This window comes from Carlito syrichta, unplaced genomic scaffold (assembly GCF_000164805.1).
Source record: "Carlito syrichta isolate Samal-C Ts95f unplaced genomic scaffold, Tarsius_syrichta-2.0.1 Scaffold315704, whole genome shotgun sequence".
Classification (NCBI taxonomy): domain Eukaryota; kingdom Metazoa; phylum Chordata; class Mammalia; order Primates; family Tarsiidae; genus Carlito; species Carlito syrichta.
The window spans coordinates 94,068-155,555 of NW_007259800.1; the positions used below are offsets into that span (position 1 = coordinate 94,068).

The following is a 61,488-nucleotide window of genomic DNA, read 5'->3' on the forward strand; positions in this document are numbered from 1 at the left end:
CCGGAGGAGCGTCTGGTGCGGCGGCGCACGCCCAGCACCCGCGCCCCCTTGAGTGCGGCGGCCCCGAGGCCTGGCGTTTGGAAGCGCGCCTCAGACAAGTGGCCCCGAGTTTCCTGCTGGTCTTTAGCAGGGCTCTGACCCGCGGAGTAAGTTGCCTCGCAGCTAGCTCGTCGGAGTCTGGAAACTCCCCTCAGAAATCTTCCCTTGGAGGGAAAGTTCACACCGAGAGTAAAGTCTCCGTACCCGGCCTCCTGCATTTCCAGCTCGTGGTTCTTACTCCACCTTACTTTTCTGCCGAACGTTTCTACTGGGTTTCCCCCCCATCTTTTGCTAGTTCAAAATATTTTACGGTATTGCGGACTACGGCGTGAGAATTCTCTGGGGCGAAATGAACAGCACAAGGATACTCAGTTGTGCTTAAGTAGGATCAGGAAAGAAGTAAAACATTTGTCGTTTTAGATAGCTTAAAGTAAACTGGAAAAATAAAGCCCTGTTTTTAGGAGACCATTCGACTTATTCCACATATTCCTTCTATTGAATATCTTCATTTGGGGTTCACGTTTTTTATTCACAGGGCTCCCTTGCTTGTAGTAGTGATGTTTGAGAATTGCATATTTTTATTTTATTTATTTATTTGTTTTGTTTTTTATTGTTTTTGAGTCGGAGTCTCACTCTGTCGTCCAAGCTGGAGTGCAGTTACTGCCACCGCAGCCTCGACCTGCTGGGCTCAGGTGATCCTTCCGTCTCGCCTTCCAAGTAGCTGGAACCACAGGCGTGCACCACCTCACCCGGCTAATTTTTTATGATTTATTGTAGTGGCAAAGTCTGGCCATGTTGCTCAGGCTCGTCTCAAACCCCTGAGCTCCGGCAATCCTCTCTCCTCTGCCTCCCAAAGTGCTGGGATTACAGACATGAGCCACCATGCCTGGCTGGAGAATTATATATTTTTAAAGGATAGACTCTTGAATAAGAAAGGCAATGTTTAGGCTAGTTAGAAAAATGAATTTATACTTTAACATACAATAATGTGAATGAGGAGTATGCTTTTATATCCTTAGAATGAGTCCATAATTTCAGCACTGCCAGTAACCTTAGAAATAGTGTAGAATCTTCCAACATTTCAGGTGAAAAAACTATCCTACTGAGAATAAGTGGTGTGCCAAGGTACACAAGTAGCATGGGACACAGGAGGAATTTGCCCTCCTGACTCCTAATTCGTTGTTCTTTTTAATATACTTGATTTCTTCTTTGCCTTACTCTTTTAGAGTTTTAGTTGTAAATTTTCTCAGATTGCATTTAACCCAGGACACTGTAGAGTTTATTCCTGCAAAAATTATAAATTATTCCTGGGAATATAACTGTCTTCTATGTAGGCCTGTTGAAAGCATTCTGTTTCTCTATGCTGCCCAGATGTGTGGGGGTTTTCCTCACACAACAAACACTTTTCCAGCACATGCCCACTGGCTGACCTCTAATTCAATGCAATTCAATTGTGACACATACCACCAGAAGTTAGAGTCACTTCCCATGGGTTAATGACTCAGTCCCTCAAGACTGCCTCCAACTTCAGAGGACAGTTGTGAGTAGTAGGTTGTGACCGACTGGCTGTGAGTCAGGGTTCTCACAGCCTGCTCCTTGAGTTCAGTTAGTTTGCTAGGGTGGCTACAGGACTCAGGGCAGTACGTTTACTGGTTTGTTATAAAGGATATTACCAAAAAATGGAGATGAACAGCCAGAAAGAAGAGATGAATAGGGCAAGGTATGGGGGAAGGGGCACACCACCATCCTAGTACCTGTAATCCAGAAACTCAACAAATTTTGTTTATAGAGCTTGATAGCCAACCCCTCCCACCCTCCCACAGAGGTCAGTGGGTGAGGCTGAAAGTTCAACCTTTTAATAACATGTTCTTTCTGATGGCTAGCCCCACCCTAAATCTCTTCATTAGCATAATCTCATGTTTGATCAAAAGTGGCTCATTATAAATAACGAATGATGAGGAAGTTGGGGCAGGTGGCACACATCTCGCTGGCTTAATGCACACCTTGGTGTCTGCATCACTCTGTTTCTTTCCCGGGTGACGAGATCCAGTGGCCCGAGATTCATCATTTCTGTTCTCAAGATCCGTGCCAGAGAGATCTTTGACTCTGTGGGAATCCCGCTCCACTATCGAGGTTTTTCTCTACACCCTGAAATGTCTCTTCAGAGCCGCTGTGCCCAGTGGTGCCTCAGCTGGTATCTATGAGGCCCTAGAGATCCAGGACAATGATGAGACTCACAGTATGGGGAAGGGTGTCTCAGAGGCTGTTGAGCACATCAATAAAACTATTGCGCCTGCCCTGGTTAGCAAGAAACTGAATGTCTTGGAGCAGGAGATCGACAAACTGATGATTGAGACGGATGGGATGCATAAGTTTGGTGCAGACGCCATTCTGGGGGTGTCCCTTGCTGTCTGCAAAGTTGGTGCTATTGATAAGGGCGTTCCCCTGTACCGCCACATCGCTGACTTGGCTGGGAGCTCTGAGGTCGTCCTGCCAGTCTCAGCCTTCAATGTCATCAACAGTGGTTCTTACGCTGGCAGCGAGCTGGCCATACAGCAAGTCATGATCTTCCCTGGCACGGCAGCAAACTTCAGGGAAGTCGTGCGCGTTGGGCAGAAGTCTCCCACAGCCTGAAGAGTACCGTCAAGGAGAAATACAGCAACGATGGAACCAACCTGGTGGACGAAGGCCGGTTTGCGCCCAGCGTCCTGGAGCATAAGGAAGGCCTGGAGCTGCTGAAGACCATGATTGGGAAGGTGGTCCACACAGACAAGGCGGTCATCAGCATGGACGTGGCCGCCTCCAAGTTCTTCAGGTCTGGGAAGTATGACCTGGACTTCAAGTCTCCTGATGACCCCCGTAGGTACATCTCATCTGACCAGCTGGCCGACCTGTACAAGTCCTTCATCAAGGACTACTCTGTGGCGTCCATCAAAGACCCCTTCAAGCCGGACAACTGGGTCACTTGGCAGAAGTCCACGGCCAGTGCTGGGATCCAGGTGGTGGAAGGTGATCTCACAGTGACCAACCCTAAGCACGTCAGCAAGGCCATGGGCGAGAAATTGTGCAACTGCCTGCTGTTCAAAGTGAACCAGATTGGCTCCGTGACTGAGTCCCTTCAGGTGTGTCGGCTGGCCCAGGCCAAGGGCTGGGTATCATGGTGTGTCATGTTCTGGAGAGACTGAAGACATCTTCATCGCCGACCTGGTGGTGGGGTTGTGCACTGGGCAGATCAAGACGGGTGCACCTTGCACATCCAAGTACTTGGCCAAGTACAGCCAGCTCCTCAGGATTGAAGAGGAGCTGGGCAGCAAGGCCAAGTTTGCTGGTAGGAACTTCAGAAACCCTCTGGCCAATAGGCCAGGGGCAGGCGAGCCCTGAGCCCTCATCATGGGGCGGCCAGGAGACCCCTCCCCTGACTCAGCATGGGTGGCTTGAGACCCCTGACCAACCCTTGCAGGGTTAGCTCCCATCATGCATGCCTGTGGTGCAGTCACCACTTCCTTAGAACTTCACAGAACCAAGCTTGACCACCTGAGTCCTGCCAGAAACTCTAGCGTTGCCATCATGTCATTGACCCAAATCATTGCTTTTCTCACCTCGCTTTCCACCAGGTGTCTGGAGCCACATGTACCTCCACTGTCATCTCCGAGGTAGCCACAGGCGAGATCCCCAGTGGTTTTGTGCATGCAATAAAAAGCTTCAGTGACCTAAAAAAAATAAACAAATAAATAACAAAAAGACACTCCGAACACTCAGAAGTTACAAGGGTTTAGGAGGGCTGTGACAGGAACTGGGGACAAAGACCATATATTTCATGTTCTATCACAGAGACAGAAGTAATACATAAAGCCTAGTGGATAATGGTGTCAACCAATTCATTCCTTATTTCTTAGCACTGGATATTTGATCTCTTCTGGCTGCAAGTAACAAAAACCAGCTCAGGCTAGCTTAAGCAAGAAAAAAAGAAAAAGTAAATAAATCCTGAAAGGTAGTGGTGCAGATGGTCTCAGAGACTAGGCCCAGCTATTACGGTGCATCAAAACTGCCTCTGCATCGTGTGTTCTTGTCTCTTTCTCAGGTTATCTGTGCTCTCTCTGGCTTCTCCAAGATGTGAAGCTTGGCCATCAGCTGCTTTAGGGTCACATCTTTATTGAGCTTGCTTATCAAGGAGTAAAGCACCTGTCTCTCAGCTACAGTGTTTGAAATTTAGAGGGATTGTTCACTGTAGTTCGCGTGTCCACCCTTTGGGTCAGCCAGGAATAAGTATATACAATGAGGGGCCCAATTTAGGTCATATTTGTAATTCCTTGGCTAGATGCCAAGTTTGTCATTGATGACCCTCTCACCAAGATCATAGCAACATTTCCACAGATAGAGGGTGCTTTCTAGGCAGATAACATTATAAATAGGGACCATATAAACATGAAATAGGGACTTATAGTTACTCATAATAAACTAATAACAATATTTTCTGATTTCCAATGAGATGTGTAAAGTATCAAATGGTCTTAGATAGGTAGGATGCCAGCCAGCGTTTTTTTTCACATAGGTCACATAGGAAGCAGTACAAAGCCAAATTGTAGTCCAAATCTTGCTTTAGTAAAAAATGGAATTCAAGTAAATTTTAGTTGAAGGCTTTTTAATGATTAATGTGATCAAGTTGTGATAGCTTGATGAGTCTATTGCTGCCATAAGAATATTACCTCCAAGTTTCCTGAAATATTGGTTAGGCATTCTTTATGTAAGTCAATACTGGCAAAAATTTGTATCAGTTTGCAAAAAGATTTTCAGTTCTTTGTTTGAAACTTTTCCATGACTTCCCATTGTTTTGAGGATGAAGTTCAAACCCTTAACATCATGTCCACAGTCCTTTGTGGTCTGGTGTCTGCCTACCTCTCTAATCATCATGAACGGCTCTTCCCCTTGCTCCTTCCTCTGTAAGCCCTAGTCATATTCATCTTCTCTCAGTTCCCAGGATGTTTTAATTTCACCCCCCACCACCTCTTTGCATTGCTGTTTTCTCCTACCATGGCTTCCAGCATTTCCCTTGCCCTCAATTAACTACTTACTCTTGGTTTAGATCTTGCTTTTAGCAACAGTTCTTCAGAGAACCTTTCCCTGATTTTGCCAGTTCCTCCCCCTCCTCTCCTCAACCCCCCCCATATTTGGTTTGGTTCCCCATGTACTGTGGCACTTGGTACCTGCCTTTGTAACAGTGATCCCACTTAAAATCTTTGGTTATCAGCTGTTTTCCATTATAGACTGAATCCTTTATAAAGGAGCTTAGATGTGAGGAAGAAAAAAAAGCTCACAGTACCAATTTTTAAGCTAAATGTCTTTCTCTTTTTGTTCTCTTTGTACAAAGATAGGAATTACTTACTCTCTGACTGAAGATTCCTTCCTAGCTCCTCTATTAGAATGGTGCTTTTTAACCATGACTAGAGTAGAATCACCCAAGGAGGTTCTAAACAAGGTCTGTGCCTTTTAAAAATTCTGTTAGAATTGTCCGAATGAAGCCTTGGTGTTGGATGGAGCAAGGCAATTCTAATGTGTAACCAGGAGTAAAAATCACTGGTTTCAAAAAATCTTACTTGAATGCTTTTCTGCCTCTCCATTCTCTGCCCCACCCCAACACTCTCTTTTTTACGTGACTGAAACATCTCCTTTTCTCCTTTGACTTAGCAGAGGTTAAGCTAGGTATGGTGGAGAGAAGCTATGATACTAACTTGTGTTTTGTGAACTTTCCTAGCTCAGGTTAGTATAGTATTCTAATTATTTTTTGGTCCCCCAGATTGCTGCTCCCACTCCTCTATGTAAAATTTGTGTTCTATCTTGGTATTGTATATGTAGGGTTTGGTACTGTCTAAGGTTTCAGATGTCCACCGAGAATCTTGGAATGTATCACCTGTGGATAAGGGAGAATTACTGTTTTTCTGAAAGTTTATGTTTTAATTCATCTGATGATAAGAGTTAAGTTTTTGCCAGGCACAGTGGCTCGTGCTTGTAATCCCAGCACTTTGGGAGGCAGAAGTGAGAGGATTGCCTGAGCCCAGGCATTCAAGACCAGCCTGGGCAACTTGGCAAGACCTCATCTCTACAATAAATTTTTAAAAATTAGGTATGGTGGCACATGTCTGTGATTCCAGCTACTTGGAAGGCTGAGGTGGAAGAATCACCTGAACTCAGCAGATCGAGGTTGTGATGGCCATGAGCATGCCACTGCACTCCAGCCTGGGCAATAGACTGAGACTCTGACTCAAAGTAAAAAGAATTAAGTTTTTATTTTATGTAATGGTTACAGTCTATATCCTTCATTGACTCATCTATTTGAAGGACTTGGAACAGTTTTTGTAACTTTTTTGCTATCCGAATACAATTTTATAGATCATGTAACTTGGCATTTGTATGAGAAGGAGGGAGAGATTCTGAAGTTTATGTTAATATGTGGTACCTTCCAGCTTATGTGGATGATGGAAGGTTTTTTACCAGCAGCTCAATTTTTTTTTTTTAATTGGAGTCTCACTCTCGCCCAGGCTGGAGTGCAGTAACACACTCACTCACCCCAGCGTTGACCTGCTGGGCTCCAGTGATCCTTCTGCCTCAGCCTTCAAAGTAGCCGAAACTATAGGCACGTGCTACCACACCTGGCTAATTTTTGATTTATTGTAGAGACGAGGTCTCACCAAGTTGCTTGGGCTGATCTTGAACCTGCAGACTCAGGCAGTCCACTTGCCTCTGCCTCCCAAAGTGCTGGGATTACAGGCTGAGCCACCGAGTCTGGCCAGCAACTCAATTTCTATCGGAATCATAGTGTGTTTCTTAATTAGGCCTTGCTTATCTGGCTTGCTTTGTTTTGCCAAATACAGTCGAACTGCTTGACTAATCATAAAGTTTAGGAAATTGATTCTACTAATCAGCTATAATAGTAATTTAAAAGAGCTCATTGGCTGGTTATATGGGAATGCCCCCACTAATGCTACAGTCTTTAAGTGATGGATTTTAGAAACAGTATGGGCAGGCCGAAGTTAAGAATGAGGTAGCACCATGAGTAGTTCCAAATGACATTTTCTGTGAGAGAAAGCTTTCTAGGTTTCAAAGGATGTGTACCTATTACAGTCAGTCCTAATGCTCTAAAGAAGGCTGCAAGCCTTTTTTTTTTTTTTTTTTTTTTGAGTCAGGATCTTATTCTGTCTCAAAAGGAGTGCAGTGACATGATCATGACTCACCGCAGCTTCAAATTGTTGAGCTCAAGCGATCCTCCCACCTCAGCCTCCTGGATAGCTAGCATTACAGGTGCATGCCACCACACCCAGCCTATTTTTAATTTTTTTGTACAGACAAGAAAAGTCTCTTACAATGTTGCCTAGGCTAGTCTCAAACTCCTGGGCTCAAGCAGTCCTCCCTCCTTGGCCTCCCAAAGTGCTGGAGTCACTGCTCCAGGCCCATGTAAAGATTGTTTAATTAGTAACCAGTGAAAAATCTTTCTCCCCTCTAAAAAGAAAAATCTTTTGATTAAATTGACAACTCATCCAGGTCAACATGCCTGTAATTCCAACACTTTGGGAGGCCAAGGTGGGAGGAGTGCTTGAGCCAAAGAATCTGAGAGCAGACTGGGCAACATAGTGAGACCCTGTCTCTATCAAAAATTCAAAAAATTAGCTGGGCTTGGTGTGTACCTGTAGTCCCAGCTCCTCGGGAGGCTGAGGCAGAAAGATCTCCTGAGCCCCGGAGGTTGAGCCTGTGGTGAACCATGATTGCACCACTGTACTCCAGCCTGATGACAGTGAGATTCTGGCTCAAAATAAAATAAAACACTCCAGAAAAGAAAAAGCTTTGTTTTGAGTGTCTTTTGGTATATTGCCAAGTGAAGGGGTTCACGATACGTCATCCCAAAATTTGACACCTTGTGTGTTTTGCAAAGCAGTAAGTGCAAGGAGAGAGTCTCTCTGAACGTCCCTTATCTGTCCAAAGACAGATCCTCCAACAGGAACTCAATTCCCTTTCCAAGAGTTTCATCAACCAGGAAAGATTCACTCTTATCACAGGAAGAAAGCAGAAGTAAACGCTCCACCCAGGCACACTTTGTCACAAACTGTCATTCCTTCTATGTGGGATCAAGATCAAGATTCATCTTATTTTCCAGACCTCTATCCGGTTGTTCTAGGATGAGTTGTTGAAAAAACTTTTCTTTCTCTATTAAATTACCTTGGTAACTTTCATAAAAAGTTGACTGCGTATGTATAAGTCCTCCAGACTCTATTCTTTTCCATTGTCAGGTTCTCATTCTGTTGCCCAGACTAGAGAACAGTGGCACAATCATAGGTCACTACAGCCTTGAGCTGAACAACTCTTCTCTCTCAGCCTCCTTAGTGGCTGGGACTATAGGCATGGTTCCGAACTTCTAGGCACAAGCAGTTCTCCTGCCTCAGCCTCCCAAAGTGCTGGGGTTACAGGCATGAGTGAGCCATAGTACCCAGCCCTCTATACTTCCTGTCTGAAAAATAAATTATTTTTTTATTTGGTGTGCTGCTGGTTCTCTGGTTACTTTTGTATTTCTTTGCTTTATCTTAGGATTTATTGGGCTACCTATATCTGAAACTTTTGGAATCTTTAACCAGTTGGAAAATTCTCATATCTTCTGTAATATTATCTCTGCCTAATTGTCTCTTTCCTCCTCTGAAATTTAAATTCTGTGGATGTTAGACTTTTAAATTCTATCTTTGCCTATTAACTGCTCCTGTTTTCCAGCTTGGAATGTAGATCATTTTGGTTCTGGTTTTCCACTTCAGAAATTCTCTTTTTCCATCTTATTTTCTATTTAACTTATCTGCTGATTTTTTATTTTAATTATACCTTTTATTTCTAGGTATACTATTTTGTCCTCTCTCTCTCTCTCTCTCTCTCTCTCTCTCTCTCTCTCTCTCTCTCTCTCTCTCTCTCTCAGTCAGAATCTCACTCTGTTGCCCATGGTGGAGTTCAGTGGCATGCTCACAGCCTCCACCTGCTGGGCTCAGGTGATCCTGCTGCCTCAGCCTTCCAAGGACCTGGAACCACAGGTGTGCACCACCACACCCGGCTAATTTTCTTATTTATCGTAGAGACAAGATCTTACCAAATTGCCCGGGCTGGTCTCGAACCCCTGTACTCAGAACTCAGGCAATCCTCTTGCCTTGGCTTCCCAAAGTGTTGAGATTACAGACTTGAGCCACTGCACCCAGCTTATTTTGCTCTCTTAAAAATCCGTTTCTGGCCGGGCTCGGTGGCTCAGCCTGTAATGCCACGCTTTGGGAGGCCGAGGTGAGTGAATTGCCTGAGCCTGCGGGTTCGAGACCCGCCTGGGCAACTTAGTGAGACCTCATCTGTACAATAAATCAAAAAAATTAGCTGGGCATGGCAGTGCGCACCTGTAGTTCCAGCTACTTGGAAGGCTGAGGCGGAAGGATGGCCGGAGCCCAGCAGATCAAGGCTGCGGTGGCCGGGAGCATGCCACTGCACTCCAGTGTGGGCAACCGAGTGAGACTCCAACCAAAAATAAATTTTTTAAAAATCGGTTTCTTCAGGGAAGAGGGGTATTTTAATAGTCTTTTTGGTTAACTGTGGATTTTTTATTTGATTCTTCTCTAAAATTAGACAAGTGGTAGTTTTGGCAGGTGGGTTGCAACTTGAACTTATCAGTGAACTTTTGGTACTCTGTTACATAAAATCGATTGGTCTATCTTTTAAAAAAAAATCAATTTCTTAGTCCTTGGTCATACTTTGATACTCTCATTTCTTTCTTTCTTTTTAAAAAAATTTTTATTAGAGGCAGGATCTTGCTCTGTCACCCAGGCTGGAGTGCAATGGCACAGTCATAGCTCACTGCAGCTCAGTCTCCTGGGCTCAAGCAATCCTCCCTTCTCAGCCTCCCTAAGTGGTGGGATTGCAGGTGTGAGCCACTGCACACAGTCTCTCTCATTTCTTTAAATGTTTTATAGTTTTCATTATTGCTTATAGTATATTCACTTTTGTAACTGTAATTCAGTTGTTTCTGCTTCCTGTAGTGGCTCATTGCTCTTTTTTAAATCAATTTTTGATTTTGAGCTTATTGGGGAACTTTATCTGTGTGAATTATTTCTGATCTAGGTTTAGGGCGTGTTTTTCCAGACAGAGTTTGCATTTGCTTCTTGCAGGATCCAGGGACACTATCTACCCAGGACTACTTAACATTAAATTCTCACTTGGCCTCACACAAGTAGTTGACTTCTAAGCCTAGACTTGAGTGGATGTCAAATTACAGTTAAGAAAACCCCATTCACCATTACCAACACCTACAGAGCTAAAGCTAGGAAAGGCAGGAAGGAGTCCTCACTTCTATGGTGTAAGATGAGTTGTTGTTTCCCTTTCCTGGCTTATCTTCCACTGAGGATGTTGCCTTTGGGGATCCAGCTTTTTATCTTGATCTTACTCACTTTGAGCAGGTCCTGGGCTTTGTCTTGCCCTTACAACTACATGGTCATTAAAAATAACAGCCATGCCAAGGGTGTGGAACAACTGGAACTCCCATACTCTGCTGGCGGGAGTGGAAAATGTATTGGAAAGCCTTTGGCAGTGTCTAGTAAAGCCAAGCATAGGTCTATTCTGTATCAAAGACACAATTATGACCAGATTTAGCATATAGATCTAACTGGCTTTCATGAATTGGGGAGCCTCTCATCTAAAGATTTACAAAAATCAATTCAGTGAGCTAAGCAGAGGGGGTTGGCTTTATAGGCAAAAAAAAAGTGGTTGAAAAAGGCAGAAACAGGGAACAAAAAGTAGATTCGTTATTTCAAAATTACTCTCCTTACAGGGTTAAAGTGGGGGACTTTCTTAACATGCCAGCTAAGGTGAACTGGACCCTTTTTGATTGGTGGCTGTGACCTTTTTGGCTTTCTTAGAAAACTGGCTCATGTCAATGTTCAGTTTGATTATATGACACCTAGCATGAGTGACTCCAATCTGGCTTGGTCTGGTCTTCTGGGCCTAGTACAGGAGCTAAGTCCTAATAACAGTGGCCTCCCATCAATTTCATTTAACACCTTTGGTTCAGCAATTCCATTGCTACGGATGTACCCAAGAGAAATTAATGCATATGTTCACCAGAAGGTATGTAAAGTAATTTTCATAGTGCCTTTATTGCCTAAAACTGGAAGCTACTTAAATCTCTACCAACAGGAGAATGAGTAAACTGCAGAATATTCATGCAATAGTATACCAAATAGCAATAAAAAGGAACAAAATACTGACGTGCAGCAACATGGGTGAATCACACAGAATGCAAAAAGTGAAATATAAAATGGAACTGCTGTATGACTCCATTTATATGGAGTTTAAGAACAGGCAGAACAAATCTGTAGGGATAGAAGTCAGTGGTCACCTCTGAAGAATGGGGGTGTTGACTGAAAAGAGGCATGAGGGAACACTGTGGAATGGTGGAGATCTTGGTATAGAGGCATGAGGGAACACTGTGGGATGGTGGAGATCTTGGTATAGGTGTATACATACGTAAAAATTAATTGAAGTCTACATTCAGAGGTAGGCAGTTGACCGCCTCATTCTATGTTCTTTTTTTTTCTTTTTTATACTTAATTTTAAAGAACGGAAAGAAATAAAAGGCCATTAAAGATTTGCAGATCCTCTCGGGACACCCTCTGTCAGTGCTTAGAATTCTTTCTTGGTTGGCTTTCTCGTGTGTGTGTGTGTGTGTGTGTGTGTGTGTATCTGGGGATTACCCTCTTTTGTTCATTCAGCTATGCATTGGAGGGCAGTGGCACACTCCTGGCCACTGCAGCCTCAACCTGCTGGGCTCAGGCGATCCTTCCACCTCAGCCTTCCAAGTAGCCAAAACTACAGGCGCATGATACCACGCCCAGCTAATTTTTTATTTATTGTAGAGAAATAGGGACTGAGTGCTTAATTCACAGACACCAGCACCAAAGGTACAAGTTATAAAAAGGAGAGGTTTATTAGCCAAGAGCCGGGCCGGTGGCCACTTGCCTGCTGGATATAACAGTCCCACAGCATGGGCCCCCATTAGCTATAGGGGCTTGCTTAAATGGGGGAAAATCACATTGGGACTTTCCAAGTGGGCCAAACCACAACATCCTGAAGGCCTAGGTACCTTTCAAACAATGCTAGCGGAGTTCACAGAAGCAGGAAAAAAAGCTGTTAAACAGTTTAACCTAGCCAGCAGGTGCTGTTGCCAGTTTCCAGGAAGGGAACTTTTTTTGTTTAAACTGTGCAAAGGTCGAGTACATGCTTAGCCTAATTTTTGACATTGTAGATGTTTTTTAAAGCCCCCTTCCACATTCCCCCCTTTCAGTTGTTCCTGGAGTCAAATCATTGACTCTTCATATAGGGGATTATATTGAGTCCTGAGGACCATTAATTTTATTGATGACACACTATTTTTAACATAACCAAGGAGGCTTTTAATTAAGCAAGGCCCTACTGTTATACCTATTAGGAGCAGGAGGAGAGCCCCCGCTAGTGCCGAGATCAGGGTTGTGAGCCAGGGGGACCAAGAAAAAGGGACTGATACCAATTTCCCAAGGCTTGTCTGCAGCTCTCTTTGTTTTAGATTGTCTCTTACCAGGGCAAGAGTGTCTTGGATGACCCCGGATTGGTTTGCATAGAAGCAGCACGTTTCTCCCAGGGCCATGCATAGCCCTTCCTGCTTCATGAAGAGGAGATCAAATCCCCTCCTGTTTTGGAGCACGACCTCTGCTAGGAATTAATTTGCTGCTCTAGGCAGAATATGCTTGACTCCAGGAGTCCTAGGTCCTTATCAACATGTTTTCTTAGCTCTTTGAGGTTTTGTTCCCCAACGACCAGAGAAGCTGTATTATTGCTGTGGACCCTGCAATTCCTAGGGTAATGAAGAGGGGCACTACTATGGGGACCCGCTTGGATTGCCCGAGGCCTGAGAGTCCAAGGTGTTCTTGTCCCTCCGTTCCTTCATAGATGTATATCTGGGGTAGTATATGCACTAAGACACAGATTTCTGCGGTGTCCCTGAAGTATTCTAAAGCAATACAGGGTGTTATACCTTGCATACAAGCAAACCAGGTGGTGGGGGGTGCAGCAGCCACGTGGAGGTCTGTAGAGGTTTTTGGATTGGGGATTCTTATTACAGAGGCGGTATCACACGACATTTGGTAGGGAGATTTACTTATATTATAAGAGGGAGAATAAAGGCAAGATCCACATCCTCAAAGATCTCCCAGAGTAAGGGCCGAGTTCTGTCCCCAGGGACATAGTCCTAAGGACTGAGCTGTAGCGAGGTTAAGAATGCATACATGCCTTTCGGTGTTGCCTATTGAGGAGTTCACTGCAATTCCTACGTAATAAGGGGGTCGAGGGTCTAGACATAGCCAGCGGTCTTTTGTTACTTCAGGACGAGTGGCATTTGCAAACTGGTAAACAGCGGATAGCATAGGAAGGAAATGATTTTCATTTCCGGGCACTAATGCAGTGGGTAGGGGAGCGGGACCTGCCCCTGAAATTGTAGGGTAGGTAGAATCAGACCCCTGGGGTGGCTGGGTTGGGGGGCATTTAGAAGGTTCAGGTTTTTGGAAAATCAAGTTGCTGTTGGGGCCTGTAGGATTTAGGATGTGGGGGATGACCTGCCTTTGAATAGTAAATAGCATGCCAGGATCAGGTCCTTCAGCCTACATTCTGAGCCCCCACGTTTTACTCGTTTCCCATACCTGGCAGACGCTGAGGGCATTCTGAAGTATTATAGTGAGTCTAAGTGGGTTGCATGTTTGTATTAGGCTGCATTGGGGAGCAGGCTTTTTCTTGCGTAGGCTTATGTGTAGGTCTTGGTTTTTCCAAGGAGCAATAGTTTCGCACCCCCATGCAGCACAGTGGTATTGTCCTGCTTTGTGGCAACGGGCTGGTCCCAATGCCGGGCAATCATAAAACCCAACAGATTTAAGTCCTTTTTCATAAGCTAAGGTGCTGCATTCGTCAGTGTGTGTGCCGAGGGTTAGACCTGGCCATAATTTACAAAGGTCAAAATTAAAGACAGACTGCCCGCATCCTCTGTAGGAGGCAATTACGGTCCCAGTGATGGTATTTCTCAGTTCCCAGGAATAGTTCCCTGGAATATAGGGATTACACGGGTTAGGCCAATAGGCCTCAAGCTGGGGAAAGTATGCAAGGAATATGATTAAGATACCAGGCCGCAAAATCTTATCTTTAGAGGATTTTTTCCAGTAGCTGGTTTGACAACTTTCCATGTTTCCAGGGGCGTGGTGGTGGCTGCCTTTACTTGTGAATGATGAATCCAGGGGCAGACACCGCTGACTTTGATGGCCATAGGAGTAGTAAGGATTACTATGTGGGGCCCTTTCCACCTTGGGGTGAGAGCCTCAGCTTTGTGCCATTTTATCCAGACCTGGTCACCGGGCTAGAACGGGTGTGGATGTTCCGGAACCGGTTTCTGGAAGGCTGCCTGCACGTTCTCAGTGACAGCTTGCCGAACTCTTTGAAGAGCCTGCGATGACTGAAGCAAATTATGGTTAGACAGTTCTAGTGCTTTTTCCAGTTCAACTTTTGGAAGTAACGGCGGGGGCCATCCAAACAGAATTTCGAAGGGGGTTAGACCCTTGATGTAGGGGGTACACCTGGCCCTTAAGAGGGCATAGGGAAGGAGTGTTACCCAACCTTCGCCAATCTCCAGGGCTAATTTGCTCAAGGTCTCTTTAAGCGTCCGATTCATTCTTTCTACCTGTCCTGAACTCTGGGAATGATAAGGACAATGTAAGTTCCAATTTATCCCCAAGGTTTTTGCAATACCTTCAGTAAGTTTAGAAATAAATGCTGGGCCATTATCTGAGCCTGTTGAGATAGGTAGACCATATCTTGGTATGATGTCATTTAAGAGTTTTTTTTACTGTTACAGAAGCAGCTTCAGTTTTTGTAGGAAATGCCTCGACCCATCCCAAGAAGGTATCTACCAAGACCAATAGGTATTTATATCCATATTGCCCAGGTTTGACTTCTGTAAAGTCTATTTCCCAATGTCTCCCAGGGGTTAGTCCCCTATCTTGGACCCCTTGGGTGGATACACTGACCTTAGCATTATTAGTCTGCTGGCATGACACGCAGCCTTGAATGAGCTCCTGGGCAAACTGGTCCAGATGAGGGAGATAGAATTCTTTTCTCACAAGTTCAGTTAGTTTTGTCCTTTCCAAATGAGTACCTTCGTGGAGCTGCCTTAGGATTTGTTGTCCCAGGACTCGAGGGAGGAAGGTTCTGCCATCCTTAAGTGGAAGCCATCCATCTGGGTTTGAGGTTATCTGCAATTTTTGTGCAGCAAGGAGGTCCTCTTCTGTATATTTTGGTGGCTCACACAGAACCGGAGGAGGCAGTGCCAGCAGGCAGGTGGTTCTGTGGTAACCAGCTTCTCTGGCTGCTTGATCTGCTTTTCTATTTCCTATTGCCTCTTTTGAGTTTCCTTTTTGGTGGCCTGGGCAATGGATGATGGCGACTTGTTTGGGGGCCCATATTGCTGCCAGAAGGTCCAAGACCTCCATTTTATTTTTTATAGTTTTCACCTCTGTGGTGAGCAATCCCCACTCCCTGTAAATTGTCCCATGAACGTGTGCAGTTGCAAACGCGTACCTGCTGTCAGTGTAGATGTTGACAACTTTTCCTTCACCTGCTTTTAGGGCCTCAGGGCAGTCAATTCTGCTTTTTGGGCCGATGTTCCCTGCATAAGAGGCTCAACCCAAGTTGTTTCCTGTAGAGTGACCACCGCTGCCCCTGTATACCTTACCCCATTCTAGATGAAACTGCTGCCATCCAAGAAAAGCGTCAGGTCGGGGTGTGTTCTCGGGACATCGGTTAGGTCCCAGCGCAGCTTCTGGAACTCAGTTGTTTCATAACAACAATGTGGCGGCCCCGTGGGACTTTCTTCCAGTAGTAAAGTTGCGGGGTTCAAGCTGGGGGTATGCTGGGACTTGACACGGGGTTGATCTAAAAGCAGCGCTTGATAATGAGTTATTCGGGCATTTGACATCCATTTGTCAGGGGTCCCTCGGAGTAAAGACTCCACTGCATGCGTGGCCGTGACAGTCAGATTCTGCCCCAGTGTTAGTTTGTCTGAGTCCTTTACTAACATGGCAATGGCTGCTATAACCCGCAAACAGGACAGCCAGCCCGAGGCTACCGGCTCCAGTTTTTTGACAGGTAGGCGACGAGCTTTTGGGTTAGGACCCCCCAGGCGATGCCTCGTCTTTCATCCACATAAAGGTGAAAAGGTTTTTCAATATCCGGCAAGGCCAGGGCTGGAGCTGAGACCAGGGCATTTTTAAGGGCTTGGAAAACTTTGTCCCCCTCTGGTGTCCATTTAAAATTAGCCTCTGGTCCGTTGGTTATTTCATAGAGGGGTTTTGCGAGCTCAGCAAACTTAGGGATCCATAGTCGGCAGTATCCTGCAGCTCCCAAGAATTCCCAGACCTGCCTTTTGCTTCCTGGAGCCAGGATGCCTGCTATAGCCTGAATGCGCTGGGAAGTCAGGGATCTTTTACCTCCCTTGAGGTTATACCCAAGATATTTGGCTACAGTCACATAGAGCTGAGCCTTTTTTGCTGACACCCTATACCCCAGAGTCTGAAGTTCTTTAAGCAGGTGCCTGGTGGCACGCAGGCACTCACCTTCTGATGTGGCTGCGATTAACAGATCATCTACATACTGTAGCAGAGTTACTTCAGGGTGCTGTTGCCGGAAAGCTTGGAAGTCTTGGCGGAGAGCTTCATCGAACAGCATGGGAGAGTTTTTAAATCTTTGTGGGAGTCATGTCCAGGTTAACTGGCCATTTTCCCCTTTTTCAGGATCTGTCCATTCAAAAGCAAACAAGGGTTGGCCCTGCTTAGCCAATGGAATGCTGAAGAAGGCGTCCTTAAGGTCCAGGACAGTGTATACCTGCTTCTCTGAGTTAACCCGCTGAGGAGGGTGTACGGGTTGGGGACTGTGGGATGGATATCCTCCACTCGCCTGTTGACCTCCCTGAGGTCCTGGACAGGGCAGTAGTCTCCCGTGCCCGCCTTTTTGACAGGAAGAAAAGGGATGTTCCAGGATGAGTGGCACAGTACTAGGATTTCAGCTTCCTGGAGATGCTGGATGGGGATTGCTATGCCTTTTCGGGCCTCTGGGGATATAGGGTACTGTTTTACCCTAATGGGCATTGCCTGACTTTTGCTCTGTACAACGACTGGTGGTTGAGGGTGATGCCAGCCCAGGCGAGTTTAATTCAGCCCACACTTGGGGAAACCCAGTCTGCAGCTGGGCCAGCAGTATGGTGTTTGAAAAGTCAAGAGGGGCCCCACCTTCTGTTAACGTGTATTCCTCACTTAGGGGAACACTAACAAGAATTTTTGATGCCCCAGATGGGTTTAGACTTACTGCTGCCATGGTTTCCTTAAAACCTATGTTGGCCTTAAGCTTGTGTAAGAGGTCACGTCCCAGGAGCGAGTACGGGCAGTCTGGCATTACTAGGAATGATTGAGTTACTTCCCCTCTTCCCAAATTTATTGTTCTTTTGGTGGTCCAGGGGCATAATTGAGTCCCGGTTGCCCCCTGGACCAAGGAATGCTTATTCTGAAGCAGGCCGTTGCACTTTTGGAGGACTGAATACTCAGCCCCCGTGTCCACTAAGTGGACAGGGCTTCCCCCCACCATAAGTTTCACCCTGGGCTCCGGGGGGGGGGAATTGACAGAGCCCCGGCTTCATCAGTCAGTTTGTAATTGAAGCACAGGAGTAGATTTCGGTGGGTACCACCCCCCCGGAGGGCACTCTTGTGGTTGGGGTGGCCTGTCTGGGCCCAATTTTTTTACAGCAGGCACATTGATTTTTTGCTAGTGGAGTTTTTCGCCCGGTGCTGGTCCTCTTTTCCTTGTTGGCTGCTTGGGTTTAACTTCCTGTAAAGCTGCTGCTACTACTTTGGCCATCTTTTTGATTTGTTAGTCTTCAAGCGAGTCCCTGCTATTATAGACCTTTTGGGCTTTCTCAGTTAATTATGATAAACTTTTCCCTTCAAATCCTTCAATTTTCTGTAATTTCTTTCTTATATCAGAGGCCGACTGGGAGACAAAGGCTGTAACTAAAGCCCTCCAATTTTCTGGAGCCTCTGGATCTATGGGAGTACGTCCGCTAGGCCTCCATAAGTCATTCCAGAAAAGCCGTGGGAGATTCCTATGGGCCCTGAGTTACCTCACTTACCTTAGACAAATTTGTGGGCAACCTAGTGGCAGCCCAGAGACCCCCCCCAATTAAAGTCCGGCGATATGTGGTGAGACACTCCCTACCGTGATCAGTGTTTAGGTTCTAATTAGGCCTCTCAGCGGGGAAGACACTGTCTACACAGTCCTGCTCTGCCAGTCTGCCGTCCAGTCCCAGGACCAGTTTCCTTGCCTCCTGATGAATTTGTTCTCTTTCCTCCGCTGTATAAAGGGCTTGGAGGAGCTGTTGGCAGTCATCCCAAGTGGGCTGGTGGGTGAAGAAAATAGTTTCTAAAAGGCCTGTGGGGCTCTGAGTTTTTTCAGAGAATGCCAAATTTTGGTGCTTCTAATTGTAAAGATCACCAGTAGAGAAAGGGACATAAACCATAAAGGGCTGGTTCCCTGAACCTCCCGTGTCTAGTCCTGGGGCCTGTCTCAGGGGGAGGACTATGGAAGTTTGTGGTTCTGAGTTCCCTGAAGACAAGTCAGGGTTAGTCAGTTTATCGGGGGCGGTGGGGCCCTTGGGAGACCCATGGGAAGGGGGGATAAAGGGGCTGATACAAGGACCCACTCCTGGTGAGTGATGGGCTGAGAACCTTGTGGACCCCCTGCTCCCACTCAGATGTAGAGTAGGGCAGGGGAATTTCATCATCCTCCAGTGGGCTCTGGAGGACTAGAGGTTTGGCTTTTGGAGTTTCCTGTAGGGCTAAAATGTGAGAAGAATTAGCTTTCTTTTTGGCTTTCTTCATCCATGATGGCTGCTACATTACCAGGAGCATTATCTGGTCTGGGTGGCATTGATAGACGAACTGTCGGACCTTCCACACTATGGCAAGGTTGAAGGTCCCCTCCGGTGGCCAGTTGCAATTAGGAAATGTGGGCCATTCAAGGGAACAAAGGGTAGTTAGGTTTCCTTGGTTTACCTGATAACCTGACTGCTGTGCCGCTCCTTGGAAATCCTTGAAGTGGCACAAAACCAGTTACAGAGGGGTGTCAGGCTCAGAGCACTGCTGCCCCATAATATTGATAGCAATGACAGACACAACAGTGACTAACACTGAACAAACAAAAACAATAGCACAAACTGAACAGACAGACCTAACTGCCCAAGGGCAATACCGGAGGGCCCAGTGACATCTCACTGGGACCTCAGACCCAGGAATTAGTGCTGCGTCCAGCTGTCCTGTGGGACCAACCAGAAGTGCGCATAAACAGAACAGGAACTTGACTCACCTCTCAGAGGGCTCTGGGGACGCTGTGAGTCTGCCACAACAGTCAGATGACAGTCAGCTGTCTGCGAGTCCACAGACTCACCAGGCTCGATGAACACTGAGGTCTGCGGGTCTGCAGACCCACCAGGTCAGCTGGCGACTGGGGCTGCTGGGGATTCAGCTCTCGGATCTCCCTGGTGAGCCCCCACATGAAATAGGGACCGAGCGCTTAAGTCACAGACACCAACACCAAAAGTACAAGTTATAAAAAGGAGAGGTTTATTAGCCAAGAACCAGGCCAGTAGCCACTTGCCTGCTGGACATAACAGTGCCACAGCAAGGACCCCCACTAGCTATAGGGGCTTGCTTAAATGGGGGAAAACCACATTGGGACTTTCCAACTGGGCCAAACCGCGACATCCTGGAGGCCTAGGTACCTTTCAAGCAATGCTAGCGGGGTTCACAGAAGCAGGAAAAAAAGCTGTTAAGCAGTTTAACCTAGCCAGCAGGTGCTGTTGCCAGTTTCCAGGGAGGGAACTTTTTTTTTTTTAAACTGTGCAAAGGTCGAGTACATGCTTAGCCTAATTTTTGACATTGTAGATGTTTTTTAAAGTCCCCTTCCACAGCCCAGGCTGATCTCAAACCCGCGGGCTCAGGTAATCCACTTGCCTCAGCCTCCCAAAGTGCTGGGATTACAAGCTGAGCCACCGAGCCCAACCTCAGCTGTGCACTTAAAGATACATATTTTAGAACTGTCATTACTTAGAGGCTTTCTCAGAGTTTATAGTCTACTTCTACAGTGCTGATAGCTGTTTTTGAGATTTAAAACAAATATGTTTTCTGTTTTTCTTAAAAAAAACTGCCACTGTAGGAGTATTGTTCTCTCTTTTCATTACAGATGTATGACATTGCTACCTTCTGTGTTAAAAGTACTTTTTTAATTTGGGAAATCTGGGTGAAAGGTAAATGGAATTTCTTGTATTATTTTTGCAACTTATGTGTAGTCCTAAAATTATTTCACTGTAAAAGGTTTAAAAAAACTTCCAGACTATTTTGGAAACCTAATAACATTAATAATTCTGAGTTTTAAGCAACCAACTTGGAAACTTTTGGAATGCAGTCTATTTACAAATGAGGAGTATCTATGTAGTTTTTTGATTCTTCATCTCAGTTTACTATAACTGCTTTTATTTTTTCTAACTTTTAAGATATTTTTTAGCCAGACATGGTGACTCTCACTTGTAAATCCCAGAACTTTGGGAGACCGAGGCAGGAGGACTGCTTGAGCACAGGAGTTCAAGACCAGACTGGGCAACGTAGTGGGACCTCGTCTCTACAAAACAATACAAAAATTAGTTAGGTGTGGTGGTGCATGCCTGTAGTCCCAGCTGCTTGGGAGACTGAAGTGGGAAGATTACTTGAGTTGAGCCCAGGAGTTCAAGGCTGCAGTGAGCCATGATCATGCCACTGCACTCCAGTCTAGGTGACAGAGTGAGACCTAGACTCAAAAAAATAAAAATAAAATATTTTCTGTTGTTTGCTATTGGCACTTTACATTATCTTCCAGCTTCTTTATATTGGTTTGGATTCTAAAGACAAAATAAGCTCTATCTTTTGTGATATGTGTAAAAGGAATTAAACTAGACATAATCTGAAGTCCAAATGCATATGCAAAAGGCTCTTTGGTAAACATTTGACATTGTAGATCAGTGATGGCAGATATCGTTTTTCTTCATTACAGGCATTACTTATTGATCAGACACTCTTTTCTTCCTGAGTCCTGCCTCACACATTGTTTTAGTTATCTGTTGCAAGTTGATTAAAATTGATATGAACAACAAAAAAATCTATTGGGTGCCTCTAATTTAAAGGATTGGTTTTTGGAAATATTTACTGGAGTATTTATTCTTAAGATGAAGAGCTATTTCTTTCATCCTTTGTATGAAGCAATGTAATTCTGGAAACCCAGTTAATTTTTAAAATACCTTAGTTTTTGTTTCTTGTATTTTTACATGTTTGTAAAGTCAGCCAAATCTGCCATTTTTATGAAATGTTATTAAAATGTAGTATAGCTTTTAAAAATACTTGTATGTCACAACTTTAACCTTTAATTGGGTGACTTTTTTTTTTTAAGTGTTATTTACTTTTATTCCTGTTTTTTCTTCCATTTTTAAGGAGTGGACCTATCCAATGAGACGAGAGATGCAGGTATGGCAACCTTTTGCTTTGTTCAAGCCAACCTATATTATTATCATTGTTAAATAGCAACCTAATTTTACAAAGGATTTGAGACCTACTGGTTGTAGTTTTATGACTAAGTATTTTAAATAATAATTGTTTTAAATATTTAAGGTTAATCTTGGTTCTGAAAAGATGAGAGGTTAGGTTAGTGTAGTACCAGCAAAATAGTATGTGCTTAATGAATTGCCTTCTTTTTCCGAATGTGAAAAATTGGATACTGTGTTTATGTTCCTTTGAAAGCAGTTTGTTTTCTCTGCCTAGTTGGGATAAGTTTAGAAGAGTTGACTGTACAGCAAGTTAGGCATTTAAATAATTGTTCATTTTTGTGTCTTTCAATCAACTTTATAATTAAGTCATCCAGAAGAACAAGTTGAATATTTCCAGTTTGCAGTGAAATAAAATTAAAATGGTAGCTAACCTTCATAGCCGTTCATTTTCTTTTGCATTTTTTACCATTTACAGTCAGTTGGCCCCGGATTAACAGTGTCTTATTCCTGGGAATTCTTTGACTTCTAAAAATCTGTTACCTTTCTCTCTTAATGAAAATTCACTTTTTAAAAATTGTTGAGTACTTATGAGGAATTTTACTTGGTGCTATTAGAGGGGGTGCAAAGATGAGCAAAATGTAATTTTTGCCCACAAGAAGCTAGTGGGAGAAATCAGTCCTATATACCAGTGGTCCCCAACCTTTTTGACATCAGGGACCAATTTTGTGGGAAACAGGTTTTTCCACAGACTTGGGGAAGGAGATGGTTTCAGGAGGATTCAAGTACATAACATTTATTGTGCACCTTATTTCTATTAATATTACATTTTAATATGTAATTAAATAATTACACAACTCATTAAAAAAAGGTGCAGATGGAAGTGGTAAATAAAATAATAGGCAGGCCATGCAGGGACTAAAGTAAGTGTCGGATTGTGACTTAAAGCCTGCCACCAGATGCAGCTGTGCAATTGAAGTGCATCCAATCATTGGCCACTCACTGATAGGGTTTCAATGAGTCTACAAGCAACTGATTTATTGTCTCTGTGCAGTCAGACCTCACTGCTCGTGTTAATTTGTATTTGCAACTGCTTCCCAGCACTAGCATCACCGCCTCAGCTTCACCTCACAACATCAGGCATAAGATTCTCATAATGAGCCACAAAATAGATCCCTTGCATGCACAGTTCACAATATGGTTTCTGCTCCTATGAGAATCTAACGCCACCACTGATATGGCAAGAATCGGAGCTCAGACAATAAAGTGAGCAATGGGGAGCAGCTGTAAGTACAGATGAAGCTTTGCTCACTCACCTGCCGCTTGCTTCCTGCTGTGTGGCCTGGTTCTTAATGGGCCATGGACTGGTACTGTTCTGTGGTCCTGGGGGCATTAGGGACCCCCGCTATACATCAATAGTTATGTCTTACAGAACTGAGCTGTAAAGTCACACTATATTAGTATCTAGAGTATAATTATCTAGACTGAAGACTTTCTTTTTTGTTGTTGGGGTCTCACCCTGTTGCCCAAGCTGTTGTACAGTAGCACAATCTCTCTCTGTTGCCTAGGCTGGTCTCGAACTCCTGGGCTCAAGCAATTCTCTCACCTCAGTTTTCTAAGATGCTGGGATCACAGTCATGAGCCACTACACCCTGCCTAGACTGAAAGCTTTCTATATTGAATTTTTATAGAATAAATGTGAATGCAGCATTTGGAAAGTTGTTATTTAATTTGTTGAAACCTTGTCAACAGGTACATGTTTGAGGATAGTAGTTTACTTCTGTTCGCTGTAGATGATAGTTATAAGCCTGTTGTAACTTGTGCTGCTTTGTATTTGGCTGAATAAGGTTTTGTGAGATTCCAAAGGGAAGATTTCCCTTATGCCTGTTTTACTAGTAGTTTTATTAATCTAAAAGGCAACAATTCAATATATTCTATCCAACTGCTTATAACAAGCACTGTAGAAGTTCAGATGCTGACTTTTCAGAACTATATTTAATCTCAGAATGTTTCATTTGATATTATAAAGCACATAGACATTTTTCTTCCCAATCGTTTGCTCATTGTGGCTAGGAAATGCTTCCTACAAAAGCAAACTCTTGAGCAAATTATTATAACAGCTATGAAAATATCCCATAAATTCAGTTTCAAAATATGGTACATATTTTGTATAGATATAAGTGGCTGATGGTAAATATCTCAATTTTTTTTCTAGGAAATATTACCTGGATTGTTCTTAGGCCCATATTCATCTGCTATGAAAAGCAAGGTATGAACTTTAGATTAGGTTCACAAGATACTCTATTAACCAACTTTTCTTGGGTAAGTTTTTCAGTAATAAAGAGTTTTATTTTAGGGAGCATCCACAGATAATGTGTGTAAACAGTAATTGTCACGGCAAAGTAATTTCCTCTTATCCAATTTTACTGGACTAGTAATTCTCAGATTTTTTTCACAAACCATAAAGAGTTTTTATGTTTTATTTTTCTCATAAAATTTATATATTTTAAAGATTTACCAAATAGTTGGCCTTTAACTTCTTTACTGCCTAACATCTGCAGTTATTAATCATAACTTCTACACAACATGAGATACAGTTAAAGCCCAAACTAAGGAAATTCAGTGTTTAGTTAAACCTCCTTATCAACGGTAAAAGTATATGTGTTTTTTAATTGAAAGTGATTCATATTATTTCTGTTTTTCCAGACTTTTGAGATCTGGGATGCTCCAGGTTAGAAAACATTGCACTATACAGATTGAGCATCTTTAATCTGAAATCTGTAATGCTCCAAAATTTTTTGAGTGCCAACATATTGCTCAAAGGAAATGCTCATTAGAGATTTTTGGATTTCAGATTTTTGGATTAGGGATGTTCAACCAGTAAGTATAATGCAAATATTCCAGAATTTTTAAGAAATCTAAAATCTGACACACTTCTGGCCCCAGCTTTTTAAATAAGAGGTGCTCAACCTGTGTAGATAGCCTATATAGTCAAAGTGTAATGGACTTCTTCAGTTGCACAATTAAAATAGTTATATCTAATTTTAATATATACTACATAGCAGATGTTCTTCCACTTCTAGAGGATTTAGATCTATGAATTATGACAATGCTACTGATTTGTTTTTAGGTACAGTGAGAAATGTGTCACAAATGTCTGTCCCCTAGTTTGCCTGTTCAGAAGTCAGTATACTTAAATTGTGTATGATATTTCTATTTGATGTTCTTACAAATTTTAGAGAGTTGGGAGTTTTAAAATGTCATTCATCTCGAAATTGGAATATATTTTATTGTCAAGGCAGAACTCTGGTCATTTTGATGACATATAGCTAAGTTAGAAAGATAGGGAGTTGGTAAAAATAAGTACTAGGAAACTGATGTAACTTGGTTGTAACTTATTTTGTAAAAGATGAATATAAATGAAGTTAATGCCCATATAATGTACTGTTCATCAAATACTGGCGTTTCAGGTGGTTTTGGGTAATTTGCTTTTTTATTCCCACTGCACTTTATAAATATACATACTATAGTATTTACCTCATTAAGGTATTTGTTTATAGAGCTATCTCCTCAAAACCTCTTCTCTCAAAATTTCACCATGGTCTTATTAGACTGAGGAAAAGCTTCTATGACAGTATTTTATGTTTCCCACCCTGAGTCACCCTACTATAGCCCATACTCCTTTTTATACCATCATCTAAAAACAAGTTAAAAAAATAAAAATGAAGAGAAAGAAATCTAGTTTTTAAGATTCTTTTGTAGAAGCAGGGTTTGGCTATGATGCTCAGGCTGGTCTTGAACTCCTGGCCTCAAGCAATCCTCCCTCCCCAGTGCTGGGATTATAGGCCTGAACCACCATGCCTGGCCACATTTACTTAAGTATATTTTTTATTACATTCAGATACAGTTTAAATAAAAGGTTCAAATTTAGGAATTTTGTAACTAGTGAATTACTTCTTTTTATAAAATTTTTCTTCCGTTGGTACATATAAGGTGAGGTCATAATTTGCTTTATATAACAAATCTATTGAAAAGTATAAAATCTGTTTGCTATTGTATTAGGGTTTTTTGTGTTTTTTTTTAACTTAGGTTTGTTTTTACTTAGTAGTTGCCTTATGTTTTTTCAAAGCTTGTTAAAACATGTTTCTAACCACAATTTTCTAATGTCACTTTGTAGTTCCTCACATTAATGAAGTAGATATAAAAATTCTATTATAGACCAAGTGTAAATGAAGCAATGAATCTTGGATTCATTTGAGATTGGCATAAATGTGAATAGAGAACATTGGTTAATTATTAATCCCACCAAATGTTTACTGTACTTTCCCTAACTTAGGATGTGCTCAGGAAAAATGATAATTGAACTCTCTCTATGCTGACATAAGAAAATTTGCTGCAAAAAATTAACATTTAAAACTTTTGAAAATCATACAGTCTTGGCTTAGGTTCCTCTAACAAAATGCCATAGATTGGGTGGCTTAAACAACAGGAAGTTATAAGCTCTCAGTTCTGGAGACTGGGAGATCCAAGACTAAGGTGCCATCACGGTCCAGTTCTGGTGAGGGCCTCTTCCTGGCTGGTAGACTCCTGCTTTCCTGCTGTATCCTGACATGGTCTCTTCTTCTTATATGGATTCTAATCCCAATATGGGGGTTCCACCCTCATGGTCTCATATAAAACTAAGTACCTTCCAAAGCCTCCATCATTTATCACATCTTAGGATGTAAGGGCTTCAACATATGAATTTGGGGTGATACAAACATTCACTTCATAGCATATAAGGTATTTTTTACTTTGCTCTTGAATTATTAGTATTGCTCTGGATTATTTAATGCAAAAAGTGGAAATTAATTATATAGGATTATAAACTCAGTATAGTTTATACTTGAAATAGTCTAGAGATTTGGGCTCAGGTTAAACTACTTCTCTTTCCTGTCCTCCCTCCCTTTTTTTTTTTTTTTACAGCTACCTGTTCTACAGAAACATGGAATAACACATATAATATGCATACGACAAAATATTGAAGCAAACTTTATTAAACCAAACTTTCAACAATTATTTAGGTAAGAATTACTACTATGATTTATAACAAAATGTTATGGGTAGCAAACATTTAATGAAGTTTTATTTCAGGTTTTACATGAGCTGATTTTCATCTGTACATAATGAGTTTGTAAAGATGGGTCATAATTTAAAGTAAATTTTATTTAAAATATTGAAAAAAAATAATGTATGCTCATAATGCAGAATTCTAAAGGTTCAAAAGAATGTATGCTAGAAAGTAGGTTTCCCAATTCCTGCCCTCTATTTCCCTCCTTCAAGACATCTACTGTTACATCTTTTTTTTTTAAGAGACAAAGAAAGAAAAGTTTATTTAAAAGTAAATTAGAAAGAGAAGGGAGAGAGAAGATTCACCTCCCCAAGGCGGGGGAGGGGGCCAAAGCCAGGAGGCATGGCGACAGCCATAGTTCAAAGAGCACATGGCCACTCCAGAGTCTAGCAAGGCAATGGCCTACTGTTGCATCTTTATTAAGTATCCTTCCATAACATATCCATAATATGGATGTTACATATGCAAGCATATTCCTATAGATAAATTCTTGTTTTTTACACTGACTTTGTTAAGTTGCATTGTAATCCATTGCATGGCTATACTAAAACTTATTTCAATCAGTCTATTGTTGGACATTTAGATTGCTTCCAGACTTTTACTAATATATATAGCATAAAATGACTGTCCCTGTACATGTTATTTAATTTGTATGTAAGTATCTTACTTACTAGGGCAGACTTGTAGAAGTAAGATTGGTGGATTTTAAATTGTTATCAATGTTGCAGATTGTCCTCTAGTGAGTTGTATCAGTTTACATTCCCACTAGCAAGTTTATGAGAGTGACTCTTTCATTGGTATCTCTCCAAAATTAAAACTTTTTTAATTTTTGTGAGTCTAGTTGAGTAAGCATTGCGTCTCATGTAGTTTTAATTTAACTTGCTTATGTAGCTTATGATAAATGTGGTTGAGCATCTGATGATTTCTAATGTACAACCTATAAATAGCCATACATATAAGACACTGTAAAATATATTATGTGAGCCAGGCTCGGTGGCTCAGCCTGTAATCCCACGCCTTTGGGAGGCTGAGGTGAGTGGATTGCCTGAGCCCGCGGGTTCGAGACCTGCCTGGGCAACTTGGTGAGACCTCATCTCTACAATAAATCAAAAATTAGCCAGGCGTGGTAGCGTGCACCTGTAGTTCCAGCTACTTGGAAGGCTGAGGTGGAAGGATCGCCAGAGCCCAGCACGTCGAGGCTGCGGTGGCCAGGAGCGGCCACTGCACTCTAGTCTGGGTGACAGAGTGAGACTCCATCTCAATATATATATATATATATATAGTGAATATACAATAGACTACTATGTAGCTATGAAAAAGAATGAAATATATCTATGTGTATTGATTTGGAATGATCTCCAGGATACGTTACAGTGTATAGAAAAAAGCAGTGTAGAACCATATGTATATTCCTAATGTGTTTATACGCACGCACACACACACACACAATGCATTAAGCATATATATTCTTGTATAATAGGAATAAATATAAATAGATTTATTAAATTAGTAATTTTTAGACCAACAGACTAGAAACTTGACAGTGATTGCTTCTGAGAAGGAAAATTTAGGGTCTGAGATAGTAAAGAGACCTAATTTACATGGTAGTCATACCTCAGTATCCCTGGGTGAATTGACTCCTCTATCCTCCTTTACCCTCCCAATGCCAAGATCCTCAGATGTTCAAGTTCCTTATATAAAATGGCAAATGTTTGCCTGTAACCTATGTACATCCTCTCACATACATTAAATCATCTCAAGATTACTTATAATGCCTAATACATTGTAAATGGCTATGTAAATAATTGTTATACTGTATTTTTATCTGTATTATTGGGGGTTTTTTAAACTTAATTTAAAAATTTTTTTTTATTCTTTTTCTAGAGACAAGGTCTTACTATGTTGCCCAGGCTGGTCTTGAATTTCTGGGCTCAAGGGATCCTTGGCCTCCCTAAGTGCTAGGATTACAAACTGAGCCGCTGTGCCTGACCAATTTTTGTTGTTAATGTTTTTGATCCATGGGTGGTTAAATCCACAAATGTGAAATACACAAATACAGAGGGCTGACTGTATATACTTTTATACTGTTAGAATTTTCTTTTTACCATGTGCAAACTTTTTTCAGTTTATTAAAACTAATTTTAAAAAGGGAACATCTGGGCCGGGTGTGGTGGCTCAAAGCCTGTAATCCCACTTTGGGAGGTCAAAGGCGAGAGGATTGCCTGAGCCCACGTGGTTCGAGACCAGCCTGGGCAACTTGGCAAGACCTCATCTCTACAATAAAATAGAAAAATTAGCCGGGCGTGGTAATGCGCATCTATAGATCCAGCTACTTGGAAGACTTTGGCAGAAGGGTCACCTGAGCCCAGCAGGTCAATGCTGGGGTGGTCATGAGTGTGCCACTGCACTCCAGTCTGGGCAACGGAGTGATATTCTGACTCAAAAAAAAAAAAGGGAACATCTGTATTCTATAAAATATAACATTTTTTTCTAGTTGTGAAAGAAAGATTTGTTCTTTATAGATACTTTGAAAGGTAGAGAATGACACCAAGAAACATATGTTCACAATTTCACAATCTAGAAAAAAATACTTCGGTATATTTCATCCTAAATCTTTCTTTGTCATGTTTGTGTATTTATGACACACATAGAGATTTGTCTGTAAAAGACAACGATAATGTTGTGTTTTACACTGTCATGCTATACATTTCTATTTTGCATACAATTACTGTTTTTAGTAACAAAATGATCTTGGTGCAGGTTCTTTATACTAATGGAAGAGGCATTTCTCCTTAGACCCATAGTACTAGCTTCTTTTAGATTGACAACTCTACTAGTTGTTCTTGTGTTAAAAATGGCATGCGTTAAAATACTTTAAATTGACTTGGTGTCAACTTTTTTCCCTTGAAGCATTGTGTTATATAACAGGGCAGCAGCCCAATAACTTTAGGATACAAGTTGTCAGAATCCTTGTGGATTGAGCATTGAGTTTACTTTAAATCCTGAGCTTCAGCTTCTCTGTATTAAGCCCTAAATGTTTTGAAGTTGTTACAACTTAAATTATCTTTGAAGAACTGAAATTTTTAAAGCAAAATTGACCTTAAAACCTAATTTCATAAACTAGTCAGTTACCTGTATGTGTGTTAATAAACAGCAGGTTGGCTCAGATAGGTTAGAAGTGGAAGTTTTTCACAAAATAAAATAAGCCTCATATATTAATAATGCCTTATTTTAAGTGTTTTCTAAAGTAACATTTCTGTTCCATCAGATAGCTGCCTTCTGTTTTTATTAGCTCTTTCTCTTTCAGATATTTTGGGCTTCCTGGAAAATGTCCTATATAGGGTTAGGAAAAGGGATCACCAGACCACTTAGAGAATAGTCTTCTGGTCTTAGGAAAATTGGTAAAACAGTAATGATTAGGGATACTTTTTGTCTTTATATCTTGGTCTTCTTTGATCTAGAGAAATCCTGATTGGGATTGTTCTATTTTAACCAGATAGATTTTTTTAATACTAACATATCAGAGATGTTAACATGTTATTTAAGTTGCAATGCTATGCCTTCAAGCAATATAAAAATCTATGACCCACTTCTTAGAAATATAATACTTTGAAAGTTGTTTTGCATTCTTTTTATGGTTATCAATAGTCAAAGTTAGTGTTTTTTATACATAGTTTTATTTAATGTGTGCTTATCACAAATATTCTATTTTCAGATATTTAGTCTTGGATATTGCAGATAATCCAGTTGAAAATATAATACGTTTTTTCCCTATGGTAGGTATCAATATTTTAAAGATAATCATTTAAAATTTATTTATGGTTTGACTTCTTAATTGTAGTTCTAAAATGCACTACTTTGTTATGACTGAAAGCTGTATTTTTTAAAATGAATTCTTGAAAAATTTTTATGATCTTCAAAATATGAAAAATTATACTTTGGGTTTATTAGATTCAAATTAAATTTTAGCCCCTGTATAATTTTTTTGACTTTTAATAGTTATATTTGTACATTTTGGAAATTCTCAAATTAAGATAATTTTTAAAAAATATAAATTAGGAAAAATTTGTTTTTAATAGATTTCCTTTTATTTTACTGTATATATTTATTTTATGCTTATGTTAACCCACATGTTTAATTATAACACATTGTCTTTTACCTTCAGTCTAAAGAATTTATTGATGGGAGCTTACAAACTGGAGGTAAACAATATTTCCTTTACTGAGCTAAAATTTATTTTTAGGGGATTATTTATTAGTTAATTTTTAAAATTTGTATTGTCTTAAAATGCAGGATATGGAACTTGTAATCATATTAATTATATATAACACTACTCCCAAACTTGCCTTTTCTCAACTACTTATTTCATTTGGATAGACTTTCTTAAATATCTCTGTAGAACTGTTTTCAAATTCTCTGCAAGCTCCAAATTTTTTAAACCAAAAGTCTCTTGTGTTCTCTACACAGTTAATATAAATACATTGTAAAGACTTGAAAAGTATTAAATATCCATGTTGTGTGTATATGATATAAAATGCTTAAGGAAAGATTTATTTGATGATGCTATATGGTTTCCATATAGTTGAGCTGGTGACTCAGGTGTTTTGTTTTGTTTTTTATCAGAATAACTATTTATTGTTTTTCAGGAAAAGTACTTGTGCATGGAAATGCAGGGATCTCCAGAAGGTATGAATGAAGTCAGAGAAAATTTTCTTTTTTTTTTTTTTTTTTTTGAGTTGGAGTCTCACTGTGTCGCCCAGGCTAGAGGGCAGGAGCATGCTCCCGTCCACCACAGCCTCAACCTGCTGGGCTCAGGTGATCCTTCCACCTCAACCTTCCAAGTAGCTGGCATTACAGGCACGTGCCACCACACCAGGCTAATTTTTTTTTTTTAATTTATTGTAGAGATGAGGTCTCACCAGTTGCCCAGGCTGGTCTCAAACCTGTGAGCTCAGGCAGTCCTCTCACCTCAGCCTCCCGAAGTGCTGAGATTATGGGCATGAACCACTGCGCCCAGCGATAATTTTCTTTCTCTAACATATAATGTTGAGTTGGGTTTTATGTTTTTCTCTAAAAAATTTTTTTCTGCTCTTCAGTGCCGCCTTTGTTATTGCATACATCATGGAAACATATGGAATGAAGTACAGGTAAGAAAGGACTCTGAAGCCTAGCCACAGTTTACATTCTCATTCAAATGAAACTTAATAACAACGTCTTGGGTGTTTGAAGTTAACACTCCACTGATTTTTTTTTTTCCACATAATCATGTTTGATTAGGTAGGCCTTTATCCTGTGGTTCATCTCTTAGCCCAATTTATCTACCTGTGTAGATCTGCTTAGGCTAATAGGTTTGTGGTTTTATGGAGCTGTTGCTAACTAGTTATTTTAAGAAGCCAAGATAAACCATTATAGATGAGATCAGCTGTGGAAAACTACTTACTTACTATAAAGGAATTTTAGCTAGTCTGTGTTTAAAAACAAATATTAGTGCTTGCTTGGACACAAATATTAGTGCTTGCCTTGGTTTTTCATTTTTTGGTTCTTGGGGGTTTTTTTGAGTCAGAGTTTCACTCTGTCGCCCAGGCTGGAGTGCAGGGGCACACTCACGGCCACTGCAACTTCAACCTACTGGGCTTAGGCAATCCTTCTGCCTCAGCCTTCCCAGTAGCTGGAACTACAGATATGAAGTCTTTTTTTTTTTTTTAGTGACAGGGTCTCGCTATGTTGCCCAGGCTAGAGTACAGTGGCTATTCACAGGCGCGATCCCACTACTGATCAACACGGGAGTTTTGACCTGCTCCATTTCTGACCTGGGCCAGTTCACCCCTCCTTAGACAACCTGGTGGTCCCCCACTCCCGGGAGGTCACCATATTGATGCCGAACTTAGTGCAGACACCCGATCGGCATAGCGCACAGCAGCCCAGAATTCCTGGACTCAAGCGATCCTCCAGCCTCAGCCTCCCCGGTAGCAGGGACTACAGGCACACGCCACTGTGCCTGGCACAAAGGCTTACCAAGTTGCCCAGGCTGGTCTCGAACTCCTGGGCTCAGGCAGTCCTCTTACCTCTTACCTACCTCCCAAAGTGCTGGGTTTATAGGCTGAGCCACTGCACCCAGCTAACACCTCTTTCTATTTAATTCTCTCTTTATTTCTAACATATAATGGAGAGCTTTGCTTAAAATGGTCAGTTCTTAAAGGAATATTACTTGAATATAAATGCTTTGCTTATTTAATTGAAAACAGATGTAACATGCATTGATGAACTTTATGTTTTATATATTCCCTTCTTTGGAATCTTGCCAGTAAGAATATTAATAGTGAAAATAACTTCCGTTATTGAGTCTCGGCTATGATCCCAGTCCTGTTCTAGCACTTTGTCTCATCTAAGCTTCACAACCACACAGGGAAGTAAAGATGCTTCTCATTTAATTGATGATGATATTTCTAGCATGTGCTCGTGCACAGAAGTGCTTTACACTTACTACTTCCCATTCACAGTAGTCCCCCAAAATAGATATTATTATATTTCTCATTTTACCAATGAAAAATAATAAAACTTAGAGAAGTTTCCCTAAGACACACAGCTGGTGAGCAAAGGGGTTGTGGTATTTAGTCTGACCATGCTTTTTCCAATACAGCTCACTTCCCCGCTTTAGTGCTGAATTGTATGGTGAGTTCCTCTCATAGGCAAAATTTTAGTTAAGTTCATATTTTAGGTAAATTCTGGGAAACAAGAATTCATAAAGAAGTGTCATCACATTAATTTTCTTTTTTCAGAGATGCATTCGCTTATGTTCAAGAAAGAAGATTTTGTATTAATCCTAATGCTGGATTTGTCCATCAGCTTCAGGTAACTTCTCCTTTTTTCAAGGCAGTCAGAAAATAAGATAGTTAAATCTTTTGTCATGTAACTTAGGTGTAGGATTTATTTTGTAAATAATCAAAATTGCCATAATCTTTCTAGTTTGATTCTTTACTTAAGTTTACATCTCTATTTAAAAGTATTTTCTTAAAGCTGCATTACAAAGAAAAAGATTAAAGGCACATTATTAAATCTTGTAAAATAATCAATGCCAGAAATTTCTTCAATTTTTTTTTAATTTTGATCACAGAATATAAGAGAGTTTTGAGTCTAAGTTTATTTAATATGACAGGTTTCTCTATTCTTCTTTTTTTTTTTAGTCTGAGTCTCACTCTGTCACCCTGGCTGGAGGGGACAGTGGCATGATCACGGCTCACTGCAGCTTCAGCCTTCTGGGCTCAGGCAGTACTCCTTGGCCTCCCAAGTAGCTGGGATTACAGATGGAAGCTTTTGTGCCCAGCCAGCTTTTTCTGTTCTTTATGTTCATCTTTACATGTTATTTCAAACTTTGTTGATGCCTGGCAGATGCAATGAAAGAGACAATAATATAAACTGGTGAATTAATCTGATTAGACCAGGTTATTGCTTTTTTCCAAGAGGGAAAATCATAGACTGAAGAATGTGCGCTGGCTAATTACATCCAGTTATACAGAGATAAAGCTTCCATTGAGACATCAAGAGCATTATAAAATGGATTGTTTCAGTTATCAAACTTTAGATTTCATTTTAATGGTAAATGACTATTTTTACTTCATTCAAAAGAGAAACAGTAGTAGCTCTGTTTTCAACCTGTTTATATAAAATGTTTCTTTTTATTCTTTATGGGTTTTTTTATTTGAAAGAGTAATATACGTATATGGTTAAAAAAATTAAAGTTTAGCAGTGCCTAAAGAGTATATGATGTCACATAAGTCTCCTTAATAGTATATATTAAAGATCAGTCTATGATAGCACATGTTGCCCTATCTGCTTAATATTTTTATAATAAAATACATATCACAATTTTACATGACTGGTCTTATTTAAGGACTTTCAGATTTTTTTTTTTCCCCTTTTTCTTTTTTTTTTGAGTTGGAGTCTCATTCTAGCCCAGGCTGGAGTGGCACCATCTCAGTATCAACCAACACAGCCTCAACCCTGTTGGGCTCAGGCAATTTTCTGCCACAGCCTTCCAAACAGCTGGGGCTACAGGTGCATGCCACCACACCCGGCTAATTTATTTATTCATTTATTGTAGAGACAAAGTCTCAGCATGTTACCCAGGCTGGCAAAATCTTTCATAGTTATAAACAATATTGGAAAGATATCCTGAGAGGTACATCTTTGTGTACACATATGAATATACGAGTAAGAAAATTGATTAGGTAGAATTGCTGGATTAGGCTGCATTTGAAACTTCATAGATGTTTCCAAATTACCTCTAAAAATGATGAAATAATGTAAACTTGCACCACTAGGAAACAAGGAATGCCTGTTTCCTCCTACTCTAGTCAATACCAGTAGCCAAAAATATTTGATCGCACTTTTTTATCATTGTCATTATGGCCATAAAAGTGGCAATTCATTATGGTTTTAATTTGTTTCCCGCTGATTGAATGAATTTGGACTTCTTTTTCCATGTTTGAGTTATTTGTATTTGTGTGTGTGTATGTGTGTGTGTGTGTGTGTGTGTGTGTGTGTGAATCGATTGTTCTTTGCCATTTTTCTATCAATTGTTGATCTTTTTCTCACTGGTTTGTAAGAGCTCCTTGTATATTAAGAAAATCTATCCTTATCTCATTGATTTGAAATAGCATTTTTGTTATATATCAAATTCAGATCTATACTTGGGTCTACTTTTGGACTTTGTATTCTGTTCCATTGATCTGTGTGTCTCTATACCTATATGAAACCATTTAAAATTCTGTAATTTTAAATGAATCTTGTATGATGTGACTCGAGAGCCCCCTCATATTAATGTTCCAGGATTTTCCAGGTGAGTTCTTAACACTTTTTGTTATGAGCTTTATTGGAAAGAGTCTTATAGGTATTTTTAAAGAGTTTTGTCTCTCCATTGATAGTTCAGAAAGAATTGATACCTTTGCATTTTGTCTTTTCTGAGATTGCATTTCAGAGAAGACTTCAGGTCGATTTCTATGTCCTTTAGAGTTTTGAGGTGTTCTTTGTAGAGAGCATAAGCATTTCTTATGAAATGTATTCCTAGGTACTCTTTTATTCCCATTATAAATGAAATTTTTTTTCTTCCAGTATGTTTTTTCTGTGGTTATTTGTATATGTTGATTTTTATTAAGCTTTCAGTTGCAAACTTTACTAAATTCGTTTATTCTGACTTTGATTTCATTTTCAAATGATAGTTTTACCACCTTTCTAATTTAATTTTTACTTCTTTTTCATTGGGTGTCCTTTGTATCAGAACAATGTTTTTTTGTTGTTTTTTTTTGTTGTTTTTTTGTTTTTTTTAAGAGGCTATGTCTAACTATGTTGCCCATTCTGGGCTCAAACAATCCTCAGCCTCCTGTGTTGCCTGGGGCTACTGATATATACCACTTGCGCCCTTTATTCTCTATTTTAATACCAGTGCTTCTAGTGTTATACTCTGTATGTGTATTAATATGTATTTTTCTGTTGAGTTTTTTTAAGTCGGGAATAGATACGATTTTTGACTTTTTAAAAAATATATTCATGTAATATTCAAAGGAATAGTTTTATATGTTTGAGCCATTAATATGATGAGTTGAAGTATTGGATCACAATATACTAGATTTCCCAATATTAGACCCACTTGGTTATGGTAGACTGTTCTCTTAACGTGTTACTGGATTCTATTGCTAATATGTTTTTTTCAGGATTTTGGAATCACTTGAATAAGTAATAATGGTGTGTAATTTTGTGTGTGTGTGTGTGCTACCATTTTCTGGTTTTAGTTCCTGTCTCAATGTTCTTATTTTTAAAATGGTAGCTTTTCTTTTCTCTTTGTGCCCTGTGACAGTTTAATTTGGATTGGAATTATCTGTTTCTTTATGCATTAGTATGTGGCACATGTGAAGTCATCTGACCTTAATGTTTTCTTTTATTCCATTATTCATTATTTTATTCATATATTTTGAGCATGTACCAATTCTTGGACTGGTTACTTCATTTAGTAATTTGGTTTGATTTTCTGATACTCTTCAGCTGACTTTGGATGGTTTTACAAATCTATGTAATCATTCATTTCATAAGGGAAAGCAAATGAAATAGTAAGTGGAGGGAGAACTGGGGTTAAGAGAGGGTTTTTGTTTGTTTTCTAAGATGAGAAGAAGTATAACATATCTATGTGCTAACTGGAACAATCCAGTAGAAATTAATATTTTGCCATGATTGCATGTTATGATCTCTTTGTTGATTTCTTCTGTTCACTATTTCTGTGGTTTTATATTTTTTCTCTCTTCCATTTCTTTGTTGGGCCTTGATAGTTGATATGTCATTTCCTTTTGTCATTTGAGACGTCTTTGAACTCATTGCAGAAATGCCATTGTTTTAGCTCAGACTTCTGTAACAAAATGCCATAGCGTGGGTGGCTTAAGAAACACTTGTATATTTCTGTTCTGGAAGCCGGGAAGTCCAAGATCAGTGTGCCAGCCAATTCATTTCCTGGTGCACTCTGCCCTGCTTATAGGTCACTGCCTTCTTGTGCCCTCACAAGGCGAGGGTGAGCGGAAATAAGAAGTATCTTTGTATTATTGTAAGGGTACTAATTCCACCATTGGGACTTTGTCATCATGACCTCATCTAAACCTAATTACCCCTAAAGGCCTCAATTCCTAATACCGTCACATTTAGGGTTAGGATTCCAGCATAGGAATTTTTAGGGGGTGCAAACATTCAGTCCCATAGCGGCCATATTGGCTTTGATTAACTTGTTAGAAATTTTTATCTGCTTTGATGTAATTTTCATGGTGTATTCTTTATGCCTTTTGGTTATAATGTTGCTTTTTTCTCCTTGCAAAATCCTTGATTAAGACTTACACTGGTTCTCTTTTTATTGGTGTTCATCTGATAACTGGAAGTATTCATTTTAGGCTAGCAGTTTGCCCATGAGTAAAGTTGTGGGCCAGAGGGATGTTTGGGAAAGACAGCTTGAGTGTTCTCAGCTTTCTCTGGTAGCATGACTGAGTGGGTAAGAAGCAACGCTCCTTATGCCACCGCACTATTTTCAAATTGATAAGCACTGGATGCACTTTAGAATCACCTGGGGAATCCTTACCCATGCCAATTAAGTGAAAAATCACTGAGAACAGGGCCTGAGTGTGTATATGTGTTTTAAAGTGCCTCAGAGGTGATTCTCTTTTATGGCCAGGCTAACATTACTGGTTTAGCCTTTACTTTTAGCCATCCCAGATCACTGATGCTTGGCTACTTGCAAACCAATTTCTCCTCCACCTTACTATCCATACTTACAGCACAACTCCCCTCCTCCCTTTGTAAAAGTGACCAACTGTAAATCCTGACCAACTGGTAATCAATTCCTTACTTTTCTCATTCTTCTTATACTCAGAGTTATGAATACTATTAGTTTCATAAGTTGTTTTCCTTGTTTTTAGAAAAGGAGAGGAACAAAATGCCTTATTCCTTCATCTTTAACTAGAAACAGAAGGCTATTGATATCGCCAATATAGGGTGTTTTTTTTTTAACTGATGGAGTGAGAGATTAATAATAGCTAACAGCTAATGATTAATCATAGCTAATGTGGCAGGCAACATATACTGGCTGGCAGTTCAGTGTATGTAGATACAGGCTGTTGGCCTGACTTGATGTATAGTTATCAGTAGTCTTGAAATTATGATAGGAATTTTAAACTTCTGTTTCTCTTACAATATGGCACCATATTTTTCATTGTAAACTAAGAATACCAATAATGTACACATTCATCGCAGTTTTGGATATCCAGGAATGTAAATGTATAATCAAGGTAATTAAAATCTTTTTTAGGAATATGAAGCTATCTACCTAGCAAAATTAACAATACAGATGATGTCACCACTCCAGATAGAAAGGTCATTATCTGTTCATTCTGGTACCACAGGTAAGGGATTTTTCTTTTTGAAGGAAGTTGGGAAGAATGATCAAGGCAGAGAACGTGTTACTGAACAATTTAAATTGTTTAGAAAACTCTTGTTGAACTACTGAATGAAAACAAGATAAGTCAGATGTTTATGGTGTCTAAGAAGTGTTAACTTGGTAACCAAACATTCATGTATTATTATCTCTTTAAAAGGTCTGTTTTCAGTGTTTTAAAAATTTAGTCATTATACAATTAATTTAGGCATTAATTGTATAATGACTAAGTGTGTATAATGAGCTTCTGCTGTGTTTATACTATCAGCTGTGTCTAGTCAATTAGAATATGCTGGTTGGAAGATGAGGTATATACTTGGTTTAGATTTTAATCTCTTAACTAGTACAACTGTGTTGAAAAGATGAAAAATAATAAGGAATATCTGGAGAAGGGTCCCTAAGCACACTTAGGTGATCTTATTAAAAAATAAAGGATATTTAGTGAATGAGGATGGGTGCAGTGGCTCACACCTATAATCTCAGCACTTTGGGGGTCAATGCAGGAGGATCACTTGAGGCCAGAAGTTTGAGACCAACCTGGACAACATTGCGAGACCTCATCTCTACAAAAAAAATTTTAATTAGCCAGATGTGGTGGCACACATATATAGTCCTAGCTACTCAGGAGGCTGAGGTGGGAGGATTGCTTTAGCCAAGGAGTTCAAGGCTGCAGTGAGCTGTGATTGTGCCACTACACTCCAGCCTGGGCAACAGAATGAAACCTGGTCTCTGTAAATGAATGACTGTTTCAAGTTTAGTAGAGTGGCTAATGTGAGCTACCTCAGTTTTTCACTTGCCATCAATATTTCAATCCTTTCTCCTCTCCTTTGCTGTTTCAGAAGCACCCCAACCCCTCGTTTTCAAAGTTATCAATCAAAGCATGCCATTCTCAAAATCTTTTAACTTTTTTACCTTTTCCAAGACCTTGCTACCCTTGTCTCCTTTGTTTTTACTTTATCAGAGTACCCATAGCATTTTTATTATTTAGTTTTACTACCCCACAGTTCATTTCAGTCTTTAAACCAACAGTTACATAAGACAGGAAGAACAGGCTATTTACCTAGTTAGTGTTGACCTGGAAATTGAGAATAGGTGATCTGATCCACAAGTATAGAACTCTTTCCACTGTACTGCACTGCCTATAATGATAAGGCTAGATAGTCCCCTCTCAGACTCAACTTCCTAGTTGTCATTGACTCATTTCTTTCCTTTGCTACCTCTAATTATTTGCCAGATCCTATAGGGTCTGTTTTGTCAGTATCTTAACATTCTTTCCCTTTTATAGAGTAATCTAGCTCAGGTCCAGATTGGCATCCTATCCAAGATCTTGTTATTTGGTCTGTTTTGTACATTGTGATCAGAATTATTTTCATGAAAGATACTTCTAATGATAATTTTCCTTCACGGGAGTCTTCATTGATTTCATTCCTACAGAAAAATATGTAGAATGTCATATGTAGTAAAGGCCCTTCTGATTTTTCAATTTCTGTCTCATCTCTTTATGTCTGCACTCCAAAAAACAGAACTGCTGATGGTTTCCTGTGTGTGACTTTTCTTCACCTAAACCACATCACATTTAGTCTCCCATTTTTTGGTTCAGATGTCATCTCTGTAGGAAAACATGATGGTTAATGTACCCTTCCTCCAGCCCCTAGCCATTTGGAGTTCCCATAGAGGTGCAGCACTTCATCTGAAATTTAATTGCTTTTTTCCGTTGTGTTTTATCTTTATTCTATTAGCCTTATAGTGAAAAATAAGCTTCATGTTAGAATTTGCCTCCTAAATTAACATTATTACCATGATGTAATATGACCTTTAGGGCATAAGTTTAAGACCATGCCATTGCTAGACAAAAAACACAGCAGACCCTTTGCTAGTTTATCTGTTCCTTAAAGTTTTCCTCCACTGAAATTAAAACTTCTTGATTACAATTTTTTTGGGCATATAGAGATAGCATGAATTCTATGTTGGAGATTTCTATAATAGCAGGCTATGGTGGGAAGAATAGATCAAAGAAAATCTCTTCTTTATCTGCTACATGAACTTCCTTTCTCCCAGCCTTAGACTTGGTAATGAAACCACAGCTTCAGTGGAAAATATTTTCGTTGCTTTGCATAGCATAGGCTGTGAAAGCTAGAAGATAATTATATCTATAAAATCTTTAAAATATGATATTAATTTCTTAAATTTTGTGCCCTAAGTCAGATGTCTATGGTACCCAAGAAGCATTAACTTGGTAACCAAACATTCATGTATTATTATCTCTTTAAAAGGTCTATTTTCACAGTGTTTTAAAAATTAGTTTATTATATATGCAGTACCTAAGACATACTTAATTCTCAGGAGGGAAACTACATCCTGTCTTGAAGATTAGAAGTTACTTGGGTAATTTATAATAAAAGAATTTACTAGTTTACTATAAATTCAGTTCTGGAATTTTCATAGTGAAAATTTACATGGTATCACTTAATGAAAAACACATTTTTACTGGCTGTAACATTCTAACATGAATGTTACTTTCTTTCCCATTTCGTCTTCATGCAATAACTTTCAGGCAGTTTGAAGAGAACACATGAAGAAGAAGAGGATTTTGGAAACATGCAAGTGGCAACTGCACAGAATGGCTGACTGAGAGCAGCATTACAGAGTGTGAATTTCTACTTGAGAAAAAGAAAATACTAGAGATAATAATAATGTAAAGTGGTAAAAATACAAGTAGTTTCTTTTCAATTATATGTTGCTTCCAGACATGTTTCTCTGCAACTGTTAAGCAACATTTTAAGATGTTGGACTTCTGCAATAGATGGCACTGATGGTCTTACTCCTTTTTTTTTTTTTTTTTAAACACTTTACAAGTTTTATTATAAACCAAGAATTTTGGACTTACAAAGAGGTATTATTGCAATAATGCACTTTTCATACTTGAAATTTATTTGTATGATATAAAGTTATTACTTTAAACAAAATGCAAGTTAGGGGGGACTTGTTTATAAAGTTTGGGTAATTTATAGCAAAAGAATTTCCTAAGGTTTGCTAAAAATTCATTTTTTGTTCTATATATTACATTTTTAAACATAATTTTACACTTCACTTTTATGATGGAACCTCTTACAGAAACATTAACAAAATGCAGGAATCTGCCACAATTCTTTTTCAGTATAATTCAGTAGATTAATTACTATTTTATTTTTTAAACTTCTTGGTCCCTTATTAATAATCTTTAAATCATGGCCCTAGCCAACTACCCTTACTTACTTTAACATGATTTAATTGCTTTCATTCCTATTACCTTCCTAATTTGTTTATTCTATAGAAAAAAAATAGTTTTTATGATAAAAAGATGTTTTGCTCTATAATACCAAGTGCTTAAAAACAAGGATAGTGTTAGATTTTCAAGTGACTTTCCTATTGGCATTTCTTTGGGGTGAAAACCAAATGTTATATTTCTTTTCAGTTGCCCAGCCCTTTTTTTCTTTGTCCAAGATGGTTCTAAATTGGATATATAATAAACCAGTGTAGCACTATTTTTTTCCTAAATGAAGCCCAAAAAAGAAAAGTGCCTTGCATCATTTAAAAAAAAAAGTAAATTCTCATGACCTCTAAATTAGTATGTAGACCAGTGAAAAGTTACCCCTTTATTGTCATTTCTTTTTAAATCATAAATTAGTTTAAGCTGAAAGTTTGAGGTTTGAAGAAACCTTAGTAAACTGTTTGGAATATGGAGCTACTCCTTCATTTTATGTTGTCTTAATGAGTCTGTGAGTTTGTTCTGGCTCAGAAGCTTTTCTTTGAAGATGCATTTATAGGGGATATTGGAGGAAGTGATTTGTGAGAAACGCTAGTGTATTTTAAATTAACAGTTTAATCAGTTTTTTAAAGTCAGCTAACCCATATTTCCCCCGTAATTTGCTTACACAAAGTCACTTTATAGAATTTCGTTCTCTGTGTTATTTATATGTATAAAGGCTGTTCTGAGAAAAGCATTTTTGTTAAGTATAATGTGAGGGAAGAGAGGAGTGTTTTTAACTTTTTATAGTTGATGACTTTGGGTAGCACAAACAAAACTCACTTGTGTCTCATTTTTCTCAGTCCTCTCCTGAGGTGCTTTATTGATGGGAATGATTTCTATATATTCCCTTGGTTCCTGGAGGTACTATGCAAAGTAGCCTATTACACCAGGTTACTTGCTTTGCTTTCCTCCCCTGATGTGGTACAGTAAAAGCTTTCTTATCCAGCATAGTGGGAGAGTGGAAACTAAAATTGCTGTTAACTAAGAGTTCATTCCTGTGGACCCGGATGGTGTTCTTCTGACTTCCCTTCCCTTCCCTCCGTATTTCTCCACCCTGAAAACAGCGTGCTGTTAACCCTGTTGTGGTCCAAGATTCTGGTGTGTGATGTGGTCATTTGGTACAGTGGTCTAGTGGAGTCAGGATTGCATTGGGTGTCCAAAAACTCCAGTTGGTAAAGTACCAGATAACATACTCTGCTGTACATAGATCACAGTTGGATAGGTCAGCAAGGATGTCTCTTACAATCCAGTAATTTCATTCAGCAGAAACTCTGCTTGAAAGAATCCTCATAATAGTACACTTAGATTAAAAAATGAAGCAGTTTAAGATCTTTTTGAAAATTAGTTTCATATAGATAACATATATCTTCCCCAGTAGCCTGGTCAAAAATGCAGATTTGGTTATTGATATTAATTTATAGCTGGTAATTTTTCTCACTTTTTCTAGCCACTGTAATTTTTATGTTGTCACTAAAGTGCCTGCCCAGCACTGTATGTTAAAGACAGTCTCTCATAAACACTAAAAATAGGGACTGTCATCATTTGAAATACAATATTGATGTGGACAAAACATGAGGTTTAATGTTTCTTTCGATGTAAGAATATCGCCAATTTGTTTTTTTTTTTAACCTGTCTGTCCACCTAATATTCAACTAGTTCTTCTGGTAGCTCTTACTGTTCTTTATTACTTCTGTTTGGTTTCATTTCTGTGATTCCTTTATCCCCATTGATGTTTTGTACTAGTTAACTATGATCTAAGTTTAACCAATCATGATTTATTTTCTAGAGTATTTGAATAATGTATAAGTGACCACCCAATTTTAACATTAAATATGTAATCTGGGCACAGGATTTAAAGTGAATTTACATCTAAGTGTAGGGAAACTGCATTACTGTCCCTTTTGAAAGTATGAAACTTAAATATTGAAAATAATCAAACTGGAATGGCAGTATTCTTACCTTCCAACTTCAGTTAGTTGGTTCATGTTGTTATCTGTCAGATGTTTAATAGCAGTTACATTTGTTTATTTGTATCTACTCTATGGTGGAAATGTTAAACATGATAGCTTTTGCTACCAATTCAACCACTAACTTTTAGAGCAGAATGTTCATTTTGGGGGGATTTTGTGCTTCATCTGAGATTAGAATTAATGTCAGAAAATGTTAAGCATGTGCTTATTAAAAAAAAATAAGGTTTCTAATTGTCTTATTACCCTGGTAATTCAAGTGAATTAGAAGTACTTAACTGCAATCTTGAATTATAAAGTTGAGATGTATGTATCACTATCTCAATTTGATGTAAAGTAAATGAGCAGTTACCTGGCGGATTTTTTTTAAACAACTTTAATCCATATTCCCATAACAAACATAGCTTCACCTCAGTATTTACTTTCTTCGTCCATTCAGCAATGCTCCAATAAGGAAATCGTTGGACATAGCTGAGAAGCACTAGATTTTATCTTTTTTATTGATTAGAAAAATAACTTTCTAGGGTCTTTGAATGCTGGATTTCTTTTTTCTCTTTCCCATCTGTGGCAGCTAAAACAAACAAAAAAAATCACTCAGAATATTCAGGTTTACATGTTAGCTCTCTCATAGGGAGTTGTCATACCTCACAGTTCAAAGTGTATTCTATAGATCAGTAACATTATACTGACATGTAATTGCAATTTACTATGCAGCAAAAATGATTCAAGAAAATAACCTACAGTGTCTATTTACCTTTGTATAGGCAATTGCTTAAGTTACTCTGCTTTTAACATTTGTACTTGGATAAAATGCTTATGTATGTATAGGAATGTCACCGTGCAACATGCTGCTAGCCCAGGCACAAAGCATTAAAATTATTTTGTGAAGATTGGTGGTTGTATTAAAACTTGTGCCATTATACCTCAAAAAGATTGAAAAGCTCATTTATACTGTTTTTGCCTCAGAACTTCTTTACTTGGATTGCTGTATTCTGGGTAAAAGTAACCCAGTTTTACTCCCTCAGATTAAGAGTGAATGAACATTGAATGTTGAGAAGCACTTAGGAATATTCTGAAACCGTGTGCTCTCACACACAATTATGGTCAGTAGTCCATGGAAGCCTCAAATACCAACTCAACTATATTTGTAAAGATTAGTTGAGCAAGTAGGGAGGTGGAAGTGAGGGAATTTGTGTCTGAAGAATGGCTCATCCGTAGAACAGCTTTTAGCCTTTAAAAAAAAGTCTTGCAGCCGGGCTCGGTGGCTCAGCCTGTAATCGTGCCTTGGGAAGCTGAGGTGAGTGAATTGCCTGAGCCTATGGGTTCAAGACCCGCCTGGCAACTTGGTGAGACCTCATCTCTACAATAAATCAAAAAATAAGCCGGGCGTGGTAGCGTGCGCCTGTAGTTCCAGCTACTTGGAAGGCTGAGGCAGAAGGATCGCCGGAGCCCAGCAGGTCGAGGCTGCGGTGGCTGGGAGTGGCCACTGCACTCCAGTCTGGGTGACAGAGTGAGACTCCCAACTCAAAAAAAAAGTCTTGCTTTCACTACTATCTTCCACCTCTTAGCCTCTGTGTTTCATCCAATCTAAGAGCCCATCACAAGTACACCACTTTAGATACCACCAAAAGGCAAAATACTGCCAACTAAACTATGACAATCCATCAATAATAAAATGCAGATTTCAGAGATGTTACAGTGTATCTTATCGTTGATGAAATAGAAGTATACAGAGCATAGTCAAAATCACAGCTGCCACCTCATTATACCTTTTCAAAAGCAACCAGTGCTCAAGAACGTGGTGAGTAGCTGGGCGCAGCAGCTCGCACCTGAGAAGGAAGGATCACTCAAGGCCGGGAGTTTGAGGCCAGCCTGGGCAACATGGCAAGACCTCATCTGCAAAAAATTGTTTAAAAAACTAGCAATTCATGGTAGCAACCAGCTCCTCAGGAGGCTGAGAAGGGAGTTGGAAGCTGCAGTGAGCTATAACCCTACTGTGCTCCAGCCTGGACAATGGAGTGACACTCTCTCTTTAGGAAAAAAAAATGGTGTGGTGGCTCAAGCCTGTAATCCCAGTGCTTTGGGATGCCGAAGCAAGAGAATTGCCTGAGCTTAGGAGTTCGAGACCAGCATGGACAATTTGGCGAGATCTTGTCTCAACAATAAATTAAAAAATTAGCCAGGCATGGTGGCTCACTCCTATAGTTCCAGCTACTTGGAAGGCTGAGGCAGAAGGATTGCCTGAGTCCAGCAGGTCGAGGCTGTGGTAGCCATGAGCGTGCCACTGCACTCCAGCTGCAGAGTGAGACTCCAACTCAAAAAAAAAAACAATGTTCATATATTAAGAAATGTTTTATGGAGCATTTTTCCATACCCAAGTTTACTCACAGTATGGCTTAGAAAATCTTAAACAGGCGCAGTGGCTCATGCCTGTAATCCCATCACTGGGAGGCAGAGGTAAGAGGATTGCCTGAGCTCAGGAGTTCAGGACCTAGTCTCTACAATAAATCAAAAATATATATATATATCCAGGCATGGTGGTGCATGCCTGTGGTTCCATCTACTTGGAAGGCTGAGGTGGAGGGATCGCCTGAGCCCAGCAGGTCAAGGCTGCGGTGGCTATGAGGGTGCCACTGCACTCCTGCCTGGGTGACAGACTGACTCAAAAAAAAGAAAAAGTAGATATAACTTTGTTAACTAAAGCTAAATATAGAGCACCATTTTCCTCAATGACACAATTTTTATATGCTATGCCTTATTTCCTATGGGAAAACTAAAGACCTGAGGAATACCATTTAAAGGGATTTACTGAAATACCAACCTTGTAAATAGTTTTACCTCAGTTTGTTCAGTGGTAGGATATTCAAACATTTTATTTTGCCCTTTACCTGGCTTATTTTTTTAACAGGGATTTGCCATAATAAAATTATGAATTTACCTAATAAAGCTACTGTTTGCCAGTATTGCAGTACTCCTGAAGAGACAGAATGAGCTTTGTTGCGGTCACTGGACCGATGAGCTCAGCACAGGCCATAAACAAATCAGTGCATCTGCTATCGGTGAAGGATTTCTACTGTTTTGGAAAGCCAAGTATAGCTAGCTACATGGAGGGAAGTCCAGAAACCAGATGAGGTAGTATGAGTCAAATGGGTGAGAAATATGTGGTCGGTACTTTCCAAGTTTATTTTACAAAGAATACATAAAACTAAAATTTTAGGAATCACCACTTAACAGTTCACTAGAAGACTCAAGAAAAGCACAAGATTCTAACAGAAGCCAGTTCCTCATATAAACAGGTTTAATGTAATATGGAATGCAAAAGATTAGACCATTAAAGCATCAAATTCTTCAACTTCTAAAAATAAATCAAAACTGGCTCGTAACTAGAGTAACAGTACCATCATCATCACATTAAAAAGTTTCCATCAACATTTTACAAATGCAGTACAACACATTTTCAGATACCATATTCCACTCAATTGTGTGATACTCCATTTTTTATAAAAATGTTACTTAGAAGCTTCAGGTACCCATGAAGAGAGAAATTGGGGTAGACATACATATGCCAGCATGTGCTGATTCACTGTTGAAAAGTACCTTAGGCCAGGCACAGTGGCTCCCGCCAGTATTTTGGGAGGCTGAGGCAAGAGGATTGCTTGAGTCTAGGAGTTCAAGAGCAGCCTGAGCAACATAGTGAGACCTCATCTTAAAATATATATATATAGTACCTTAAATGTTCCATTATAATTTATCTTAAACATTTTTGACAATATTTCACGGATAAGATAGGTGGTGTTGGGGCAACCCCTTCGGGTCCCCTCCCACTGTGGGAGCTTCTCTGTCCTATCAATAAATCCTGTTTTCTCACTTAAAAAAAAAAGGTGATACTTTTTAATCTACATACGAAGGGGATCCCCCCCAAAAAAACCAGAGTTATCTTCTGGAGGGCAGATCCTGCTAGGTAAGTATTCTAGGAACCCACTGGCATCAGTGGACCAGCTGGTGTTGCTGTGAGAGACTGGGTTCAGCGTCAATGGCTTTTTGGAGATTTCTTTCAACACGTTTACCCATTTAATGATGGGTGACTTACGGGCATACCTACCCATACCATGCTGAGTGTTCAGCAGTTTTTGACCAAAAACAGTATGATCCCTGTGTCCCATCCCCCTCCCTATTTACCCAATCTTTCCCAGGGTAACTTTTTTTCATTTCCCTGGATAAAAAAGTCCTCAGGGGAAACATTTTGCCAATGTGGAAGAGATGAAACATAAGAATGGCAGCACTAAAAGGCATCAAAATTGATGAGTTCAAAAACTTTTGTGACTGGGTGTCACACCTCTAATCCCAGCACTTTGGGAGGCAGAGGCAGGAGGATTGCCGAAACCCAGGGGTTCAAGACCATCTTGGGCAACTCGGCAAGACATCTCTACAATAAATTAAAAAATTAGCCGGGCATGGTGGAACAGACCTGTAGTTCCAGCTACTCAGAATGCTTGAGGCAGAAGGATTGCCCGAGCCCAGCAGGTCAAGGCTATGGTAGCCATAAGCATGCCACTGCACTCTAGTCTGGGTGACAGTAAGACTCTGATTAAAAAAAAAACAAAAAACTGTTTTGAGCAGGGGAAAAAGCATCTCGATAAGTACTGCATCAAACGGGGTACTTTGAAGGTGCCTGGAGTTGAAACATGTAAGAATAAATACACAATTTTTTATAAATAAATTCTAGTTTGTTTTTGGTCCCCCTTGTAGAACTATATAAGCTATTAGTAAAACATCTGAATTGTTTTACTTTGAATCTTGTCACATTTTATAAGTTAACTTTCATTACTTCTTTACCAGGCTGGCCAGGTTGTCTGCCCATATTAGGATCAACGAATGTGGGAATGCACTATGTTTCGCTGTTAATGTATCCAACTTGACTTAATATGGGGGAGATGATATTCCCCTTTAGATGTTTTTTAGACATGTCTCCTTAAAACAAAGGTTTAATTTTATGCATATAAGAACAGCTTTATTTGGTGTATACTTTTTTAAATGAGCAGCACAGCTAGCAGACATATAACTCCTTACTATCTATACTCTTGACTACCAAGAAATGAAGCCAAACTTTAGAAAAATACAATGCAAGAAAAAATTCAAGTTAAAAATATATTCCTTTGGTTAAAAATCATCCCCTTTATAATATTCATTTGTAATCTAAATTCACAGCATGTCCCACTGCCCAAAGTAATCTTCTAAATGTCATTATACTTGTAGTATTACAATGTCTTCTTTAGTCCAGTATTTAAGGAGGTCACTGGGTTGTAGTGACAAAATATTTTAACTCTAGGAAGAGTACAGCCTGTGGCATCAGCTCCTTTGACAACTGTCTTTCTTAAAAGATTTTTACTTTAGAAACCTCCGGCACATGTAATTTTCTTCAGATACAGCATATCCAAACTTTTTATAGAAACCAACATTTTGTGGTAGACATTCAAGGGTAATCTTATAACAGTTCAGTTTCTTGCTTAGCAAAGTAAGAGTTGATAATAATCTGAAATTTAGAAAGAGGGGAGTGTGACACATTAATAAAAATGGATTTTAGTAACACTATAATTGTTCTGTAAAACAAAACTTTTTAAAATTAGCAGTACGTTTCAAGCACAGTCTATCCCATTACATTCATTAAATATTCCAATTGTGAGGTGCTAAGCATTTAAATCACCAAAGCATTTCTATTTAGTTTCATATATACTTTTATCTAGTACTCTCAAGACCACGAATAAACAGGACAAATATTAAGCCCACCCTAAACCCTCTTTAAATTTTAAGATTCATGTTAGCACTAAAGACTCAACCTTGGGGCAATCCCTTTGGGTCCCCTCCTACTGTGGATGCTTTTCTGTCCTCTCAATAAATTCTGCTTTCTCATTTAAAAAAAAAAAAAAAGACTATCAAACCTTTAGAAAATTATTTTGTAAAAGGTCTTTATTGTAAATTTATTTAAACAACTAGGAGTAGTGAATATTTCCCACATAAATGGGTACATAATAGCTCTGTTCTTTAGTCATTTTTAAAGCTATTTCCATATTTGTGAAAGCATATCAGAATAACTCAAGACTGGCCTAATTACAAAAAGTTCCACATCTTTATAAATCCTTAAAGAATCAAAACCCAATATAAAAATGTGCTGCTAACTGCCTAGCAGGATAAAAACTTAAAGGATCTACACAAATTTGGAGGGTGTTCCCATGACTTAAAAATCATGTCTTTGAAACCAAAGATCTTAAATGAATTTACAAAATTAGAAGAGGTCTAAGGCCTAGGGACAACAACAGTAGGGGCTGAGCTGTATTGTTCACTGATATATTCTAGAACAGCAGCTGGCACACAGCAGGTGCTTACTAGTCATTAAGTGAATTTCTTCAAACTCAGAAGAGACATAAAAAGCAAGTTCCTATATAATAGGCAATAACCGGATGCAACTTGTTTTATTTTTTTGAATCGGAGTCTGACTCCGTCGCCCAGACTGGAGTGCAGTGGCATGCTCACAGCCACCACAGTCTTGACCCACTGGGCTCAGGCAATCCTTCCGCCTCAGCCATCCAAGTAGCTGGAACTACAGACATGCACCACCATGCCCGGCTTATTTTTTTGTTTATTATAGAGGCAAGGTCTTGCCAAGTTACCCAGGCTGGTCTCGAACCCGTGGGCTCAGGCAATCCTCTCGCCTCAGCCTCCCAAAGAGCTGGAATTATAGGCTTGAGCCACTGCACCAGGCCTACACTTATTTTAAAAGATGTAGGTAAACGTATAGAGGATTACATAGTGATGGCTGTCTTGGTGTATCTACAATTTATGAGATGAAATCACAGAATATCCTATAGTAACTAAATATTTCCTTTGTTTTTGCCTATGACAGAGAAGCTGGGGCAAATCACCTGACTAACCCAAAAGTTTGTTTCCTGCTAGCATGAGAAAACTACTATTCAAAGTTAATAATTTGGCCGGGCTCAGTGGCTCAGTCTATAATCCCGCACTTTGGGAGGCCAAGGTGAGTGATTGCCTGAGCCCATGGGTTTGAGACCCGCCTGGGCAACTTGGCCAGACCTCATCTCTACAACAAATCAAAAATTAGCCGAGCGTGGGAGCGCGCGCCTGTACTTCCAGCTACTTGGAAGGCTGAGGCGGAAGGATCGCCGGAGCCCATAGGCCGAGGCTGCGGTGGCCGGGAGTGGCCACAAAAGTTAATAATTTAAAGGTGTAACTGTCTGTAAAGAGTACACTTGCAGCTTTCACACTTGGAGGCAAAACTAGTAGCAATACTTTATTCACGTAATTCAGTCTAAGCTATTAGAGAGCTGTTTCAAAATGAATGATGCCCCCGAAGAACTTAAAATGAAATCCTAAAAACAAGTCTCTTGGCAAGAAACCCAACTAAGACAAAATGTGTCCAGAGTTACCTTGTTTGTCTACTTACAGTTTGCCAAGCTGCTTTCCTCTGCATTCATCACTAACCACAACATCTTCTACTCTTCCTCTCTGGAAATATTGACAATGTTTAAAGGACTAAGCATCCAGCTTTGTTTCTAGCTAAAACAAACGAGTTAGTAAGAATTTACTGATTAAAAGAAATAAAGAGGGCTGGGTGCAGTGGCTCACGCCTGTAATTCCAGCACTTTGTGAGGCAGAGGTGCGAGGAGTGTCTGAGCCCAGGGGTTCAAGACCAGCCTGGGCAATTTGGCAAGACCTCATCTCTTAAAAAAAAATAAGTATATTTTGTAAATTTGAACTTGACAAAAAACAAAATGCAAAAAAGTAGTTTTTACTTATGTCTGATCTTGTTTTGGCTATGTTCCCAACTACCCACCCCCACCCCATTGTCTTTTTATTTTTTTGAGTTGGAGTCTGTCACCCTGTCACCCAGGCTGGAGTGCAGTGGCATGCTCACGGCCACGACAGCCTTGACCTGCTGGGCTCAGGTGATCCTCCCACCTCAGCCTTTCAAGTAGCTGGAACCACAGGTATGCGCCACCGTGCCTGGCTCTTCTTCTTTCTTTATTGTAGCGACGAGGTCTGACCATGTTTTCAGGCTGGTCTCGAAGCCCTGACCTCAGGCAATCCTGTTACCTCTGTCTCCCAAGGTCACCGCACGTGACCCTATCCCATAATCTTAAAGCAAATATCAGAATCCACATACCAAATGTAACCTTGTCATGAACACAGTATATCCATCATTCTACTCCTTGCTTAAAGGAATTTCAGACATCCAAACGTTTAGAACAGAATATAGTATTCTAAACCCTTTCTGAAAACAAATTTGTGCTAATGCAGTAATTGGGAAAAAATAACATTAGGGATTCTATACATTACTGCTAAATTGCATGATGCCAACCTGGTTTTTCTATGATTATACTAAATCTAAGACCTTATAGAACAATTTTAGCAAACCATCAATACTGTTAATAGATTTTCTTATAACGCTCAGAACACACTGGGAAAATTTGTTACTAAGGGATTTCTCAGAAGCAATGAAAAGCAGTGAGAAAAGAGATTTGCCTAGTGGAAAATTTTTAAAGTCAGTTTTGCTAGAAAACACCTGTCCATTTTACTCATAAGCATTAATGTGAGCACATACCTTAGCACAGGAATGGATGAATTTATGTTCTATTATCAGAGTTGCCGTAGCAACAATCTGTCCTAAAGTCACATCTTCTACAACAGTAACATAATAATCCCCAGATTTCTTCATATGCTCAAAAGATTCTGTGGAAAGTGGAAAACAAAGTGTTATATAGTACACATTCAACTTTGTCAGGTACCAGAAAAATACTAGGATTAGCTGACTTAATAATTGAGATTTAAAGCTATTTTACCTTAGTAATTCACCTTCCATTTCTAAAGAAAACATTACCAAGTAGTTGAAATCTCAGCAATCAGTATCAATTGGGATATAGTCTATACATATATCTTGTTGCAGCTCTACTCACAATAGCAAAAACATGGAACCAACCATCCTGCCCATGGAAGCTGGACTGAATTTTAAAAATGTGGTGCATGTACACAATGGAATATTATGCAGCCATAAAGAAGGACAAACATGGACCTTGCAGCAACTTGGATGGATTTAGAGTCTATCATACTCAGTGATCTATCACAGAAACAACAGAGTATTTCATACGTTGTCACTCATAAGCGGACCTTGAACACCTATCATAATACTATAAGAAAGGGATTGGCAGTAGTGAGAAACTGCCAGGGGAGGGGGGGTAGGATTGGCATTGAGGGAAACTGCCAGGGGAGAGAAGGGCATATCTTATCAGCAAGGGTACCCGCATAATGAACATTGGCCTACTTAACCCTGAATTGTACCCCACATCTTTAAGCTAAAATTAAAAATAAAATAAAATACTGGCTAACAAAATAAAGAATATAGCTATAGCTATTTTAAATGAACAACACTTACAAGTAAATTGTAATTGTTACCATTTGTATGACTAATAAAACTTCAATTTCTTTATTATTTACTTTAAATAGATTTACTTAACTTTTAACAAGTGCTCAATTCTGTAATTTTTACTTTTTTGGTTTCAAAATATTTTAACAAAATACTTTTCAATTTTCCCTTTGTGATTGCAAATCTTTCATGATTACATGACTTGCTCTTTTAGAAAAAGAATAATTGCTTTTGTTTGCTTTGAAAGTACCTTGCAAAGGAGGTGAAAAATTTCTTGCCAAATCCAGATAATTTTTCCAATTTTACTTATACTCCGTTTTACTCATAAGCATTAATGTGAGCTCATACCTTAGCAACTGTCATAGCCAACAGGAACAAAGATATTTCCCCTTCAAATTTATTTTTAGTTCGTACATTGCTGAAATGACATGGTTTCTCATCTAATCTGATACGCCACAAAGAAGAATTAGGAATTAAAAACAGCCTAACAGTCTCTCATATCACTTATTTCCACGGTCTCATTCTAGAGAGGGATTCACATGGCAAAAGAAATAAATTCAATGAAAGAAGACTATGAGAATGATGGCCTTCATTCTCAAAAGGGTCACACACAGTATAAAACAAAATCACCCATGAAAGGAAGTGAAGAATTACAGAAAACAGGAAAAGGCTGTGTTGGAGTGCTGGGTGGAGTTCAGAAGGCTTCATCCCTTTCAGCAGTAACTACCTGTGATCTTGGGTAAGTCTCTGGATCTCTCTGGATTTCCATTTTTCATATGTCTAAAAAAGCAGAGTTGGACTAACTCTAAGATACCTGCTAATCTTAAAATTAAATGCAAATGAACCAAAAAATAAATTTAAGACATATGCTCTTAGTTTTGACTTGGTGATTAAATTTCTGTGAGCAGCCTAACCATGTGAAAGGAAATTAAAATTAACAGTTAAAAAACCTGAGACTCTCTAGGGTGTCCGCATAGGCCCCAGGCTATGGTAATTACTGAAAGGTAGGCAGGTACCTGTTACAATTGGATTCTAGAACAACTCAGCCACATTAAACATTTAAATAAGAAGACAGCTAATTTGTTACCTGAATAACTTTCAACTATTTGAACACAAACACAAGTAGACACCAAACAGAGCTCTAGACCAAAAAACACATTTCCACTTCTTTTCATTCAGGAAAAACGAGGCTTTAGTACTTACTCATGAATTGTTCAGGGTTGACAACTCCAGTCTCCGTCAGCTGACCCAGTACCTTAAAAAAACCTAGTTTTGAAAAACATTTCAAGTTTGAGAAGAGAAAAAGGAAAACAGAATATGAAAAGATGTACTATGTTAAGCTCGTGGGATTATGGGCAATTATTTTTTCAGAATTTCCCATAATCACTACACACAATAAAGAATAATGGGTCTTACCAATGCTTTTGCCTGCATAAGATGTTTGGAATAGTGCTGACCTTACTATCCAATATTTCTAGAACCAGCACATATATTTTCCAGTGTAATTTGCAGTAAGTAATTTGCATTCAATGCAAATATGCCAAATTTTCCCAATTATGTGATTTAGTTTTACTTAAAAGTGGAAAAGTCTATGACCAAACATGGTATTTGTAAAATAAAATATAAATTATATAACATGGTTGAAACTGAAATTTTTTAAATTCCTAGTTAATTTCATTAATGTTATGTAATATTCATGTCAACATTACACTTGAACACTGAGAATCTTAACTTTTCTATACTCAATAATTTCTTTGGCCAAGATTATTTCCTTCAGACTTTCTACCAAAAAGAAAACTGTGAAAAGCACAATATTGACTTTTAATTACCAAATTTAAGGAAATTATTTTGGAGAACTTTGATATTAAAAAAAAAAAAAAAAGATCAGGTATGGTGGCTCACACCTGGAATTCCAGCACACTGGGAGGCCGAGGTGGGAGGACTGCTTGCACCTAAGAGTTCAAGACCAGCCTGGGCAACATAGCAAGACTGCCACTAGAAAAAATAAAAAAATTAGCCAGGCATGGTGGCACGTGCCTGTGGTCCCAGCTAATCAGGAAGTTAAAGGCAGGAGAATTGCTTGAGCCCAGGAGGACAAGGCTGTGGTAAGCCACAATCTTGCCACTACACTCCAGCCTGGGTGGCATAGTAAGAACCCAACTCAAAAAAAAGAAATAGATATAGAATAACCCCTTTGATTTATCCAAGGAAAATTATCTCCACCCTCATTCCCAATTCAGCTTCTTAGAGCAGATTTTTCCTCATGTTGTCATTCTACATGACAGTTTCACCTTTGTTTATGAGAAAGTCTTTTGTCTTAATTAGGAAGGAATGGTGTTGTCTTTAAGTCACTTTAAATATTTAACAATAATATTTGATCTTAACCATGACATACACACATTAGTATTGAATGTCCCAGTAACTTTATACATTAAGTACAAAAAGTAGTTCAATAGTCTAATATTTTTAAAAAAGTTATCAGCATCATGTTTATGGAGAAAATGTAAGGCTAATTATAATTCTCATCAGGATTGGTAAACTTAGTCCATACCTCTATTTAAGTCAGCAGTACACAGAGGCCTCAAAACCAAGCCTTCTCCAGGATGTGTTGGGGAAATGGCTGGAGAAAAAGTAGCAGTGTTCTGACTCCAGTCCACTTCTTTGAGTAGACTTGGATCAAACAAAGGAGTTTCATCAGGTTTCATCTTTCCAGTGAGATCTAAAATAAAATTTTCAGTGTTAAGACATTTTATGTAACAGAAGGAAAGTCATGATTGGTGAGGAAGTTAATTTCCTAATATAAATTAATACAATTAGAAGCATTCTTTAGCAGACATGCAAGATATTGTACTTCAGCCTATCCTAACAGCAAACGCTACAACCAGAGATCTATAGCAAAGTCATGGGTTATTAAATAAGTGGCTAAATTAGGAAGTTTTAAACTTTAAAACCCTTTTTTAAATTGGGTCTTTAAAAACAAACTTTCCTGTGGGCTGGTGCTACCAGTGTAGCACTGTGAATAGATGACTCTTCATGGGCTGTTACATTTTTTAGATTATGTTCTTGGATTTTATTTTTGAAATAATTTGTTAGTCTTACTTGCCACTAAAGGTTTTCTAAAAGTCTATAAGTTTCTTAGCTGCATCTAAGCAGTTTAAGAATAGCCAGTGTTAGGCCAGGTGTGGTGGCTCATGCCTGTAATCCCAGCACTTTGGAAGGCTGAGGTGAGAGGACTGCTTGAGCCCACAGGTTTGAGACCAGCCTGGGCAACTTGGCGAGACCTCATCTCTACAAGAAATCAAAAAATTAGTCGGGCATGGTGGCACGCACCTGTAGCTCCAGCTACTTGGAAGGCTGAGGTGGAAGGATCGCCTGAGTCCAGCAGGTTGAGGCCACAGTAGCCATGAGCATGCCACTGCACTCCAGCCTAGACAACAGACTGAGACTACAACTCAAAAAAAAAAAGGAATAGCCGATGTTGGCCCGGGCGTGGTGTCTCACACCTGTTCCCAGCACTTTGGGAGGTGAAGGTGAGAGGACTGCCTGAGCTTAGGGGTTCAAGATCAGCCTTGGCAACTTGGCGAGACCTCATCTCTACAATAAATCAAAAAATTAGCAGGCCATGGTGGCGAACACCTATGGTTCCAGCTACTTGGAAGGCTGAAGCAGAAGGATCTCCTGAGACCAGCAGGTCAAGTCTGTGGTGGCCATGAGTGTGTCACTGCACTCCAGCCTGGATGACAGAATGAGGCTCCAACTCAAAAAAAAAACAAAAACTAGGCCAGGTACGGTGGCTCAAGCCTGTAATTCCAGCACTTTGGGAGGCCAAGGTGAGAGGATTGCCTGAGCTAGGGTTCAAGACCAGCCTGGGCAACTTGGTGAGACCGCGTCTCTACAATAAATTAAAAAATTAGCCCAGCATGGTAGCATGCGCCTGTGGTTCCAGCTACTTGAAAGGCTGAGGCAGAAGGATTGCCTGAACCCAGCAAGTTGAGGCTGCGGTGGCCGTGAGCATACTATGGTGACCATGAACATGCCACGGCACTCCAGCCTGAGCGATAGAGTGAGACTCCTACTCAAAAAAAAGCCAGTGTTGCCGGCATGGTGGCTCATGCTTGTAATCCCATCTACTCGGGAGGCTGAGACAGCAGAACCACTTGAGTGATTGCAGTCAGTTGGGATCGTGCCACCGTACTCCCAACTGGGCAACAAAGTGAGACCCTGTCACACACACATACAAACATACAATTTTTTAGTTTACTTAATACAATTAATTAGAGAAGTAATGATAGGAAGGATGAAAAATTATATAAAAGCATAAAGCTGGGCAGAGACTTCTGTGGAGCACAGAGCTGCTGCAAGATACTCCTCACCTGAAATACTTGAGGGCTGTTTCAGATTTTGGATTTTTTTCAGATTTTGGAGTAACTACATATAAATAATGAGGTATCTTAGAGATGGGACCCAAGTCTAATCATAAAATTCATTTGCTTCATAAACTTTTACCTTATATATACAGCCTGAAGGTGGGGGGGGCTGGGGTTTTTTTTTTGAGTCAGTCTCACTGTCACCCAGGCAGAGTGCAAGAGCATGCTCACGTCCACTCCAGCCTCAACCCGCTGGGCTCAGGTGATCCTTCTGCCTCAGCCTTCCAAGTAGCTGGAACGAGGGGCATACACCACCATGCCCAGCTGATTGTTTTATTGTGGAGACAAGGTCTAACCATATTGCCCAGACTGGTCTCCAACCCGCGGGCTCAGGCAACCCTCTCGCCTCCGCCTCCCAAAGTGCTTGGATTACTGGCATGAGTCACTGTGCCCATCTTATATATTATTTTTAATGATTTTGTGGATGAAACAAAGTTTCAGGTATGATATTGTCCACATGTGATCTCATATCAGCTCTCAACAGCTTTGAATTTCATTTTGGATTTCAGATTTTCAGATCTGGGATCCAAAAATCAGCCTCCAACTCTGATTTCCACTTCTATTCCCAGTGAAAGAAACTATATTTTAATGATAGAAGAATCTGCCCAGTAACATAACTCTCAATTGTTACCTAAATTTTATAAGTCACCATATATGCTTTACGGCAAACAGTCTTAACTTTTCCTTACAGGTGGATTTATTCCTGCCTCTGTAATTCTAGGTAACTATATAAGTAATGTTGCAGCGTAGTATAAGCTTTGAGAAGGTAGTGTGCTTGAATAATAGGAGTTAACACTTGCTAAGCACTTACATGTACCAGGCACTGTTCAAAGAGCTTTACTAATTCATTCACTTCAACAATCCTACAGGGCAGATGTGATTATTTCCTTCATTTTAATAGATGAGGAAATGCAGGCAGAGATGTTGAGTAACTTGCCCAAGGTCATACAATTAGTGGAGCCAGGATTGAAACCTAGGCATGGGGAGAGCATGAGCTCTGGAGTCAGACCTGGTGTTCAAATGTCAACTGGAGATCTTGGCTAAGATAATTAAGCTCTTAGAATGTTGTTTCCTTATTCGTAAAAGGGAAATGAAATTACTGGAAGGATGAAATGAATTACTGTATATGCAAGCAAGCACTGAACAGTGTCTGGCATCCTGCAAGTACACAAGATATAGTCAATACATTCTTTTTCCTTTTTTCATCTGTAAATTAAATCATGCATCAAGCACTGTGCTGGGTGCAGGGACTACAAAAAGAATGGCAGGTTCTCTCTTACATTAACGTTAAAGCAAAAATTAACATTCTTGGATAGGAAAGAATAAAAACAAAGTTTATTACATAGACTACTGAGGATTTTCCTCCCTCAAAAAGGATTCAGTCCAAATTATGCTGCAAACACTATGCCTAATTTTTGGTAATATTAAAGAAAGAATATAAATTATAACAATTAAAACAATCGTATCACATTTACCAAGCTTACCACCCACTTAAAGCAGGTTTTTAATAGGCTATTTTCAGTCCATGCGTTTGAGTGTTTGTCCCTGATCACTGGGCTCACGAGGCTTTTGTCTGTAATTTCACCTGAACGGTAACAACATTGTTGTTTTTAAATATGCAGATCGACATTTATCAATAAGGCAATATGTGTACATTAAATGCAGAAGCTAGAAAGTATTAAGTTCCTCAAGGCTACACACTATTTAACACTTTGATCATGCTACTTAATATATCGTCGTATATACAAAGTTTAAAGAAGGCTCAAATGGGAATGAACATTAACAAAATTTAAAGATGAACTAGATTCCTTTTTCCTAAACAGTTATTTGAGTTTACAATAAAAATGTAATCTGGAATACACGAAAACTAATGCTAATCATTTTCATGAGAAAGACAGGGGAGAAGTACACCAGAGAAGAATTAGGATTATGAAAACTTTAATGAATTTTAACCAGTTAAATACTAATATTTTGCTGTACTTCTCTTTAACCAGATGGTCCTATTCCATGAATGATCATAAAAATTAATAATACTGGCTAACATCTATTGAATACATTTGGTAACTCTTCTTTTTTTTTTTTTTTTTTTTTTTTTTTTTTAGCAGTGACCGCTCCCGGCCACCGCAGCCTCGACCTGCTGGGCTCTGGCGATCCTTCCGCCTCAGCCTTCCCAGTAGCTGGAACTACAGGCGCGCACTACCACGCCTGGCTAATTTTTTTATTTACTGTAGAGATGAGGTCTCGCCAAGTTGCCCAGGTGGGTCTCGAACCCACGGGCTCAGGCACATTTGTTAACTCTTAAAAACAGAATAAACGATGTGTCACTGTTATCCCAATTTCACTGACTAGGAAGCAGGCACAGTAACTTGCTCAAAGCGACAGTGCTACTAAGGAACAGAGCTAGGACTCAACAAGGAGCAACAGGGCCCACTTCACAGGCCCTGCGCTTAGTTTACTAATACTCTGCTGCCAGTTTTGAAATTCTTAAATCAATTTTTAACAAAAGAGCCCTGTATTTTAATTTAGATCAACACAAGTTACGCAGTCAGTCCTGCCGGGCAGGATGACTTCAGATTCTGTTCTTAGCTGTGACACTGAAGGTGCCCTGGAGTAGGTGAATTCCCTGTTTTACTGTCGTGTAAGGATTAAAAATGTTAAGTCACAAGCGGCACACAGAACGGCTATCTGGAAAATAGGAACATATTAAGCAAAGCCTTCTAGACAGAAATCTATTAGTCAGGCAATCAAATCACCTCAAATGGATGTATGTATGAGCTATTTTATCAAACAGAACCACACTTAAGGCTCATTTCATCTCGCTCTGTCCTCAAATAGTAAAATTCCGCTGGTACCAACTAACGCGCTGAGCAAGGCAGAGCAAGATCTGACGACACCAAACTCCAGAGGGATTGAGAAAAGGACGGAACTAGTGATTTGATTTGGTTTACAAAAGAAATATCATATCGTCTCAAGGCACCCAGATTCTGCAAAACCGGGGAATTTCTGCAAATAAAGGTGCACAGTCATTTGAAGCCAAATCTCGTCATTATTATTAGGTCTTATTTTGAAGTTTTTAGATTGAAAGATAAGCCCCAACTCTCCCTAAGCATTCCTCAAGAGCCTTTTCCGTTCGACAGCTGACGGGAAGGCACTCAGAAGGCCCAAGTCCGCCCAGCCCAGCCTGCAGACCGGTGAACTAGCGGCGGATCAGGGAGCACCCCGAGGCCGCATTTCGGAAAACCCACATCAAAAAGGTCCCCGCAACGCCACGAGCGAGATCGCAAAAGCCATACTCCAGGTTCAGTTCACTCTCACGTGAGGTTTCACTGAGCTGAGTATTTTCCGGACACAATTTCAACGAGGGTTGGAACCCCGGCACGCAGCGGAGAGCCGCAAGGGACAGACGCGGGCAGGGACCCGGGGAGGCCGGCACGCGGGCGGGAGGCGCGCCCAAGGCCACGGGCTCCTGGCTGCGGGGGACGGAGGCCCGGCGCGTGCACCTTGCAGCGAGCTCAACGGCGACTCGGCGACTCGTGGGAGTCGAAGCCCGTTTCCTTCGCGGATGATCTCCAC

At 39.9% G+C, this 61,488-nt stretch overlaps 3 protein-coding genes across 4 annotated transcripts in view; 2 read left to right on the forward strand and 1 right to left on the reverse strand.

Annotated features, from left to right (window-relative positions):
• LOC103275756 (alpha-enolase-like) overlaps positions 1–3,420 on the forward strand; it is a 4,231-nt gene extending 811 nt beyond the window's left edge. Inside the window, 5 exon segments of the mRNA XM_008073159.2 lie at positions 7–367; positions 2,084–2,159; positions 2,161–2,650; positions 2,653–3,191; positions 3,193–3,420. Coding sequence (XP_008071350.2) covers positions 7–367; positions 2,084–2,159; positions 2,161–2,650; positions 2,653–3,191; positions 3,193–3,420 — 1,694 coding nt within the window.
• A 16,190-nt stretch (positions 3,421–19,610) lies between these two features.
• Positions 19,611–43,075, forward strand: STYX (serine/threonine/tyrosine interacting protein). Its single transcript, XM_008073156.2, has 11 exons — positions 19,611–19,647; positions 21,634–21,707; positions 23,940–23,993; positions 26,690–26,787; positions 30,550–30,610; positions 31,000–31,036; positions 31,481–31,520; positions 31,931–31,981; positions 33,614–33,686; positions 38,671–38,764; positions 41,351–43,075. The coding sequence occupies exons 1-11, from the start codon at positions 19,611–19,613 to the stop codon at positions 41,422–41,424; spliced, it is 693 nt and encodes a 230-aa protein (XP_008071347.2). The 3' UTR covers positions 41,425–43,075.
• Positions 43,076–43,790: 715 nt separating this feature from the next.
• Positions 43,791–56,202, reverse strand: GNPNAT1 (glucosamine-phosphate N-acetyltransferase 1). Of its 2 annotated transcripts, none has more exons than XM_008073155.1 (5): positions 56,040–56,202; positions 54,692–54,754; positions 52,670–52,797; positions 51,512–51,573; positions 43,791–44,623 (listed from the first exon to the last, which is right to left on the reverse strand). In XM_008073155.1, the coding sequence occupies exons 1-5, from the start codon at positions 56,191–56,193 to the stop codon at positions 44,557–44,559; spliced, it is 474 nt and encodes a 157-aa protein (XP_008071346.1). In that variant the 5' UTR covers positions 56,194–56,202; the 3' UTR covers positions 43,791–44,556. The 2 variants fall into 2 exon arrangements, with proteins under 2 accessions (XP_008071346.1, XP_008071345.1); XM_008073154.1 differs by lacking the exon at positions 43,791–44,623 and adding an exon at positions 49,208–49,585.
• Positions 56,203–61,488: the final 5,286 nt, after the last annotated feature.

What these genes read in the sequence shown, in the direction of transcription:
- STYX (XM_008073156.2), top strand. Translation starts at nt 19,611, where the DNA reads ATGAACACTGAGGTCTGCGGGTCTGCAGACCCACCAG. An exon ending in AACTTTCAACAATTATTTAG is followed by an intron (nt 26,788 to 30,549) that starts GTAAGAATTACT and finishes TTCTATTTTCAG; the next exon opens with ATATTTAGTCTTGGATATTG. An exon ending in TGTTCATTCTGGTACCACAG is followed by an intron (nt 38,765 to 41,350) that starts GTAAGGGATTTT and finishes AATAACTTTCAG; the next exon opens with GCAGTTTGAAGAGAACACAT.
- GNPNAT1 (XM_008073154.1), bottom strand. Translation starts at nt 56,193, where the DNA reads ATGAAACCTGATGAAACTCCTTTGTTTGATCCAAGTCTACTCAAAGAA. An exon ending in TACTGCTGACTTAAATAGAG is followed by an intron (nt 54,755 to 56,039) that starts GTATGGACTAAG and finishes TTTCAAAACTAG; the next exon opens with GTTTTTTTAAGGTACTGGGT. An exon ending in TCATCCATTCCTGTGCTAAG is followed by an intron (nt 51,574 to 52,669) that starts GTATGTGCTCAC and finishes CAATATTTCCAG; the next exon opens with AGAGGAAGAGTAGAAGATGT.